The following is a 72,089-nucleotide window of genomic DNA, read 5'->3' on the forward strand; positions in this document are numbered from 1 at the left end:
AGGAACGGGGGCCTCGGCCATTTACAATCTGTATTAATAAAGGATCGGGGGCATTGGCCATTTACAATCTGTATTAATAAAGGATCGGGGGCCTCGGCCATTTACAATCTGTATTAATAAAGGATCGGGGGCCTCGGCCATTTACAATCTGTATTAATAAAGGATCGGGGGCCTCGGCCATTTACAATCTGTATTAATAAAGGATCGGGGGCCTCGGCCATTTACAATCTGTATTAATAAAGGATCGGGGGCCTCGGCCATTTACAATCTGTATTAATAAAGGATCGGGGGCATCGGCCATTTACAATCTGTATTAATAAATGATCGGGGGCCTCGGCCATTTACAATCTGTATTAAAAAAGGATCGGGGGCCTCGGCCATTTACAATCTGTATTAATAAAGGATCGGGGGCCTCGGCCATTTACAATCTGTATTAATAAAGGATCGGGGGCCTCGGCCATTTACAATCTGTATTAATAAAGGATCGGGGGCCTCGGCCATTTACAATCTGTATTAATAAAGGATCGGGAGGCCTCGGCCATTTACAATCTGTATTAATAAAGGATCGGGAGGCCTCGGCCATTTACAATCTGTATTAATAAAGGAGCGGGGGCCTCGGCCATTTACAATCTGTATTAATAAAGGATCGGGGGCCTCGGCACTTACAATCTGTATTAATAAAGGATCTGGGGCCTCGGCCATTTACAATCTGTATTAATAAAGGATCGGGGGCTTCGGACACTTCCAATCTGTATTAATAAAGGATCGGAGGCCTCGGCCATTTACAATCTGTATTAATAAAGGATCGGGGGCCTCGGCCATTTACAATCTGTATTAATAAAGGATCGGGGGCCTCGGCCATTTACAATCTGTATTAATAAAGGATCGGGGGCCTCGGCCATTTACAATCTGTATTAATAAAGGATCGGGGGCCTCGGACACTTACAATCTGTATTAATAAAGGATCGGGGGCCTCGGCCATTTCAATCTGTATTAATAAAGGATCGGGGGCCTCGGCCATTTACAATCTGTATTAATAAAGGATCGGGGGCCTCGGCCATTTACAATCTGTATTAATAAAGGATCGGGGGCCTCGGCCATTTACAATCTGTATTAATAAAGGATCGGGGGCCTCGGCCATTTACAATCTGTATTAATAAAGGATCGGGAGGCCTCGGCCATTTACAATCTGTATTAATAAAGGATCGGGGGCCTCGGCCATTTACAATCTGTATTAATAAAGGATCGGGGGCCTCGGACACTTACAATCTGTATTAATAAAGGATCGGGGGCCTCGGCCATTTACAATCTGTATTAATAAAGGATCGGGGGCCTCGGACACTTACAATCTGTATTAATAAAGGATCGGAGGCCTCGGCCATTTACAATCTGTATTAATAAATGATCGGGCGCCTCGGCCATTTACAATCTGTATTAATAAAGGATCGGGGGCCTCGGCCATTTACAATCTGTATTAATAAAGGATCGGGGGCCTCGGCCATTTACAATCTGTATTAATAAAGGATCGGGGGCCTCGGCCATTTACAATCTGTATTAATAAAGGATCGGGGGCCTCGGCCATTTACAATCTGTATTAATAAAGGATCGGGAGGCCTCGGCCATTTACAATCTGTATTAATAAAGGATCGGGAGGCCTCGGCCATTTACAATCTGTATTAATAAAGGATCGGGGGCCTCGGCCATTTACAATCTGTATTAATAAAGGATCGGGGGCCTCGGCACTTACAATCTGTATTAATAAAGGATCTGGGGCCTCGGCCATTTACAATCTGTATTAATAAAGGATCGGGGGCTTCGGACACTTCCAATCTGTATTAATAAAGGATCGGAGGCCTCGGCCATTTACAATCTGTATTAATAAAGGATCGGGGGCCTCGGCCATTTACAATTTGTATTAATAAAGGATCGGGGGCCTCGGCCATTTACAATCTGTATTAATAAAGGATCGGGGGCCTCGGCCATTTACAATCTGTATTAATAAAGGATCGGGGGCCTCGGACACTTACAATCTGTATTAATAAAGGATCGGGGGCCTCGGCCATTTCAATCTGTATTAATAAAGGATCGGGGGCCTCGGCCATTTACAATATGTATTAATAAAGGATCGGGGGCCTCGGCCATTTACAATCTGTATTAATAAAGGATCGGGGGCCTCGGCCATTTACAATCTGTATTAATAAAGGATCGGGGGCCTCGGCCATTTTCAATCTGTATTAATAAAGGATCGGGGGCCTCGGCCATTTACAATCTGTATTAATAAAGGATCGGGGGCCTCGGCCATTTACAATCTGTATTAATAAAGGATCGGGAGGCCTCGGCCATTTACAATCTGTATTAATAAAGGATCGGGGGCCTCGGCCATTTACACTCTGTATTAATAAAGGATCGGGGGCCTCGGACACTTGCAATCTGTATTAATAAAGGATCGGGGGCCTCGGCCATTTACAATCTGTATTAATAAAGGATCGGGGGCCTCGGACACTTACAATCTGTATTCATAAAGGATCGTAGGCTTCGGCCATTTACAATCTGTATTAATAAAGGATCGGGGGCCTCGGCCATTTACAATCTGTATTAATAAAGGATCGGGGGCCTCGGACACTTACAATCTGTATTAATAAAGGATCGGTGGCCTCGGCCATTTCAATCTGTATTAATAAAGGATCGGGGGCCTCGGCCATTTACAATCTGTATTAATAAAGGATCGGGGGCCTCGGCCATTTACAATCTGTATTAATAAAGGATCGGGGGCCTCGGACATTTACAATCTGTATTAATAAAGGATCGGGGACCTCGGCCATTTACAATCTGTATTAATAAAGGATCGGGGGCCTCGGCCATTTACAATCTGTATTAATAAATGATCGGGGGCCTCGGCCATTTACAATCTGTATTAATAAAGGATCGGGGGCCTCGGCCATTTACAATCTGTATTAATAAAGGATCGGGGGCCTCGGCCATTTACAATCTGTATTAATAAAGGATTGGGAGGCCTCGGCCATTTACAATCTGTATTAATAAAGGATCGGGAGGCCTCGGCCATTTACAATCTGTATTAATAAAGGATCGGGGGCCTCGGCCATTTACAATCTGTATTAATAAAGGATCGGGGGCCTCGGACACTTACAATCTGTATTAATAAAGGATCGGGGGCCTCGGCCATTTACAATCTGTATTAATAAAGGATCGGGGGCCTCGGCCATTGACAATCTGTATTAATAAAGGATCGTAGGCCTCGGCCATTTACAATCTGTATTAATAAAGGATCGGGGGCCTCGGCCATTGACAATCTGTATTAATAAAGGATCGGGGGCCTCGGACACTTACAATCTGTATTAATAAAGGATCGGGGGCCTCGGCCATTTCAATCTGTATTAATAAAGGATCGGGGGCCTCGGCCATTTACAATCTGTATTAATAAAGGATCGGGGGCCTCGGACACTTACAATCTGTATTAATAAAGGATCGGGGGCCTCGGCCATTTCAATCTGTATTAATAAAGGATCGGGGGCCTCGGCCATTTACAATCTGTATTAATAAAGGATCGGGGGCCTCGGCCATTTACAATCTGTATTAATAAAGGATCGGGGGCCTCGGCCATTTACAATCTGTATTAATAAAGGATCGGGGGCCTCGGCCATTTACAATCTGTATTAATAAAGGATCGGGGGCCTCGGCCATTTACAATCTGTATTAGTAAAGGATCGGGGCCTCGGCCATTTACAATCTGTATTAATAAAGGATCGGGGGCCTCGGCCATTTACAATCTGTATTAATAAAGGATCGGGGGTCTCGGCCATTTACAATCTGTATTAATAAAGGATCGGGGCCTCGGCCATTTACAATCTGTATTAATAAAGGATCGGGGGCCTCGGCCATTTACAATCTGTATTAATAAAGGATCGGGGCCTCGGCCATTTACAATCTTTATTAATAAAGGATCGGGGGCCTCGTCCATTTACAATCTGTATTAATAAAGGATCGGAGGCCTCGGCCATTTACAATCTGTATTAATAAAGGATCGGGGGCCTCGGACACTTACAATCTGTATTAATAAAGGATCGGGGGCCTCGGCCATTTACAATCTGTATTAATAAAGGATCGGGGGCCTCGGCCATTTAAAATCTGTATTAATAAAGGATCGGGGCCTCGGCCATTTACAATCTGTATTAATAAAGGATCGGGGGCCTCGGCCATTTACAATCTGTATTAATAAAGGATTGGGGGCCTCGGCCATTTAAAATCTGTATTAATAAAGGATCGGGGGCCTCGGCCATTTACAATCTGTATTAATAAATGATCGGGGCCTCGGCCATTTAAAATCTGTATTAATAAAGGATCGGGGCCCTCGGCCATTTACAATCTGTATTAATAAAGGATCGGGGCCTCGGACACTTACAATCTGTATTAATAAAGGATCGGGGGCCTCGGACACTTACAATCTGTATTAATAAAGGATCGGGGGCCTCGGCCATTTACAATCTGTATTAATAAAGGATCGGGGGCCTCGGCCATTTACAATCTGTATTAATAAAGGATCGGGGGCCTCGGCCATTTACAATCTGTATTAATAAAGGATCGGGGGCCTCGGACACTTACAATCTGTATTAATAAAGGATCGGGGGCCTCGGCCATTTACAATCTGTATTAATAAAGGATCGGGGGCCTCGGCCATTTACCATCTGTATTAATAAAGGATCGGGGGCCTCGGCCATTTACAATCTGTATTAATAAAGGATCGGGGGCCTCGGACACTTACAATCTGTATTAATAAAGGATCGGGGGCCTCGGCCATTTACAATCTGTATTAATAAAGGATCGGGGGCCTCGGCCATTTAAAATCTGTATTAATAAAGGATCGGGGGCCTCGGCCATTTACAATCTGTATTAATAAAGGATCGGGGGCCTCGGCCATTTACAATCTGTATTAATAAAGGATCGGGGGCCTCGGCCATTTACAATCTGTATTAATAAAGGATCGGGGGCCTCGGCCATTTACAATCTGTATTAATAAAGGATCGGGGGCCTCGGCCATTTAAAATCTGTATTAATAAAGGATCGGGTGCCTCGGCCATTTACAATCTGTATTCAAAAAGGATCGGTGCCTCGGCCATTTACAATCTGTATTAATAAAGGATCGGGGGCCTCGGCCATTTAGAATTGTATTAATAAAGGATCGGGGCCTCGGCCATTTACAATCTGTATTAATAAAGGATCGGGGGCCTCGGCCATTTACAATCTGTATTAATAAAGGATCGGGGGCGCCAGCCATTTACAATCTGTATTAATAAAGGATCGGGGGCCTCGGCCATTTACAATCTGTATTAATAAAGGATCGGGAGCCTCGGACACTTACAATCTGTATTAATAAAGGATCGGGGCCTCGGCCATTTACAATCTATATTAATAAAGGATCGGGGCCTCGGCCATTTACAATCTGTATTAATAAAGGATCGGAGGCCTCGGCCATTTACAATCTGTATTAATAAAGGATCGGGGGCCTCGGACACTTACAATCTGTATTAATAAAGGATCGGGGGCCTCGGACACTTACAATCTGTATTAATAAAGGATCGGGAGGCCTCGGCCATTTACAATCTGTATGAATAAAGGATCGGAGGCCTCGGCCATTTACAATCTGTATTAATAAAGGATCGGGGGTCTCGGACACTTACAATCTGTATTAATAAAGGATCGGGGGCCTCGGCCATTTACAATCTGTATTAATAAAGGATCGGGGGCCTCGGACACTTACAATCTGTATTAATAAAGGATCGGGGGCCTCGGCCATTTACAATCTGTATTAATAAAGGATCGGGGGCCTCGGCCATTTACAATCTGTATTAATAAAGGATCGGGAGGCCTCGGCCATTTACAATCTGTATTAATAAAGGATCAGGAGGCCTCGGCCATTTACAATCTGTATTAATAAAGGATCGGGGCCTCGGCCATTTACAATCTGTATTAATAAAGGATCGGGGGCCTCGGCCATTTACAATCTGTATTAATAAAGGATCGGGGGCCTCGGCCATTTACAATCTGCATTAATAAAGGATCGGGGGCCTCGGCCATTTACAATCTGTATTAATAAAGGATCGGGGGCCTCGGACACTTACAATCTGTATTAATAAAGGATCGGGGGCCTCGGACACTTACAATCTGGATTAATAAAGGATCGGGAGGCCTCGGCTATTTACAATCTGTATTAATAAAGGATCGGGGGCCTCGGCCATTTACAATCTGTATTAATAAAGGATCGGGGGCCTCGGCCATTTACAATCTGTATCAATAAAGGTTCGGGGGCCTCGGCCATTGACAATCTGTATTAATAAAGGATCGGGGGCCTCGGCCATTTACAATATGTATTAATAAAGGATCGGGGGCCTCGGCCATTTACAATCTGTATTAATAAAGGATCGGGGGCCTCGGCCATTTACAATCTGTATTAATAAATGATCGGGCGCCTCGGCCATTTACAATCTGTATTAATAAAGGATCGGGGGCCTCGGCCATTTACAATCTGTATTAATAAAGGATCGGGGGCCTCGGCCATTTACAATCTGTATGAATAAAGGATCGGGAGGCCTCGGCCATTTACAATCTGTATTAATAAAGGATCGGGAGGCCTCGGCCATTTACAATCTGTATTAATAAAGGATCGGGGGCCTCGGCCATTTACAATCTGTATTAATAAAGGATCGGGGGCCTCGGACACTTACAATCTGTATTAATAAAGGATCGGGGGCCTCGGCCATTTACAATCTGTATTAATAAAGAATCGGGGGCCTCGGACACTTACAATCTGTATTAATAAAGGATCGTAGGCCTCGGCCATTTACAATCTGTATTAATAAAGGATCGGGGGCCTCGGCCATTGACAATCTGTATTAATAAAGGATCGGGGGCCTCGGCCATTTACAATCTGTATTAATAAAGGATCGGGGGCCTCGGCCATTTACAATCTGTATTAATAAAGGATCGGGGGCCTCGGACACTTACAATCTGTATTAATAAAGGATCGGGGGCCTCGGCCATTTAAATCTGTATTAATAAAGGATCGGGGGCCTCGGCCATTTACAATCTGTATTAATAAAGGATCGGGGGCCTCGGCCATTTACAATCTGTATTAATAAAGGATCGGGGGCCTCGGCCATTTACAATCTATTAATAAAGGATCGGGGGCCTCGGCCATTTCAATCTGCATTAATAAAGGATCGGAGGCCTCGGCCATTTACAATCTGTATTAATAAAGGATCGGGGCCTCGGCCATTTACAATCTGTATTAATAAAGGATCGGGGGCCTCGGCCATTTACAATCTGTATTAATAAAGGATCGGGGGCCTCGGCCATTTACAATCTGTATTAATAAAGGATCGGGGGCCTCGGACATTTACAATCTGTATTAATAAAGGATCGGGGACCTCGGCCATTTACAATCTGTATTAATAAAGGATCGGGGGCCTCGGCCATTTACAATCTGTATTAATAAAGGATCGGCGGCCACGGGCATTTACAATCTGTATTAATAAAGGATCGGGGGCCTCAGCCATTTACAATCTGTATTAATAAAGGATCGGGGGCCTCGGCCATTTACAATCTGTATTAATAAAGGATCGGGGGCCTCGGCCATTTACAATCTGTATTAATAAAGGATCGGGGGCCTCGGCCATTTACAATCTGTATTAATAAAGGATCGGGGGCCTCGGCCATTTACAATCTGTATTAATAAATGATCGGGGGCCTCGGCCATTTACAATCTGTATTAATAAAGGATCGGGGGCCTCGGCCATTTACAATCTGTATTAATAAAGGATCGGGGGCCTCGGCCATTTACAATCTGTATTAATAAAGGATCGGGGGCCTCGGCCATTTACAATCTGTATTAATAAAGGATCGGGAGGCCTCGGCCATTTACAATCTGTATTAATAAAGGATCGGGAGGCCTCGGCCATTTACAATCTGTATTAATAAAGGAGCGGGGGCCTCGGCCATTTACAATCTGTATTAATAAAGGATCGGGGGCCTCGGCACTTACAATCTGTATTAATAAAGGATCTGGGGCCTCGGCCACTTACAATCTGTATTAATAAAGGATCGGGGGCTTCGGACACTTCCAATCTGTATTAATAAAGGATCGGAGGCCTCGGCCATTTACAATCTGTATTAATAAAGGATCGGGGGCCTCGGCCATTTACAATCTGTATTAATAAAGGATCGGGGGCCTCGGCAATTTACAATCTGTATTAATAAAGGATCGGGGGCCTCGGCCATTTACAATCTGTATTAATAAAGGATCGGGGGCCTCGGACACTTACAATCTGTATTAATAAAGGATCGGGGGCCTCGGCCATTTCAATCTGTATTAATAAAGGATCGGGGGCCTCGGCCATTTACAATCTGTATTAATAAAGGATCGGGGGCCTCGGCCATTTACAATCTGTATTAATAAAGGATCGGGGGCCTCGGCCATTTACAATCTGTATTAATAAAGGATCGGGAGGCCTCGGCCATTTACAATCTGTATTAATAAAGGATCGGGGGCCTCGGCCATTTGCAATATGTATTAATAAAGGATCGGGGGCCTCGGCCATTTACAATCTGTATTAATAAAGGATCGGGGGCCTCGGCCATTTACAATCTGTATTAATAAATGATCGGGGGCCTCGGCCATTTACAATCTGTATTAATAAAGGATCGGGGGCCTCGGCCATTTACAATCTGCATTAATAAAGGATCGGGGGCCTCGGCCATTTACAATCTGTATTAATAAAGGATCGGGAGGCCTCGGCCATTTACAATCTGTATTAATAAAGGATCGGGGGCCAAGGCCATTTACACTCTGTATTAATAAAGGATCGGGGGCCTCGGACACTTGCAATCTGTATTAATAAAGGATCGGGGGCCTCGGCCATTTACAATCTGTATTAATAAAGGATCGGGGGCCTCGGACACTTACAATCTGTATTCATAAAGGATCGTAGGCCTCGGCCATTTACAATCTGTATTAATAAAGGATCGGGGGCCTCGGCCATTGACAATCTGTATTAATAAAGGATCGGGGGCCTCGGCCATTTACAATCTGTATTAATAAAGGATCGGGGGCCTCGGACACTTACAATCTGTATTAATAAAGGATCGGGGGCCTCGGCCATTGACAATCTGTATTAATAAAGGATCGGGGGCCTCGGCCATTTACAATCTGTATTAATAAAGGATCGGGGGCCTCGGCCATTTACAATCTGTATTAATAAAGGATCGGGGGCCTCGGACACTTACAATCTGTATTAATAAAGGATCGGGGGCCTCGGCCATTTCAATCTGTATTAATAAAGGATCGGGGGCCTCGGCCATTTCAATCTGTATTAATAAAGGATCGGGGGCCTCGGCCATTTACAATCTGTATTAATAAAGGATCGGGGGCCTCGGCCATTTACAATCTGTATTAATAAAGGATCGGGGGCCTCGGACATTTACAATCTGTATTAATAAAGGATCGGGGACCTCGGCCATTTACAATCTGTATTAATAAAGGATCGGGGGCCTCGGCCATTTACAATCTGTATTAATAAATGATCGGGGGCCTCGGCCATTTACAATCTGTATTAATAAAGGATCGGGGGCCTCGGCCATTTACAATCTGTATTAATAAAGGATCGGGGGCCTCGGCCATTTACAATCTGTATTAATAAAGGATCGGCGGCCTCGGCCATTTACAATCTGTATTAATAAAGGATCGGGAGGCCTCGGCCATTTACAATCTGTATTAATAAAGGATCGGGGGCCTCGGCCATTTACAATCTGTATTAATAAAGGATCGGGGGCCTCGGACACTTACAATCTGTATTAATAAAGGATCGGGGGCTTCGGCCATTTACAATCTGTATTAATAAAGGATCGGGGGCCTCGGCCATTGACAATCTGTATTAATAAAGGATCGTCGGCCTCGGCCATTTACAATCTGTATTAATAAAGGATCGGGGGCCTCGGCCATTGACAATCTGTATTAATAAAGGATCGGGGGCCTCGGACACTTACAATCTGTATTAATAAAGGATCGGGGGCCTCGGCCATTTCAATCTGTATTAATAAAGGATCGGGGGCCTCGGCCATTTACAATCTGTATTAATAAAGGATCGGGGGCCTCGGACACTTACAATCTGTATTAATAAAGGATCGGGGGCCTCGGCCATTTCAATCTGTATTAATAAAGGATCGGGGGCCTCGGCCATTTACAATCTGTATTAATAAAGGATCGGGGGCGTCGGCCATTTACAATCTGTATTAATAAAGGATCGGGGGCCTCGGCCATTTACAATCTGTATTAATAAAGGATCGGGGGCCTCGGCCATTTAAAATCTGTATTAATAAATGATCGGGGGCCTCGGCCATTTACAATCTGTATTAATAAAGGATCGGGGCCTCGGACACTTACAATCTGTATTAATAAAGGATCGGGGGCCTCTGACACTTACAATCTGTATTAATAAAGGATCGGGGGCCTCGGCCATTTACAATCTGTATTAATAAAGGATCGGGGGCCTCGGCCATTTACAATCTGTATTAATAAAGGATCGGGGGCCTCGGCCATTTAAAATCTGTATTAATAAAGGATCGGGGGCCTCGGCCATTTACAATCTGTATTAATAAAGGATCGGGGGCCTCGGCCATTTACAATCTGTATTAATAAAGGATCGGGGGCCTCGGCCATTTACAATCTGTATTAGTAAAGAATCGGGGCCTCGGCCATTTACCAACTGTATTAATAAAGGATCGGGGGCCTCGGCCATTTACAATCTGTATTAATAAAGGATCGGGGGTCTCGGCCATTTACAATCTGTATTAATAAAGGATCGGGGCCTCGGCCATTTACAATCTGTATTAATAAAGGATCGGGGGCCTCGGCCATTTACAATCTGTATTAATAAAGGATCGGGGCCTCGGCCATTTACAATCTTTATTAATAAAGGATCGGGGGCCTCGTCCATTTACAATCTGTATTAATAAAGGATCGGAGGCCTCGGCCATTTACAATCTGTATTAATAAAGGATCGGGGGCCTCGGACACTTACAATCTGTATTAATAAAGGATCGGGGGCCTCGGCCATTTACAATCTGTATTAATAAAGGATCGGGGGCCTCGGCCATTTAAAATCTGTATTAATAAAGGATCGGGGCCTCGGCCATTTACAATCTGTATTAATAAAGGATCGGGGGCCTCGGCCATTTACAATCTGTATTAATAAAGGATTGGGGGCCTCGGCCATTTAAAATCTGTATTAATAAAGGATCGGGGGCCTCGGCCATTTACAATCTGTATTAATAAATGATCGGGGCCTCGGCCATTTAAAATCTGTATTAATAAAGGATCGGGGGCCTCGGCCATTTACAATCTGTATTAATAAAGGATCGGGGCCTCGGACACTTACAATCTGTATTAATAAAGGATCGGGGGCCTCGGACACTTACAATCTGTATTAATAAAGGATCGGGGGCCTCGGCCATTTACAATCTGTATTAATAAAGGATCGGGGGCCTCGGCCATTTACAATCTGTATTAATAAAGGATCGGGGGCCTCGGCCATTTACAATCTGTATTAATAAAGGATCGGGGGCCTCGGACACTTACAATCTGTATTAATAAAGGATCGGGGGCCTCGGCCATTTACAATCTGTATTAATAAAGGATCGGGGGCCTCGGCCATTTACCATCTGTATTAATAAAGGATCGGGGGCCTCGGCCATTTACAATCTGTATTAATAAAGGATCGGGGGCCTCGGACACTTACAATCTGTATTAATAAAGGATCGGGGGCCTCGGCCATTTACAATCTGTATTAATAAAGGATCGGGGGCCTCGGCCATTTAAAATCTGTATTAATAAAGGATCGGGGGCCTCGGCCATTTACAATCTGTATTAATAAAGGATCGGGGGCCTCGGCCATTTACAATCTGTATTAATAAAGGATCGGGGGCCTCGGCCATTTACAATCTGTATTAATAAAGGATCGGGGGCCTCGGCCATTTACAATCTGTATTAATAAAGGATCGGGGGCCTCGGCCATTTAAAATCTGTATTAATAAAGGATCGGGTGCCTCGGCCATTTACAATCTGTATTAATAAAGGATCGGGGCCTCGGCCATTTACAATCTGTATTAATAAAGGATCGGGGCCTCGGCCATTTACAATCTGTATTAATAAAGGATCGGGGGCCTCGGCCATTTACAATCTGTATTCATAAAGGATCGGTGCCTCGGCCATTTACAATCTGTATTCATAAAGGATCGGTGCCTCGGCCATTTACAATCTGTATTAATAAAGGATCGGGGGCCTCGGCCATTTACAATTGTATTAATAAAGGATCGGTGCCTCGGCCATTTACAATCTGTATTAATAAAGGATCGGGGCCTCGGCCATTTACAATCTGTATTAATAAAGGATCGGGGCCTCGGCCATTTACAATCTGTATTCATAAAGGATCGGTGCCTCGGCCATTTACAATCTGTATTAATAAAGGATCGGGGGCCTCGGCCATTTACAATTGTATTAATAAAGGATCGGTGCCTCGGCCATTTACAATCTGTATTAATAAAGGATCGGGGGCCTCGGCCATTTACAATCTGTATTAATAAAGGATCGGGGGCGCCAGCCATTTACAATCTGTATTAATAAAGGATCGGGGGCCTCGGCCATTTACAATCTGTATTAATAAAGGATCGGGAGCCTCGGACACTTACAATCTGTATTAATAAAGGATCGGGGCCTCGGCCATTTACAATCTATATTAATAAAGGATCGGGGCCTCGGCCATTTACAATCTGTATTAATAAAGGATCGGGGGCCTCGGCCATTTACAATCTGTATTAATAAAGGATCGGGGGCCTCGGACACTTACAATCTGTATTAATAAAGGATCGGGGGCCTCGGACACTTACAATCTGTATTAATAAAGGATCGGGAGGCCTCGGCCATTTACAATCTGTATGAATAAAGGATCGGGGGCCTCGGCCATTTACAATCTGTATTAATAAAGGATCGGGGGTCTCGGACACTTACAATCTGTATTAATAAAGGATCGGGGGCCTCGGCCATTTACAATCTGTATTAATAAAGGATCGGGGGCCTCGGACACTTACAATCTGTATTAATAAAGGATCGGGGGCCTCGGCCATTTACAATCTGTATTAATAAAGGATCGGGGGCCTTGGCCATTTACAATCTGTATTAATAAAGGATCGGGAGGCCTCGGCCATTTACAATCTGTATTAATAAAGGATCAGGAGGCCTCGGCCATTTACAATCTGTATTAATAAAGGATCGGGGCCTCGGCCATTTACAATCTGTATTAATAAAGGATCGGGGGCCTCGGCCATTTACAATCTGTATTAATAAAGGATCGGGGGCCTCGGCCATTTACAATCTGCATTAATAAAGGATCGGGGGCCTCGGCCATTTACAATCTGTATTAATAAAGGATCGGGGGCCTCGGACACTTACAATCTGTATTAATAAAGGATCGGGGGCCTCGGACACTTACAATCTGGATTAATAAAGGATCGGGAGGCCTCGGCCATTTACAATCTGTATTAATAAAGGATCGGGGGCCTCGGCCATTTACAATCTGTATTAATAAAGGATCGGGGGCCTCGGCCATTTACAATCTGTATCAATAAAGGTTCGGGGGCCTCGGCCATTGACAATCTGTATTAATAAAGGATCGGGGGCCTCGGCCATTTACAATATGTATTAATAAAGGATCGCGGGCCTCGGCCATTTACAATCTGTATTAATAAAGGATCGGGAGCCTCGGCCACTTACAATCTGTATTAATAAATGATCGGGCGCCTCGGCCATTTACAATCTGTATTAATAAAGGATCGGGGGCCTCGGCCATTTACAATCTGTATTAATAAAGGATCGGGGGCCTCGGCCATTTACAATCTGTATGAATAAAGGATCGGGGGCCTCGGCCATTTACAATCTGTATTAATAAAGGATCGGGAGGCCTCGGCCATTTACAATCTGTATTAATAAAGGATCGGGGGCCTCGGCCATTTACAATCTGTATTAATAAAGGATCGGGGGCCTCGGACACTTACAATCTGTATTAATAAAGGATCGGGGGCCTCGGCCATTTACAATCTGTATTAATAAAGGATCGGGGGCCTCGGACACTTACAATCTGTATTAATAAAGGATCGTAGGCCTCGGCCATTTACAATCTGTATTAATAAAGGATCGGGGGCCTCGGCCATTGACAATCTGTATTAATAAAGGATCGGGGGCCTCGGCCATTTACAATCTGTATTAATAAAGGATCGGGGGCCTCGGCCATTTACAATCTGTATTAATAAAGGATCGGGGGCCTCGGACACTTACAATCTGTATTAATAAAGGATCGGGGGCCTCGGCCATTTAAATCTGTATTAATAAAGGATCGGGGGCCTCGGCCATTTACAATCTGTATTAATAAAGGATCGGGGGCCTCGGCCATTTACAATCTGTATTAATAAAGGATCGGGGGCCTCGGCCATTTACAATCTATTAATAAAGGATCGGGGGCCTCGGCCATTTCAATCTGTATTAATAAAGGATCGGAGGCCTCGGCCATTTACAATCTGTATTAATAAAGGATCGGGGCCTCGGCCATTTACAATCTGTATTAATAAAGGATCGGGGGCCTCGGCCATTTACAATCTGTATTAATAAAGGATCGGGGGCCTCGGCCATTTACAATCTGTATTAATAAAGGATCGGGGGCCTCGGACATTTACAATCTGTATTAATAAAGGATCGGGGACCTCGGCCATTTACAATCTGTATTAATAAAGGATCGGGGGCCTCGGCCATTTACAATCTGTATTAATAAAGGATCGGCGGCCACGGGCATTTACAATCTGTATTAATAAAGGATCGGGGGCCTCGGCCATTTACAATCTGTATTAATAAAGGATCGGGGGCCTCGGCCATTTACAATCTGTATTAATAAAGGATCGGGGGCCTGGGCCATTTACAATCTGTATTAATAAAGGATCGGGGGCCTCGGCCATTTACAATCTGTATTAATAAAGGATCGGGGGCCTCGGCCATTTACAATCTGTATTAATAAAGGATCGGGGGCCTCGGCCATTTACAATCTGTATTAATAAAGGATCGGGGGCCTCGGCCATTTACAATCTGTATTAATAAAGGATCGGGAGGCCTCGGCCATTTACAATCTGTATTAATAAAGGATCGGGAGGCCTCGGCCATTTACAATCTGTATTAATAAAGGAGCGGGGGCCTCGGCCATTTACAATCTGTATTAATAAAGGATCGGGGGCCTCGGCACTTACAATCTGTATTAATAAAGGATCTGGGGCCTCGGCCACTTACAATCTGTATTAATAAAGGATCGGGGGCTTCGGACACTTCCAATCTGTATTAATAAAGGATCGGAGGCCTCGGCCATTTACAATCTGTATTAATAAAGGATCGGGGGCCTCGGCCATTTACAATCTGTATTAATAAAGGATCGGGGGCCTCGGCAATTTACAATCTGTATTAATAAAGGATCGGGGGCCTCGGCCATTTACAATCTGTATTAATAAAGGATCGGGGGCCTCGGACACTTACAATCTGTATTAATAAAGGATCGGGGGCCTCGGCCATTTCAATCTGTATTAATAAAGGATCGGGGGCCTCGGCCATTTACAATCTGTATTAATAAAGGATCGGGGGCCTCGGCCATTTACAATCTGTATTAATAAAGGATCGGGGGCCTCGGCCATTTACAATCTGTATTAATAAAGGATCGGGGGCCTCGGCCATTTACAATCTGTATTAATAAAGGATCGGGAGGCCTCGGCCATTTACAATCTGTATTAATAAAGGATCGGGGGCCTCGGCCATTTACAATCTGTATTAATAAAGGATCGGGGGCCTCGGACACTTACAATCTGTATTAATAAAGGATCGGGGGCCTCGGCCATTTAAATCTGTATTAATAAAGGATCGGGGGCCTCGGCCATTTACAATCTGTATTAATAAAGGATCGGGGGCCTCGGCCATTTACAATCTGTATTAATAAAGGATCGGGGGCCTCGGCCATTTACAATCTATTAATAAAGGATCGGGGGCCTCGGCCATTTCAATCTGCATTAATAAAGGATCGGAGGCCTCGGCCATTTACAATCTGTATTAATAAAGGATCGGGGCCTCGGCCATTTACAATCTGTATTAATAAAGGATCGGGGGCCTCGGCCATTTACAATCTGTATTAATAAAGGATCGGGGGCCTCGGCCATTTACAATCTGTATTAATAAAGGATCGGGGGCCTCGGACATTTACAATCTGTATTAATAAAGGATCGGGGACCTCGGCCATTTACAATCTGTATTAATAAAGGATCGGGGGCCTCGGCCATTTACAATCTGTATTAATAAAGGATCGGCGGCCACGGGCATTTACAATCTGTATTAATAAAGGATCGGGGGCCTCAGCCATTTACAATCTGTATTAATAAAGGATCGGGGGCCTCGGCCATTTACAATCTGTATTAATAAAGAATCAGTGCTGGGCCATCAACTGTTTACAATCTATATTAATAAAGAGTCAGTGCTGGGCCATCAACTATTTACAATCTATATTAATAAAGAATCAGTGCTGGGCCATCAACTGTTTACAATCTATATTAATAAAGAGTCAGTGCTGGGCCATCAACTATTTACAATCTATATTAATAAAGAGTCAGTGCTGGGCCATCAACTGTTTACAATCTATATTAATAAAGAGTCAGTGCTGGGCCATCAACTGTTTATAATCTATATTAATAAAGAATCAGTGCTGGGCCATCAACTGTTTACAATCGATATTAATAAAGAGTCAGTGCTGGGCCATCAACTGTTTACAATCGATATTAATAAAGAGTCAGTGCTGGGCCATCAACTGTTTACAATCTATATTAACAAAGAATCAGTGCTGGACCATCAACTGTTTACAATCTATATTAATAAAGAATCAGTGCTGGACCATCAACTGTTTACAATCTATATTAATAAAGAGTCAGTGCTGGACCATCAACTGTTTACAATCTATATTAATAAAGAGTCAGTGCTGGGCCATCAACTGTTTACAATCTATATTAATAAAGAGTCAGTGCTGGGCCATCAACTGTTTACAATCGATATTAATAAAGAGTCAGTGCTGGGCCATCAACTGTTTACAATCTATATTAATAAAGAGTCAGTGCTGGACCATCAACTGTTTACAATCTATATTAATAAAGAGTCAGTGCTGATCCATCAAATGTTTACAATCTATATTAATAAAGAGTCAGTGCTGGACCATCAACTGTTTACAATCTATATTAATAAATAATCAGTGCTGGGCCATCAACTGTTTACAATCTATATTAATAAAGAGTCAGTGCTGGGCCATCAACTGTTTACAATCGATATTAATAAAGAGTCAGTGCTGGGCCATCAACTGTTTACAATCTATATTAATAAAGAGTCAGTGCTGGACCATCAACTGTTTACAATCTATATTAATAAAGAGTCAGTGCTGATCCATCAAATGTTTACAATCTATATTAATAAAGAGTCAGTGCTGGACCATCAACTGTTTACAATCTATATTAATAAAGAGTCAGTGCTGGGCCATCAACTATTTACAATCTATATTAATAAAGAGTCAGTGCTGGACCATCAACTGTTTACAATCTATATTAATAAAGAGTCAGTGCTGGACCATCAACTGTTTACAATCTATATTAATAAAGAGTCAGTGCTGGACCATCAACTGTTTACAATCTATATTAATAAAGAGTCAGTGCTGGACCATCAACTGTTTACAATCGATATTAATAAAGAGTCAGTGCTGGACCATCAACTGTTTACAATCTATATTAATAAAGAGTCAGTGCTGGGCCATCAACTGTTTACAATCGATATTAATAAAGAGTCAGTGCTGGGCCATCAACTGTTTACAATCTATATTAATAAAGAGTCAGTGCTGGGCCATCAACTGTTTACAATCTATATTAATAAAGAGTCAGTGCTGGGCCATCAACTGTTTACAATCTATATTAATAAAGAGTCAGTGCTGGACCATCAACTATTTACAATCGATATTAATAAAGAGTCAGTGCTGGACCATCAACTGTTTACAATCTATATTAATAAAGAGTCAGTGCTTGGCCATCAACTGTTTACAATCTATATTAATAAAGAGTCAGTGCTGGGCCATCAACTGTTTACAATCTATATTAATAAAGAGTCAGTGCTGGGCCATCAACTATTTACAATCGATATTAATAAAGAGTCAGTGCTGGGCCATCAACTGTTTACAATCTATATTAATAAAAAGTCAGTGCTGGGCCATCAACTATTTACAATCGATATTAATAAAGAATCAGTGCTGGGCCATCAACTGTTTACAATCTATATTAATAAAGAGTCAGTGCTGGACCATCAACTGTTTACAATCTATATTAATAAAGAGTCAGTGCTGGACCATCAACTGTTTACAATCTATATTAATAAAGAGTCAGTGCTGGACCATCAACTGTTTACAATCTATATTAATAAAGAGTCAGTGCTGGACCATCAACTGTTTACAATCTATATTAATAAAGAGTCAGTGCTGGACCATCAACTGTTTACAATCTATATTAATAAAGAGTCAGTGCTGGGCCATCAACTGTTTACAATCTATATTAATAAAGAGTCAGTGCTGGACCATCAACTGTTTACAATCTATATTAATAAAGAGTCAGTGCTGGACCATCAACTGTTTACAATCTATATTAATAAAGAGTCAGTGCTGGGCCATCAACTGTTTACAATCTATATTAATAGAGAGTCAGTGCTGGACCATCAACTGTTTACAATCTCTATTAATAAAGAATCAGTGCTGGGCCATCAACTGTTTACAATCGATATTAATAAAGAGTCAGTGCTGGGCCATCAACTATTTACAATCGATATTAATAAAGAGTCAGTGCTGGACCATCAACTGTTTACAATCCATATTAATAAAGAGTCAGTGCTGGACCATCAACTGTTTACAATCTATATTAATAAAGAGTTAGTGCTGGACCATCAACTGTTTACAATCTATATTAATAAATAATCAGTGCTGGGCCATCAACTGTTTACAATCTATATTAATAAAGAGTCAGTGCTGGGCCATCAACTGTTTACAATCTATATTAATAAAGAGTCAGTGCTGGACCATCAACTGTTTACAATCTATATTAATAAAGAGTCAGTGCTGGACCATCAACTGTTTACAATCGATATTAATAAAGAGTCAGTGCTGGACCATCAACTGTTTACAATCTATATTAATAAAGAGTCAGTGCTGGACCATCAAATGTTTACAATCTATATTAATAAAGAGTCAGTGCTGGGCCATCAACTGTTTACAATCTATATTAATAAAGAGTCAGTGCTGGACCATCAACTGTTTACAATCTATATTAATAAATAATCAGTGCTGGGCCATCAACTGTTTACAATCTATATTAATAAATAGTCAGTGCTGGGCCATTAACTGTTTACAATCTATATTAATAAAGAGTCAGTGCTGGGCCATCAACTATTTACAATCGATATTAATAAAGAGTCAGTGCTGGGCCATCAACTGTTTACAATCGAGATTAATAAAGAGTCAGTGCTGGGCCATCAACTGTTTACAATCTATATTAATAAAGAGTCAGTGCTGGACCATCAACTGTTTACAATCTATATTAATAAAGAGTCAGTGCTGGACCATCAACTGTTTACAATCTATATTAATAAAGAGTCAGTGCTGGGCCATCAACTGTTTACAATCTATATTAATAAAGAGTCAGTGCTGGACCATCAACTGTTTACAATCTATATTAATAAAGAGTCAGTGCTGGACCATCAACTGTTTACAATCTATATTAATAAAGAGTCAGTGCTGGGCCATCAACTGTTTACAATCTATATTAATAAAGAGTCAGTGCTGGACCATCAACTGTTTACAATCTATATTAATAAAGAGTCAGTGCTGGGCCATCAACTGTTTACAATCTATATTAATAAAGAGTCAGTGCTGGACCATCAACTATTTACAATCTATATTAATAAAGAATCAGTGCTGGGCCATCAACTGTTTACAATCTATATTAATAAAGAGTCAGTGCTGGGCCATCAACTATTTACAATCGATATTAATAAAGAGTCAGTGCTGGACCATCAACTGTTTACAATCTATATTAATAAAGAGTCAGTGCTGGGCCATCAACTGTTTACAATCTATATTAATAAAGAATCAGTGCTGGGCCATCAACTGTTTACAATCTATATTAATAAAGAGTCAGTGCTGGGCCATCAACTGTTTACAATCTATATTAATAAAGAATCAGTGCTGGGCCATCAACTGTTTACAATCTATATTAATAAAGAGTCAGTGCTGGGCCATCAACTGTTTACAATCTATATTAATAAAGAATCAGTGCTGGGCCATCAACTGTTTACAATCTATATTAATAAAGAGTCAGTGCTGGGCCATCAACTGTTTACAATCTATATTAATAAAGAGTCAGTGCTGGGCCATCAACTGTTTACAATCTATATTAATAAAGAGTCAGTGCTGGGCCATCAACTGTTTACAATCGATATTAATAAAGAGTCAGTGCTGGGCCATCAACAGTTTACAAACTATATTAATAAAGAGTCAGTGCTGGGCCATCAACTATTTACAATCTATATTAATAAAGAATCAGTGCTGGGCCATCAACTGTTTACAATCTATATTAATAAAGAGTCAGTGCTGGGCCATCAACTATTTACAATCTATATTAATAAAGAATCAGTGCTGGGCCATCAACTGTTTACAATCTATATTAATAAAGAGTCAGTGCTGGGCCATCAACTATTTACAATCTATATTAATAAAGAGTCAGTGCTGGGCCATCAACTGTTTACAATCTATATTAATAAAGAGTCAGTGCTGGGCCATCAACTATTTACAATCTATATTAATAAAGAGTCAGTGCTGGGCCATCAACTGTTTACACTCTATATTAATAAAGATTCAGTGCTGGGCCATCAACTGTTTACAATCTGTATTAATAAAGAGTCAGTGCTGGACCATCAACTGTTTACAATCTATATTAATAAAGAGTCAGTGCTGGACCATCAACTGTTTACAATCTATATTAATAAAGAGTCAGTGCTGGACCATCAACTGTTTACAATCTATATTAATAAAGAGTCAGTGCTGGGCCATCAACTATTTACAATCGATATTAATAAAGAGTCAGTGCTGGGCCATCAACTGTTTACAATCTATATTAATAAAGAGTCAGTGCTGGACCATCAACTGTTTACAATCTATATTAATAAAGAGTCAGTGCAGGACCATCAACTGTTTACAATCTAAATTAATAAAGAGTCAGTGCTGGACCATCAACTGTTTACAATCTATATTAATAAAGAGTCAGTGCTGGACCATCAACTGTTTACAATCTATATTAATAAAGAGTCAGTGCTGGACCATCAACTGTTTGCAATCTATATTAATAAAGAGTCAGTGCTGGACCATCAACTGTTTACAATCTATATTAATAAAGAGTCAGTGCTGGACCATCAACTGTTTACAATCTATATTAATAAAGAGTCAGTGCTGGACCATCAACTGTTTACAATCTATATTAATAAAGAGTCAGTGCTGGGCCATCAACTGTTTACAATCTATATTAATAAAGAGTCAGTGCTGGGCCATCAACTGTTTACAATCTATATTAATAAAGAGTCAGTGCTGGACCATCAACTGTTTACAATCTATATTAATAAAGAGTCAGTGCTGGACCATCAACTGTTTACAATCTATATTAATAAAGAGTCAGTGCTGGGCCATCAACTATTTACAATCGATATTAATAAAGAGTCAGTGCTGGGCCATCAACTGTTTACAATCTATATTAATAAAGAGTCAGTGCTGGGCCATCAACTATTTACAATCGATATTAATAAAGAGTCAGTGCTGGGCCATCAACTGTTTACAATCTATATTAATAAAGAGTCAGTGCTGGGCCATCAACTATTTACAATCGATATTAATAAAGAATCAGTGCTGGGCCATCAACTGTTTACAATCTATATTAATAAAGAGTCAGTGCTGGGCCATCAACTGTTTACAATCTATATTAATAAAGAGTCAGTGCTGGGCCATCAACTGTTTACAATCTATATTAATAAATAATCAGTGCTGGGCCATCAACTGTTTACAATCTATATTAATAAAGAGTCAGTGCTGGGCCATCAACTGTTTACAATCTATATTAATAAAGAGTCAGTGCTGGGCCATCAACTGTTTACAATCTATATTAATAAAGAGTCAGTGCTGGGCCATCAACTGTTTACAATCTATATTAATAAAGAGTCAGTGCTGGACCATCAACTGTTTACAATCTATATTAATAAAGAGTCAGTGCTGGACCATCAACTGTTTACAATCTATATTAATAAAGAGTCAGTGCTGGACCATCAACTGTTTACAATCTATATTAATAAAGAGTCAGTGCTGGACCATCAACTGTTTACAATCTATATTAATAAAGAGTCAGTGCTGGGCCATCAACTGTTTACAATCTATATTAATAAAGAGTCAGTGCTGGACCATCAACTGTTTACAATCTATATTAATAAAGAGTCAGTGCTGGACCATCAACTGTTTACAATCTATATTAATAAAGAGTCAGTGCTGGACCATCAACTGTTTACAATCTATATTAATAAAGAGTCAGTGCTGGGCCATCAACTGTTTACAATCTATATTAATAAAGAATCAGTGCTGGGCCATCAACTGTTTACAATCTATATTAATAAAGAGTCAGTGCTGGACCATCAACTGTTTACAATCTATATTAATAAAGAGTCAGTGCTGGGCCATCAACTGTTTACAATCTATATGAATAAAGAGTCAGTGCTGGACCATCAACTGTTTACAATCTGTATTAATAAAGAGTCAGTGCTGGACCATCAACTGTTTACAATCTATATTAATAAAGAGTCAGTGCTGGGCCATCAACTGTTTACAATCTATATTAATAAAGAGTCAGTGCTGGACCATCAACTGTTTACAATCTATATTAATAAAGAGTCAGTGCTGGACCATCAACTGTTTACAATCTATATTAATAAAGAGTCAGTGCTGGGCCATCAACTATTTACAATCTATATTAATAAAGAGTCAGTGCTGGACCATCAACTGTTTACAATCTATATTAATAAAGAGTCAGTGCTGGACCATCAACTGTTTACAATCTATATTAATAAAGAGTCAGTGCTGGACCATCAACTGTTTACAATCTATATTAATAAAGAGTCAGTGCTGGACCATCAACTGCTTACAATCGATATTAATAAAGAGTCAGTGCTGGACCATCAACTGTTTCCAATCTAAATTAATAAAGAGTCAGTGCTGGGCCATCAACTATTTACAATCGATATTAATAAAGAGTCAGTGCTGGGCCATCAACTGTTTACAATCTATATTAATAAAGAGTCAGTGCTGGGCCATCAACTGTTTACAATCTATATTAATAAAGAGTCAGTGCTGGACCATCAACTGTTTACAATCTATATTAATAAAGAGTCAGTGCTGGACCATCAACTATTTACAATCGATATTAATAAAGAGTCAGTGCTGGGCCATCAACTGTTTACAATCTATATTAATAAAGAGTCAGTGCTGGGCCATCAACTATTTACAATCGATATTAATAAAGAGTCAGTGCTGGGCCATCAACTATTTACAATCGATATTAATAAAGAGTCAGTGCTGGGCCATCAACTATTTACAATCGATATTAATAAAGAGTCAGTGCTGGGCCATCAACTATTTACAATCGATATTAATAAAGAGTCAGTGCTGGGCCATCAACTATTTACAATCGATATTAATAAAGAGTCAGTGCTGGGCCATCAACTATTTACAATCGATATTAATAAAGAGTCAGTGCTGGGCCATCAACTATTTACAATCGATATTAATAAAGAGTCAGTGCTGGACCATCAACTGTTTACAATCTATATTAATAAAGAGTCAGTGCTGGGCCATCAACTATTTACAATCGATATTAATAAAGAATCAGTGCTGGGCCATCAACTATTTACAATCGATATTAATAAAGAGTCAGTGCTGGACCATCAACTGTTTACAATCTATATTAATAAAGAGTCAGTGCTGGACCATCAACTGTTTACAATCTATATTAATAAAGAGTCAGTGCTGGGCCATCAACTGTTTACAATCTATATTAATAAATAATCAGTGCTGGGCCATCAACTGTTTACAATCTATATTAATAAATAATCAGTGCTGGGCCATCAACTGTTTACAATCTATATTAATAAAGAGTCAGTGCTGGGCCATCAACTGTTTACAATCTATATTAATAAATAATCAGTGCTGGATCATCAACTGTTTACAATCTATATTAATAAAGAGTCAGTGCTGGACCATCAACTGTTTACAATCTATATTAATAAATAATCAGTGCTGGGCCATCAACTGTTTACAATCTATATTAATAAAGAGTCAATGCTGGACCATCAACTGTTTACAATCTATATTAATAAATAATCAGTGCTGGGCCATCAACTGTTTACAATCTATATTACTAAAGAGTCAGTGCTGGACCATCAACTGTTTACAATCCATATTAATAAAGAGTCAGTGCTGGACCATCAACTGTTTACAATCTATATTAATAAAGAGTCAGTGCTGGACCATCAACTGTTTACAATCTATATTAATAAATAATCAGTGCTGGGCCATCAACTGTTTACTATCTATATTAATAAAGAGTCAGTGCTGGGCCATCAACTGTTTACAATCTATATTAATAAAGAGTCAGTGCTGGACCATCAACTGTTTACAATCTATATTAATAAAGAGTCAGTGCTGGACCATCAACTGTTTACAATCGATATTAATAAAGAGTCAGTGCTGGACCATCAACTGTTTACAATCTATATTAATAAAGAGTCAGTGCTGGACCATCAAATGTTTACAATCTATATTAATAAAGAGTCAGTGCTGGGCCATCAACTGTTTACAATCTATATTAATAAAGAGTCAGTGCTGGACCATCAACTGTTTACAATCTATATTAATAAATAATCAGTGCTGGGCCATCAACTGTTTACAATCTATATTAATAAATAGTCAGTGCTGTGCCATTAACTGTTTACAATCTATATTAATAAAGAGTCAGTGCTGGGCCATCAACTATTTACAATCGATATTAATAAAGAGTCAGTGCTGGGCCATCAACTGTTTACAATCGAGATTAATAAAGAGTCAGTGCTGGGCCATCAACTGTTTACAATCTATATTAATAAAGAGTCAGTGCTGGGCCATCAACTGTTTACAATCTATATTAATAAAGAGTCAGTGCTGGGCCATCAACTGTTTACAATCTATATTAATAAAGAGTCAGTGCTGGGCCATCAACTGTTTACAATCTATATTAATAAAGAGTCAGTGCTGGACCATCAACTGTTTACAATCTATATTAATAAAGAGTCAGTGCTGGACCATCAACTGTTTACAATCTATATTAATAAAGAGTCAGTGCTGGGCCATCAACTGTTTACAATCTATATTAATAAAGAGTCAGTGCTGGGCCATCAACTGTTTACAATCTATATTAATAAAGAGTCAGTGCTGGGCCATCAACTGTTTACAATCTATATTAATAAAGAGTCAGTGCTGGGCCATCAACTGTTTACAATCTATATTAATAAAGAGTCAGTGCTGGGCCATCAACTGTTTACAATCTATATTAATAAAGAGTCAGTGCTGGGCCATCAACTGTTTACAATCTATATTAATAAAGAGTCAGTGCTGGGCCATCAACTATTTACAATCGATATTAATAAAGAGTCAGTGCTGGGCCATCAACTGTTTACAATCTATATTAATAAAGAGTCAGTGCTGGGCCATCAACTGTTTACAATCTATATTAATAAAGAGTCAGTGCTGGGCCATCAACTGTTTACAATCTATATTAATAAAGAGTCAGTGCTGGGCCATCAACTGTTTACAATCTATATTAATAAAGAGTCAGTGCTGGGCCATCAACTGTTTACAATCTATATTAATAAAGAGTCAGTGCTGGGCCATCAACTGTTTACAATCTATATTAATAAAGAGTCAGTGCTGGGCCATCAACTATTTTACAATCGATATTAATAAAGAGTCAGTGCTGGGCCATCAACTGTTTACAATCTATATTAATAAAGAGTCAGTGCTGGGCCATCAACTATTTACAATCTATATTAATAAAGAATCAGTGCTGGGCCATCAACTGTTTACAATCTATATTAATAAAGAGTCAGTGCTGGGCCATCAACTATTTTACAATCTATATTAATAAAGAGTCAGTGCTGGGCCCATCAACTATTTACAATCGATATTAATAAAGAATCAGTGCTGGGTCATCAACTGTTTACAATCTATATTAATAAAGAGTCAGTGCTGGGCCATCAACTGTTTACAATCTATATTAATAAAGAGTCAGTGCTGGGCCATCAACTGTTTACAATCTATATTAATAAAGAGTCAGTGCTGGGCCATCAACTATTTACAATCAATATTAATAAAGAATCAGTGCTGGGTCATCAACTGTTTACAATCTATATTAATAAAGAGTCCAGTGCTGGGCCATCAACTGTTTACAATCTATATTAATAAAGAGTCAGTGCTGGACCATCAACTGTTTACAATCTATATTAATAAAGAGTCAGTGCTGGGCCATCAACTGTTTACAATCTATATTAATAAAGAGTCAGTGCTGGGCCATCAACTGTTTACAATCTATATTAATAAAGAGTCAGTGCTGGACCATCAACTATTTACAATCGATATTAATAAAGAATCAGTGCTGGGCCATCAACTGTTTACAATCTATATTAATAAAGAGTCAGTGCTGGGCCATCAACTATTTACAATCGATATTAATAAAGAATCAGTGCTGGGCCATCAACTGTTTACAATCTATATTAATAAAGAGTCAGTGCTGGGCATCAACTGTTTACAATCTATATTAATAAAGAGTCAGTGCTGGACCATCAACTGTTTTACAATCTATATTAATAAATAATCAGTGCTGGGCCATCAACTGTTTACAATCTATATTAATAAAGAGTCAGTGCTGGGCCATCAACTGTTTACAATCTATATTAATAAAGAGTCAGTGCTGGGCCATCAACTGTTTACAATCTATATTAATAAAGAGTCAGTGCTGGGCCATCAACTGTTTACAATCTATATTAATAAAGAGTCAGTGCTGGGCCATCAACTGTTTACAATCTATATTAATAAAGAGTCAGTGCTGGGCCATCAACTGTTTACAATCTATATTAATAAAGAGTCAGTGCTGGGCCATCAACTGTTTACAATCTATATTAATAAAGAGTCAGTGCTGGACCATCAACTGTTTACAATCTATATTAATAAAGAGTCAGTGCTGGACCATCAACTGTTTACAATCTATATTAATAAAGAGTCAGTGCTGGACCATCAACTGTTTACAATCTATATTAATAAAGAGTCAGTGCTGGGCCATCAACTATTTACAATCGATATTAATAAAGAGTCAGTGCTGGGCCATCAACTGTTTACAATCTATATTAATAAAGAGTCAGTGCTGGACCATCAACTGTTTACAATCTATATTAATAAAGAGTCAGTGCTGGACCATCAACTGTTTACAATCTATATTAATAAAGAGTCAGTGCTGGACCATCACTGTTTACAATCTATATTAATAAAGAGTCAGTGCTGGACCATCAACTGTTTACAATCTATATTAATAAAGAGTCAGTGCTGGACCATCAACTGTTTACAATCTATATTAATAAAGAGTCAGTGCTGGACCATCAACTGTTTACAATCTATATTAATAAAGAGTCAGTGCTGGACATCAACTGTTTACAATCTATATTAATAAAGAGTCAGTGCTGGGACCATCAACTGTTTACAATCTATATTAATAAAGTCAGTGCTGGGCCATCAACTGTTTACAATCTATATTAATAAAGAGTCAGTGCTGGACCATCAACTGTTTACAATCTATATTAATAAAGAGTCAGTGCTGGACCATCAACTGTTTACAATCTATATTAATAAAGATTCAGTGCTTGGCCATCAACTGTTTACAATCTATATTAATAAAGAGTCAGTGCTGGACCATCAACTGTTTACAATCTATATTAATAAAGAGTCAGTGCTGGACCATCAACTGTTTACAATCTATATTAATAAAGTCAGTGCTGGGCCATCAACTGTTTACAATCTATATTAATAAAGAGTCAGTGCTGGACCATCAACTGTTTACATTCTATATTAATAAAGAGTCAGTGCTGGACCATCAACTGTTTACAATCTATATTAATAAAGAGTCAGTGCTGGCCCATCAACTGTTTACAATCTATATTAATAAAGAGTCAGTGCTGGGCCATCAACTATTTACAATCGATATTAATAAAGAGTCAGTGCTGGGCCATCAACTGTTTACAATCTATATTAATAAAGGTCAGTGCTGGACCATCAACTGTTTACAATCTATATTAATAAAGAGTCAGTGCTGGACCATCAACTGTTTACAATCTATATTAATAAAGAGTCAGTGCTGGACCATCAACTGTTTACAATCTATATTAATAAAGAGTCAGTGCTGGACCATCAACTGTTTACAATCTATATTAATAAAGAGTCAGTGCTGGACCATCAACTGTTTACAATCTATATTAATAAAGAGTCAGTGCTGGGACCATCAACTGTTTACAATCTATATTAATAAAGAGTCAGTGCTGGACCATCAACTGTTTACAATCTATATTAATAAAGAGTCAGTGCTGGACCATCAACTGTTTACAATCTATATTAATAAAGTCAGTGCTGGGCCATCAACTGTTTACAATCTATATTAATAAAGAGTCAGTGCTGGACCATCAACTGTTTACAATCTATATTAATAAAGAGTCAGTGCTGGACCATCAACTGTTTACAATCTATATTAATAAAGAGTCAGTGCTGGCCATCAACTGTTTACAATCTATATTAATAAAGAGTCAGTGCTGGACCATCAACTGTTTACAATCTATATTAATAAAGAGTCAGTGCTGGACCATCAACTGTTTACAATCAATATTAATAAAGAGTCAGTGCTGGGCCATCAACTGTTACAATCTATATTAATAAAGAGTCAGTGCTGGACCATCAACTGTTTACAATCTATATTAATAAAGAGTCAGTGCTGGACCATCAACTGTTTACAATCTATATTAATAAAGAGTCAGTGCTGGGCCATCAACTGTTTCCAATCTATATTAATAAAGAGTCAGTGCTGGGCCATCAACTGTTTACAATCTATATTAATAAAGAGTCAGTGCTGGACCATCAACTGTTTACAATCTATATTAATAAATAATCAGTGCTGGGCCATCAACTGTTTACAATCTATATTAATAAAGAGTCAGTGCTGGGACCATCAACTGTTTACAATCTATATTAATAAAGAGTCAGTGCTGGGCCATCAACTGTTTACAATCTATATTAATAAAGAGTCAGTGCTGGGCCATCAACTGTTTACAATCTATATTAATAAAGAGTCAGTGCTGGGCCATCAACTGTTTACAATCTATATTAATAAAGAGTCAGTGCTGGGCCATCAACTGTTTACAATCTATATTAATAAAGAGTCAGTGCTGGGCCATCAACTGTTTACAATCTATATTAATAAAGAGTCAGTGCTGGGCCATCAACTGTTTACAATCTATATTAATAAAGAGTCAGTGCTGGGCCATCAACTGTTTACAATCTATATTAATAAAGAGTCAGTGCTGGGCCATCAACTGTTTACAATCTATATTAATAAAGAGTCAGTGCTGGACCATCAACTGTTTACAATCTATATTAATAAAGAGTCAGTGCTGGGCCATCAACTGTTTACAATCTATATTAATAAAGAGTCAGTGCTGGGCCATCAACTGTTTACAATCTATATTAATAAAGAGTCAGTGCTGGGCCATCAACTGTTTACAATCTATATTAATAAAGAGTCAGTGCTGGGCCATCAACTGTTTACAATCTATATTAATAAAGAGTCAGTGCTGGGCCATCAACTGTTTACAATCTATATTAATAAAGAGTCAGTGCTGGGCCATCAACTGTTTACAATCTATATTAATAAAGAGTCAGTGCTGGGCCATCAACTGTTTACAATCTATATTAATAAAGAATCAGTGCTGGGCCATCAACTGTTTACAATCTATATTAATAAAGAGTCAGTGCTGGGCCATCAACTGTTTACAATCTATATTAATAAAGAGTCAGTGCTGGGCCATCAACTGTTTACAATCTATATTAATAAAGAGTCAGTGCTGGGCCATCAACTGTTTACAATCTATATTAATAAAGAGTCAGTGCTGGGCCATCAACTGTTTACAATCTATATGAATAAAGAGTCAGTGCTGGGCCATCAACTGTTTACAATCTATATTAATAAAGAGTCAGTGCTGGGCCATCAACTGTTTACAATCTATATTAATAAAGAGTCAGTGCTGGACCATCAACTGTTTACAATCTATATTAATAAAGAGTCAGTGCTGGGCCATCAACTGTTTACAATCTATATTAATAAAGAGTCAGTGCTGGACCATCAACTGTTTACAATCTATATTAATAAAGAGTCAGTGCTGGGCCATCAACTATTTACAATCGATATTAATAAAGAGTTAGTGCTGGGCCATCAACTGTTTACAATCTATATTAATAAAGAGTCAGTGCTGAACCATCAACTGTTTACAATCTATATTAATAAAGAATCAGTGCTGGGCCATCAACTGTTTACAATCTATATTAATAAAGAATCAGTGCTGGGCCATCAACTGTTTACAATCTATATTAATAAAGAGTCAGTGCTGGGCCATCAACTGTTTACAATCTATATTAATAAAGAATCAGTGCTGGGCCATCAACTGTTTACAATCGATATTAATAAAGAGTCAGTGCTGGGCCATCAACTGTTTACAATCTATATTAATAAAGAATCAGTGCTGGGCCATCAACTGTTTACAATCTATATTAATAAAGAATCAGTGCTGGGCCATCAACTATTTACAATCGATATTAATAAAGAATCAGTGCTGGGCCATCAACTGTTTACAATCTATATTAATAAAGAGTCAGTGCTGGGCCATCAACTGTTTACAATCTATATTAATAAAGAGTCAGTGCTGGACCATCAACTATTTACAATCGATATTAATAAAGAATCAGTGCTGGGCCATCAACTGTTTACAATCTATATTAATAAAGAGTCAGTGCTGGGCCATCAACTATTTACAATCGATATTAATAAAGAATCAGTGCTGGGCCATCAACTGTTTACAATCTATATTAATAAAGAGTCAGTGCTGGGCCATCAACTGTTTACAATCTATATTAATAAAGAGTCAGTGCTGGACCATCAACTGTTTACAATCTATATTAATAAATAATCAGTGCTGGGCCATCAACTGTTTACAATCTATATTAATAAAGAGTCAGTGCTGGGCCATCAACTGTTTACAATCTATATTAATAAAGAGTCAGTGCTGGGCCATCAACTGTTTACAATCTATATTAATAAAGAGTCAGTGCTGGGCCATCAACTGTTTACAATCTATATTAATAAAGAGTCAGTGCTGGGCCATCAACTGTTTAGAATCTATATGAATAAAGAGTCAGTGCTGGGCCATCAACTGTTTACAATCTATATTAATAAAGAGTCAGTGATGGGCCATCAACTGTTTACAATCTATATTAATAAAGAGTCAGTGCTGGACCATCAACTGTTTACAATCTATATTAATAAAGAGTCAGTGCTGGGCCATCAACTGTTTACAATCTATATTAATAAAGAGTCAGTGCTGGACCATCAACTGTTTACAATCTATATTAATAAAGAGTCAGTGCTGGGCCATCAACTATTTACAATCGATATTAATAAAGAGTTAGTGCTGGGCCATCAACTGTTTACAATCTATATTAATAAAGAGTCAGTGCTGGACCATCAACTGTTTACAATCTATATTAATAAAGAGTCAGTGCTGGACCATCAACTGTTTACAATCTATATTAATAAAGAGTCAGTGCTGGACCATCAACTGTTTACAATCTATATTAATAAAGAGTCAGTGCTGGACCATCAACTGTTTACAATCTATATTAATAAAGAGTCAGTGCTGGACCATCAACTATTTACAATCTATATTAATAAAGAGTCAGTGCTGGACCATGAACTGTTTACAATCTATATTAATAAAGAGTCAGTGCTGGACCATCAACTGTTTACAATCTATATTAATAAAGAGTCAGTGCTGGACCATCAACTGTTTACAATCTATATTAATAAAGAGTCAGTGCTGGGCCATCAACTGTTTACAATCTATATTAATAAAGAGTCAGTGCTGGGCCATCAACTGTTTACAATCTATATTAATAAAGAGTCAGTGCTGGGCCATCAACTATTTACAATCTATATTAATAAAGAGTCAGTGCTGGGCCATCAACTGTTTACAATCTATATTAATAAAGAGTCAGTGCTGGGCCATCAACTGTTTACAATCTATATTAATAAAGAGTCAGTGCTGGGCCATCAACTGTTTACAATCTATATTAATAAAGAGTCAGTGCTGGACCATCAACTATTTACAATCGATATTAATAAAGAATCAGTGCTGGGCCATCAACTGTTTACAATCTATATTAATAAAGAGTCAGTGCTGGGCCATCAACTATTTACAATCGATATTAATAAAGAATCAGTGCTGGGCCATCAACTGTTTACAATCTATATTAATAAAGAGTCAGTGCTGGGCCATCAACTGTTTACAATCTATATTAATAAAGAGTCAGTGCTGGACCATCAACTGTTTACAATCTATATTAATAAATAATCAGTGCTGGGCCATCAACTGTTTACAATCTATATTAATAAAGAGTCAGTGCTGGGCCATCAACTGTTTACAATCTATATTAATAAAGAGTCAGTGCTGGGCCATCAACTGTTTACAATCTATATTAATAAAGAGTCAGTGCTGGGCCATCAACTGTTTACAATCTATATTAATAAAGAGTCAGTGCTGGGCCATCAACTGTTTAGAATCTATATGAATAAAGAGTCAGTGCTGGGCCATCAACTGTTTACAATCTATATTAATAAAGAGTCAGTGATGGGCCATCAACTGTTTACAATCTATATTAATAAAGAGTCAGTGCTGGACCATCAACTGTTTACAATCTATATTAATAAAGAGTCAGTGCTGGACCATCAACTGTTTACAATCTATATTAATAAAGAGTCAGTGCTGGGCCATCAACTGTTTACAATCTATATTAATAAAGAGTCAGTGCTGGGCCATCAACTGTTTACAATCTATATTAATAAAGAGTCAGTGCTGGGCCATCAACTGTTTACAATCTATATTAATAAAGAGTCAGTGCTGGGCCATCAACTGTTTACAATCTATATTAATAAAGAGTCAGTGCTGGGCCATCAACTGTTTACAATCTATATTAATAAAGAGTCAGTGCTGGGCCATCAACTGTTTACAATCTATATTAATAAAGAGTCAGTGCTGGGCCATCAACTGTTTACAATCTATATTAATAAAGAATCAGTGCTGGGCCATCAACTGTTTACAATCTATATTAATAAAGAGTCAGTGCTGGGCCATCAACTGTTTACAATCTATATTAATAAAGAGTCAGTGCTGGGCCATCAACTGTTTACAATCTATATTAATAAAGAGTCAGTGCTGGGCCATCAACTGTTTACAATCTATATTAATAAAGAGTCAGTGCTGGGCCATCAACTGTTTACAATCTATATGAATAAAGAGTCAGTGCTGGGCCATCAACTGTTTACAATCTATATTAATAAAGAGTCAGTGCTGGGCCATCAACTGTTTACAATCTATATTAATAAAGAGTCAGTGCTGGACCATCAACTGTTTACAATCTATATTAATAAAGAGTCAGTGCTGGGCCATCAACTGTTTACAATCTATATTAATAAAGAGTCAGTGCTGGACCATCAACTGTTTACAATCTATATTAATAAAGAGTCAGTGCTGGGCCATCAACTATTTACAATCGATATTAATAAAGAGTTAGTGCTGGGCCATCAACTGTTTACAATCTATATTAATAAAGAGTCAGTGCTGAACCATCAACTGTTTACAATCTATATTAATAAAGAATCAGTGCTGGGCCATCAACTGTTTACAATCTATATTAATAAAGAATCAGTGCTGGGCCATCAACTGTTTACAATCTATATTAATAAAGAGTCAGTGCTGGGCCATCAACTGTTTACAATCTATATTAATAAAGAATCAGTGCTGGGCCATCAACTGTTTACAATCGATATTAATAAAGAGTCAGTGCTGGGCCATCAACTGTTTACAATCTATATTAATAAAGAATCAGTGCTGGGCCATCAACTGTTTACAATCTATATTAATAAAGAATCAGTGCTGGGCCATCAACTATTTACAATCGATATTAATAAAGAATCAGTGCTGGGCCATCAACTGTTTACAATCTATATTAATAAAGAGTCAGTGCTGGGCCATCAACTGTTTACAATCTATATTAATAAAGAGTCAGTGCTGGACCATCAACTATTTACAATCGATATTAATAAAGAATCAGTGCTGGGCCATCAACTGTTTACAATCTATATTAATAAAGAGTCAGTGCTGGGCCATCAACTATTTACAATCGATATTAATAAAGAATCAGTGCTGGGCCATCAACTGTTTACAATCTATATTAATAAAGAGTCAGTGCTGGGCCATCAACTGTTTACAATCTATATTAATAAAGAGTCAGTGCTGGACCATCAACTGTTTACAATCTATATTAATAAATAATCAGTGCTGGGCCATCAACTGTTTACAATCTATATTAATAAAGAGTCAGTGCTGGGCCATCAACTGTTTACAATCTATATTAATAAAGAGTCAGTGCTGGGCCATCAACTGTTTACAATCTATATTAATAAAGAGTCAGTGCTGGGCCATCAACTGTTTACAATCTATATTAATAAAGAGTCAGTGCTGGGCCATCAACTGTTTAGAATCTATATGAATAAAGAGTCAGTGCTGGGCCATCAACTGTTTACAATCTATATTAATAAAGAGTCAGTGATGGGCCATCAACTGTTTACAATCTATATTAATAAAGAGTCAGTGCTGGACCATCAACTGTTTACAATCTATATTAATAAAGAGTCAGTGCTGGGCCATCAACTGTTTACAATCTATATTAATAAAGAGTCAGTGCTGGACCATCAACTGTTTACAATCTATATTAATAAAGAGTCAGTGCTGGGCCATCAACTGTTTACAATCGATATTAATAAAGAGTTAGTGCTGGGCCATCAACTGTTTACAATCTATATTAATAAAGAGTCAGTGCTGGACCATCAACTGTTTACAATCTATATTAATAAAGAGTCAGTGCTGGACCATCAACTGTTTACAATCTATATTAATAAAGAGTCAGTGCTGGACCATCAACTGTTTACAATCTATATTAATAAAGAGTCAGTGCTGGACCATCAACTGTTTACAATCTATATTAATAAAGAGTCAGTGCTGGACCATCAACTATTTACAATCTATATTAATAAAGAGTCAGTGCTGGACCATGAACTGTTTACAATCTATATTAATAAAGAGTCAGTGCTGGACCATCAACTGTTTACAATCTATATTAATAAAGAGTCAGTGCTGGACCATCAACTGTTTACAATCTATATTAATAAAGAGTCAGTGCTGGGCCATCAACTGTTTACAATCTATATTAATAAAGAGTCAGTGCTGGGCCATCAACTGTTTACAATCTATATTAATAAAGAGTCAGTGCTGGGCCATCAACTATTTACAATCTATATTAATAAAGAGTCAGTGCTGGGCCATCAACTGTTTACAATCTATATTAATAAAGAGTCAGTGCTGGACCATCAACTGTTTACAATCTATATTAATAAAGAGTCAGTGCTGGACCATCAACTGTTTACAATCTATATTAATAAAGAGTCAGTGCTGGACCATCAACTGTTTACAATCTATATTAATAAAGAGTCAGTGCTGGGCCATCAACTGTTTACAATCTATATTAATAAAGAGTCAGTGCTGGGCCATCAACTGTTTACAATCTATATTAATAAAGAGTCAGTGCTGGACCATCAACTGTTTACAATCTATATTAATAAAGAGTCAGTGCTGGGCCATCAACTGTTTACAATCTATATTAATAAAGAGTCAGTGCTGGGCCATCAACTGTTTACAATCTATATTAATAAAGAGTCAGTGCTGGGCCATCAACTGTTTACAATCTATATTAATAAAGAGTCAGTGCTGGGCCATCAACTGTTTACAATCTATATTAATAAAGAGTCAGTGCTGGGCCATCAACTGTTTACAATCTATATTAATAAATAGTCAGTGCTGGACCATCAACTGTTTACAATCGATATTAATAAAGAGTCAGTGCTGGACCATCAACTGTTTACAATCTATATTAATAAAGAGTCAGTGCTGGGCCATCAACTATTTACAATCGATATTAATAAAGAGTCAGTGTTGGGCCATCAACTGTTTACAATCTATATTAATAAAGAGTCAGTGCTGGACCATCAACTGTTTACAATCTATATTAATAAAGAGTCAGTGCTGGACCATCAACTGTTTACAATCTATATTAATAAAGAGTCAGTGCTGGACCATCAACTGTTTACAATCTATATTAATAAAGAGTCAGTGCTGGACCATCAACTGTTTACAATCTATATTAATAAAGAGTCAGTGCTGGACCATCAACTGTTTACAATCTATATTAATAAAGAGTCAGTGCTGGACCATGAACTGTTTACAATCTATATTAATAAAGAGTCAGTGCTGGACCATCAACTGTTTACAATCTATATTAATAAAGAGTCAGTGCTGGACCATCAACTGTTTACAATGTATATTAATAAAGAGTCAGTGCTGGGCCATCAACTGTTTACAATCTATATTAATAAAGAGTCAGTGGGGGGCCATCAACTATTTACAATCTATATTAATAAAGAGTCAGTGCTGGGCCATCAACTGTTTACAATCTATATTAATAAAGAGTCAGTGCTGCACCATCAACTGTTTACAATCTATATTAATAAAGAGTCAGTGCTGGACCATCAACTGTTTACAATCTATATTAATAAAGAGTCAGTGCTGGGCCATCAACTGTTTACAATCTATATTAATAAAGAGTCAGTGCTGGACCATCAACTGTTTACAATCTATATTAATAAAGAGTCAGTGCTGGACCATCAACTGTTTACAATCTATATTAATAAAGAGTCAGTGCTGGACCATCAACTGTTTACAATCTATATTAATAAAGAGTCAGTGCTGGACCATCAACTATTTACAATCTATATTAATAAAGAGTCAGTGCTGGACCATCAACTGTTTACAATCTATATTAATAAAGAGTCAGTGCTGGGCCATCAACTATTTACAATCGATATTAATAAAGAATCAGTGCTGGGCCATCAACTGTTTACAATCTATATTAATAAAGAGTCAGTGCTGGACCATCAACTGTTTACAATCTATATTAATAAAGAGTCAGTGCTGGACCATCAACTGTTTACAATCTATATTAATAAAGAGTCAGTGCTGGACCATCAACTGTTTACAATCTATATTAATAAAGAGTCAGTGCTGGGCCATCAACTGTTTACAATCTATATTAATAAAGAGTCAGTGCTGGACCATCAACTGTTTACAATCTATATTAATAAAGAGTCAGTGCTGGGCCATCAACTGTTTACAATCTATATTAATAAAGAGTCAGTGCTGGGCCATCAACTATTTACAATCGATATTAATAAATAGTCAGTGCTGGGCCATCAACTGTTTACAATCTATATTAATAAAGAGTCAGTGCTGGGCCATCAACTGTTTACAATCTATATTAATAAAGAGTCAGTGCTGGGCCATCAACTGTTTACAATCTATATTAATAAAGAGTCAGTGCTGGGCCATCAACTATTTACAATCGATATTAATAAAGAGTCAGTGCTGGACCATCAACTGTTTACAATCTATATTAATAAATAGTCAGTGCTGGACCATCAACTGTTTAGAATCTATATTAATAAAGAGTCAGTGCTGGACCATCAACTGTTTACAATCTATATTAATAAAGAGTCAGTGCTGGGCCATCAACTGTTTACAATCTATATTAATAAAGAGTCAGTGCTGGGCCATCAACTATTTACAATCGATATTAATAAAGAGTCAGTGCTGGGCCATCAACTATTTTACAATCGATATTAATAAAGAGTCAGTGCTGGGCCATCAACTGTTTACAATCTATATTAATAAAGAGTCAGTGCTGGGCCATCAACTATTTACAATCGATATTAATAAAGAGTCAGTGCTGGACCATCAACTGTTTACAATCTATATTAATAAATAGTCAGTGCTGGACCATCAACTGTTTACAATCTATATTAATAAAGAGTCAGTGCTGGACCATCAACTATTTACAATCGATATTAATAAAGAGTCAGTGCTGGGCCATCAACTGTTTACAATCTATATTAATAAAGAGTCAGTGCTGGACCATCAACTATTTACAATCGATATTAATAAAGAGTCAGTGCTGGGCCATCAACTGTTTACAATCTATATTAATAAATAATCAGTGCTGGACCATCAACTGTTTACAATCTATATTAATAAATAATCAGTGCTGGACCATCAACTATTTACAATCGATATTAATAAAGAGTCAGTGCTGGACCATCAACTGTTTACAATCTATATTAATAAAGAGTCAGTGCTGGGCCATCAACTGTTTACAATCTATATAAATAAATAATCAGTGCTGGACCATCAACTGTTTACAATCTATATTAATAAAGAGTCAGTGCTGGGCCATCAACTGTTTACAATCTATATTAATAAAGAGTCAGTGCTGGGCCATCAACTGTTTACAATCTATATTAATAAAGAGTCAGTGCTGGGCAATCAACAGTTTACAATCTATATTAATAAAGAGTCAGTGCTGGACCATCAACTGTTTACAATCTATATTAATAAAGAGTCAGTGCTGGACCATCAGCTGTTTACAATCTATATTAATAAAGAGTCAGTGCTGGGCCATCAACTGTTTACAATCTATATTAATAAAGAGTCAGTGCTGGGCCATCAGCTGTTTACAATCTATATTAATAAAGAGTCAGTGCTGGACCATCAACTGTTTACAATCTATATTAATAAAGAGTCAGTGCTGGACCATCAACTGTTTACAATCTATATTAATAAAGAGTCAGTGCTGGGCCATCAACTATTTACAATCGATATTAATAAAGAGTCAGTGCTGGGCCATCAACTGTTTACAATCTATATTAATAAAGAGTCAGTGCTGGGCCATCAACTATTTACAATCGATATTAATAAAGAGTCAGTGCTGGGCCATCAACTGTTTACAATCTATATTAATAAAGAGTCAGTGCTGGGCCATCAACTATTTACAATCGATATTAATAAAGAATCAGTGCTGGGCCATCAACTGTTTACAATCTATATTAATAAAGAGTCAGTGCTGGACCATCAACTGTTTACAATCTATATTAATAAAGAGTCAGTGCTGGACCATCAACTGTTTACAATCTATATTAATAAAGAGTCAGTGCTGGACCATCAACTGTTTACAATCTATATTAATAAAGAGTCAGTGCTGGACCATCAACTGTTTACAATCTATATTAATAAAGAGTCAGTGCTGGACCATCAACTGTTTACAATCTATATTAATAAAGAGTCAGTGCTGGGCCATCAACTGTTTACAATCTATATTAATAGAGAGTCAGTGCTGGACCATCAACTGTTTACAATCTCTATTAATAAAGAATCAGTGCTGGGCCATCAACTGTTTACAATCTATATTAATAAAGAGTCAGTGCTGGGCCATCAACTGTTTACAATCTATATTAATAAAGAGTCAGTGCTGGGCCATCAACTGTTTACAATCTATATTAATAGAGAGTCAGTGCTGGACCATCAACCGTTTACAATCTCTATTAATAAAGAATCAGTGCTGGGCCATCAACTGTTTACAATCTATATTAATAAAGAGTCAGTGCTGGGCCATCAACTGTTTACAATCTATATTAATAAAGAGTCAGTGCTGGACCATCAACTGTTTACAATCTATATTAATAAAGAGTCAGTGCTGGGCCATCAACTGTTTACAATCTATATTAATAAAGAGTCAGTGCTGGACCATCAACTGTTTACAATCTATATTAATAAAGAGTCAGTGCTGGACCATCAACTGTTTACAATCTATATTAATAAAGAGTCAGTGCTGGGCCATCAACTGTTTACAATCTATATTAATAAAGAGTCAGTGCTGGACCATCAACTGTTTACAATCTATATTAATAAAGAGTCAGTGCTGGACCATCAACTGTTTACAATCTATATTAATAAAGAGTCAGTGCTGGGCCATCAACTGTTTACAATCTATATTAATAAAGAGTCAGTGCTGGACCATCAACTGTTTACAATCTATATTAATAAAGAGTCAGTGCTGGACCATCAACTGTTTACAATCTATATTAATAAAGAGTCAGTGCTGGACCATCAACTGTTTACAATCTATATTAATAAAGAGTCAGTGCTGGGCCATCAACTATTTACAATCGATATTAATAAAGAGTCAGTGCTGGGCCATCAACTGTTTACAATCTATATTAATAAAGAGTCAGTGCTGGGCCATCAACTATTTACAATCGATATTAATAAAGAATCAGTGCTGGGCCATCAACTGTTTACAATCTATATTAATAAAGAGTCAGTGCTGGACCATCAACTGTTTACAATCTATATTAATAAAGAGTCAGTGCTGGACCATCAACTGTTTACAATCTATATTAATAAAGAGTCAGTGCTGGACCATCAACTGTTTACAATCTATATTAATAAAGAGTCAGTGCTGGGCCATCAACTGTTTACAATCTATATTAATAAAGAGTCAGTGCTGGACCATCAACTGTTTACAATCTATATTAATAAAGAGTCAGTGCTGGGCCATCAACTGTTTACAATCTATATTAATAAAGAGTCAGTGCTGGGCCATCAACTGTTTACAATCTATATTAATAAAGAGTCAGTGCTGGGCCATCAACTGTTTACAATCTATATTAATAAAGAGTCAGTGCTGGGCCATCAACTATTTACAATCGATATTAATAAAGAGTCAGTGCTGGACCATCAACTGTTTACAATCTATATTAATAAATAGTCAGTGCTGGACCATCAACTGTTTAGAATCTATATTAATAAAGAGTCAGTGCTGGACCATCAACTGTTTACAATCTATATTAATAAAGAGTCAGTGCTGGGCCATCAACTGTTTACAATCTATATTAATAAAGAGTCAGTGCTGGGCCATCAACTATTTACAATCGATATTAATAAAGAGTCAGTGCTGGGCCATCAACTATTTTACAATCGATATTAATAAAGAGTCAGTGCTGGGCCATCAACTGTTTACAATCTATATTAATAAAGAGTCAGTGCTGGGCCATCAACTATTTACAATCGATATTAATAAAGAGTCAGTGCTGGACCATCAACTGTTTACAATCTATATTAATAAATAGTCAGTGCTGGACCATCAACGGTTTACAATCTATATTAATAAAGAGTCAGTGCTGGACCATCAACTATTTACAATCGATATTAATAAAGAGTCAGTGCTGGGCCATCAACTGTTTACAATCTATATTAATAAAGAGTCAGTGCTGGACCATCAACTATTTACAATCGATATTAATAAAGAGTCAGTGCTGGGCCATCAACTGTTTACAATCTATATTAATAAATAATCAGTGCTGGACCATCAACTGTTTACAATCTATATTAATAAATAATCAGTGCTGGACCATCAACTATTTACAATCGATATTAATAAAGAGTCAGTGCTGGACCATCAACTGTTTACAATCTATATTAATAAAGAGTCAGTGCTGGGCCATCAACTGTTTACAATCTATATTAATAAATAATCAGTGCTGGACCATCAACTGTTTACAATCTATATTAATAAAGAGTCAGTGCTGGGCCATCAACTGTTTACAATCTATATTAATAAAGAGTCAGTGCTGGACCATCAACTGTTTACAATCTATATTAATAAAGAGTCAGTGCTGGACCATCAACTGTTTACAATCTATATTAATAGAGAGTCAGTGCTGGACCATCAACTGTTTCCAATCTATATTAATAAAGAGTCAGTGCTGGGCCATCAACTGTTTACAATCTATATTAATAAAGAGTCAGTGCTGGACCATCAACTGTTTACAATCTATATTAATAAAGAGTCAGTGCTGGACCATCAACTGTTTACAATCTATATTAATAAAGAGTCAGTGCTGGACCATCAACTGTTTACAATCTATATTAATAAAGAGTCAGTGCTGGGCCATCAACTGTTTACAATCTATATTAATAAAGAGTCAGTGCTGGACCATCAACTGTTTACAATCTATATTAATAAAGAGTCAGTGCTGGACCATCAACTGTTTACAATCTATATTAATAAAGAGTCAGTGCTGGACCATCAACTGTTTACAATCTATATTAATAAAGAGTCAGTGCTGGGCCATCAACTGTTTACAATCTATATTAATAAAGAGTCAGTGCTGGACCATCAACTGTTTACAATCTATATTAATAAAGAGTCAGTGCTGGACCATCAACTGTTTACAATCTATATTAATAAAGAGTCAGTGCTGGGCCATCAACTGTTTACAATCTATATTAATAAAGAGTCAGTGCTGGACCATCAACTGTTTACAATCTATATTAATAAAGAGTCAGTGCTGGACCATCAACTGTTTACAATCTATATTAATAAAGAGTCAGTGCTGGACCATCAACTGTTTACAATCTATATTAATAAAGAGTCAGTGCTGGACCATCAACTGTTTACAATCTATATTAATAAAGAGTCAGTGCTGGACCATCAACTATTTACAATCTATATTAATAAAGAGTCAGTGCTGGACCATCAACTGTTTACAATCTATATTAATAAAGAGTCAGTGCTGGGCCATCAACTATTTACAATCGATATTAATAAAGAGTCAGTGCTGGGCCATCAACTGTTTACAATCTATATTAATAAAGAGTCAGTGCTGGGCCATCAACTATTTACAATCGATATTAATAAAGAATCAGTGCTGGGCCATCAACTGTTTACAATCTATATTAATAAAGAGTCAGTGCTGGACCATCAACTGTTTACAATCTATATTAATAAAGAGTCAGTGCTGGACCATCAACTGTTTACAATCTATATTAATAAAGAGTCAGTGCTGGACCATCAACTGTTTACAATCTATATTAATAAAGAGTCAGTGCTGGGCCATCAACTGTTTACAATCTATATTAATAAAGAGTCAGTGCTGGGCCATCAACTGTTTACAATCTATATTAATAAAGAGTCAGTGCTGGGCCATCAACTGTTTACAATCTATATTAATAAAGAGTCAGTGCTGGGCCATCAACTATTTACAATCGATATTAATAAAGAGTCAGTGCTGGACCATCAACTGTTTACAATCTATATTAATAAATAGTCAGTGCTGGACCATCAACTGTTTAGAATCTATATTAATAAAGAGTCAGTGCTGGACCATCAACTGTTTACAATCTATATTAATAAAGAGTCAGTGCTGGGCCATCAACTGTTTACAATCTATATTAATAAAGAGTCAGTGCTGGGCCATCAACTATTTACAATCGATATTAATAAAGAGTCAGTGCTGGGCCATCAACTATTTTACAATCGATATTAATAAAGAGTCAGTGCTGGGCCATCAACTGTTTACAATCTATATTAATAAAGAGTCAGTGCTGGGCCATCAACTATTTACAATCGATATTAATAAAGAGTCAGTGCTGGACCATCAACTGTTTACAATCTATATTAATAAATAGTCAGTGCTGGACCATCAACGGTTTACAATCTATATTAATAAAGAGTCAGTGCTGGACCATCAACTATTTACAATCGATATTAATAAAGAGTCAGTGCTGGGCCATCAACTGTTTACAATCTATATTAATAAAGAGTCAGTGCTGGACCATCAACTATTTACAATCGATATTAATAAAGAGTCAGTGCTGGGCCATCAACTGTTTACAATCTATATTAATAAATAATCAGTGCTGGACCATCAACTGTTTACAATCTATATTAATAAATAATCAGTGCTGGACCATCAACTATTTACAATCGATATTAATAAAGAGTCAGTGCTGGACCATCAACTGTTTACAATCTATATTAATAAAGAGTCAGTGCTGGGCCATCAACTGTTTACAATCTATATTAATAAATAATCAGTGCTGGACCATCAACTGTTTACAATCTATATTAATAAAGAGTCAGTGCTGGGCCATCAACTGTTTACAATCTATATTAATAAAGAGTCAGTGCTGGGCCATCAACTGTTTACAATCTATATTAATAAAGAGTCAGTGCTGGGCCATCAACTGTTTACAATCTATATTAATAAAGAGTCAGTGCTGGACCATCAACTGTTTACAATCTATATTAATAGAGTCAGTGCTGGACCATCAGCTGTTTACAATCTATATTAATAAAGAGTCAGTGCTGGGCCATCAACTGTTTACAATCTATATTAATAAAGAGTCAGTGCTGGGCCATCAACTGTTTACAATCTATATTAATAAAGAGTCAGTGCTGGACCATCAACTGTTTACAATCTATATTAATAAAGAGTCAGTGCTGGACCATCAACTGTTTACAATCTATATTAATAAAGAGTCAGTGCTGGGCCATCAACTATTTACAATCGATATTAATAAAGAGTCAGTGCTGGGCCATCAACTGTTTACAATCTATATTAATAAAGAGTCAGTGCTGGGCCATCAACTATTTACAATCGATATTAATAAAGAGTCAGTGCTGGGCCATCAACTGTTTACAATCTATATTAATAAAGAGTCAGGGCTGGGCCATCAACTATTTACAATCGATATTAATAAAGAATCAGTGCTGGGCCATCAACTGTTTACAATCTATATTAATAAAGAGTCAGTGCTGGACCATCAACTGTTTACAATCTATATTAATAAAGAGTCAGTGCTGGACCATCAACTGTTTACAATCTATATTAATAAAGAGTCAGTGCTGGACCATCAACTGTTTACAATCTATATTAATAAAGAGTCAGTGCTGGACCATCAACTGTTTACAATCTATATTAATAAAGAGTCAGTGCTGGACCATCAACTGTTTACAATCTATATTAATAAAGAGTCAGTGCTGGGCCATCAACTGTTTACAATCTATATTAATAGAGAGTCAGTGCTGGACCATCAACTGTTTACAATCTCTATTAATATAGAATCAGTGCTGGGCCATCAACTGTTTACAATCTATATTAATAAAGAGTCAGTGCTGGGCCATCAACTGTTTACAATCTATATTAATAAAGAGTCAGTGCTGGGCCATCAACTGTTTACAATCTATATTAATAGAGAGTCAGTGCTGGACCATCAACTGTTTACAATCTCTATTAATAAAGAATCAGTGCTGGGCCATCAACTGTTTACAATCTATATTAATAAAGAGTCAGTGCTGGGCCATCAACTGTTTACAATCTATATTAATAAAGAGTCAGTGCTGGACCATCAACTGTTTACAATCTATATTAATAAAGAGTCAGTGCTGGGCCATCAACTGTTTACAATCTATATTAATAAAGAGTCAGTGCTGGACCATCAACTATTTACAATCGATATTAATAAAGAGTCAGTGCTGGGCCATCAACTGTTTACAATCTATATTAATAAATAATCAGTGCTGGACCATCAACTGTTTACAATCTATATTAATAAATAATCAGTGCTGGACCATCAACTATTTACAATCGATATTAATAAAGAGTCAGTGCTGGACCATCAACTGTTTACAATCTATATTAATAAAGAGTCAGTGCTGGGCCATCAACTGTTTACAATCTATATTAATAAATAATCAGTGCTGGACCATCAACTGTTTACAATCTATATTAATAAAGAGTCAGTGCTGGGCCATCAACTGTTTACAATCTATATTAATAAAGAGTCAGTGCTGGGCCATCAACTGTTTACAATCTATATTAATAAAGAGTCAGTGCTGGGCAATCAACAGTTTACAATCTATATTAATAAAGAGTCAGTGCTGGACCATCAACTGTTTACAATCTATATTAATAAAGAGTCAGTGCTGGACCATCAGCTGTTTACAATCTATATTAATAAAGAGTCAGTGCTGGGCCATCAACTGTTTACAATCTATATTAATAAAGAGTCAGTGCTGGGCCATCAGCTGTTTACAATCTATATTAATAAAGAGTCAGTGCTGGACCATCAACTGTTTACAATCTATATTAATAAAGAGTCAGTGCTGGACCATCAACTGTTTACAATCTATATTAATAAAGAGTCAGTGCTGGGCCATCAACTATTTACAATCGATATTAATAAAGAGTCAGTGCTGGGCCATCAACTGTTTACAATCTATATTAATAAAGAGTCAGTGCTGGGCCATCAACTATTTACAATCGATATTAATAAAGAGTCAGTGCTGGGCCATCAACTGTTTACAATCTATATTAATAAAGAGTCAGTGCTGGGCCATCAACTATTTACAATCGATATTAATAAAGAATCAGTGCTGGGCCATCAACTGTTTACAATCTATATTAATAAAGAGTCAGTGCTGGACCATCAACTGTTTACAATCTATATTAATAAAGAGTCAGTGCTGGACCATCAACTGTTTACAATCTATATTAATAAAGAGTCAGTGCTGGACCATCAACTGTTTACAATCTATATTAATAAAGAGTCAGTGCTGGACCATCAACTGTTTACAATCTATATTAATAAAGAGTCAGTGCTGGACCATCAACTGTTTACAATCTATATTAATAAAGAGTCAGTGCTGGGCCATCAACTGTTTACAATCTATATTAATAGAGAGTCAGTGCTGGACCATCAACTGTTTACAATCTCTATTAATAAAGAATCAGTGCTGGGCCATCAACTGTTTACAATCTATATTAATAAAGAGTCAGTGCTGGGCCATCAACTGTTTACAATCTATATTAATAAAGAGTCAGTGCTGGGCCATCAACTGTTTACAATCTATATTAATAGAGAGTCAGTGCTGGACCATCAACTGTTTACAATCTCTATTAATAAAGAATCAGTGCTGGGCCATCAACTGTTTACAATCTATATTAATAAAGAGTCAGTGCTGGGCCATCAACTGTTTACAATCTATATTAATAAAGAGTCAGTGCTGGACCATCAACTGTTTACAATCTATATTAATAAAGAGTCAGTGCTGGGCCATCAACTGTTTACAATCTATATTAATAAAGAGTCAGTGCTGGACCATCAACTGTTTACAATCTATATTAATAAAGAGTCAGTGCTGGACCATCAACTGTTTACAATCTATATTAATAAAGAGTCAGTGCTGGGCCATCAACTGTTTACAATCTATATTAATAAAGAGTCAGTGCTGGACCATCAACTGTTTACAATCTATATTAATAAAGAGTCAGTGCTGGACCATCAACTGTTTACAATCTATATTAATAAAGAGTCAGTGCTGGGCCATCAACTGTTTACAATCTATATTAATAAAGAGTCAGTGCTGGACCATCAACTGTTTACAATCTATATTAATAAAGAGTCAGTGCTGGACCATCAACTGTTTACAATCTATATTAATAAAGAGTCAGTGCTGGACCATCAACTGTTTACAATCTATATTAATAAAGAGTCAGTGCTGGACCATCAACTGTTTACAATCTATATTAATAAAGAGTCAGTGCTGGACCATCAACTATTTACAATCTATATTAATAAAGAGTCAGTGCTGGACCATCAACTGTTTACAATCTATATTAATAAAGAGTCAGTGCTGGGCCATCAACTATTTACAATCGATATTAATAAAGAGTCAGTGCTGGGCCATCAACTGTTTACAATCTATATTAATAAAGAGTCAGTGCTGGGCCATCAACTATTTACAATCGATATTAATAAAGAATCAGTGCTGGGCCATCAACTGTTTACAATCTATATTAATAAAGAGTCAGTGCTGGACCATCAACTGTTTACAATCTATATTAATAAAGAGTCAGTGCTGGACCATCAACTGTTTACAATCTATATTAATAAAGAGTCAGTGCTGGACCATCAACTGTTTACAATCTATATTAATAAAGAGTCAGTGCTGGGCCATCAACTGTTTACAATCTATATTAATAAAGAGTCAGTGCTGGACCATCAACTGTTTACAATCTATATTAATAAAGAGTCAGTGCTGGGCCATCAACTGTTTACAATCTATATTAATAAAGAGTCAGTGCTGGGCCATCAACTGTTTACAATCTATATTAATAAAGAGTCAGTGCTGGGCCATCAACTGTTTACAATCTATATTAATAAAGAGTCAGTGCTGGGCCATCAACTATTTACAATCGATATTAATAAAGAGTCAGTGCTGGACCATCAACTGTTTACAATCTATATTAATAAATAGTCAGTGCTGGACCATCAACTGTTTAGAATCTATATTAATAAAGAGTCAGTGCTGGACCATCAACTGTTTACAATCTATATTAATAAAGAGTCAGTGCTGGGCCATCAACTGTTTACAATCTATATTAATAAAGAGTCAGTGCTGGGCCATCAACTGTTTACAATCTATATTAATAAATAATCAGTGCTGGACCATCAACTGTTTACAATCTATATTAATAAATAATCAGTGCTGGACCATCAACTGTTTACAATCTATATTAATAAAGAGTCAGTGCTGGACCATCAACTGTTTACAATCTATATTAATAAAGAGTCAGTGCTGGACCATCAACTGTTTACAATCTATATTAATAAAGAGTCAGTGCTGGGCCATCAACTGTTTACAATCTATATTAATAGAGAGTCAGTGCTGGACCATCAACTGTTTACAATCTCTATTAATAAAGAATCATTGCTGGGCCATCAACTGTTTACAATCTATATTAATAAAGAGTCAGTGCTGGGCCATCAACTGTTTACAATCTATATTAATAAAGAGTCAGTGCTGGGCCATCAACTGTTTACAATCTATATTAATAGAGAGTCAGTGCTGGGCCATCAACTGTTTACAATCTATATTAATAAAGAGTCAGTGCTGGGCCATCAACTGTTTACAATCTATATTAATAAAGAGTCAGTGCTGGACCATCAACTGTTTACAATCTCTATTAATAAAGAATCAGTGCTGGGCCATCAACTGTTTACAATCTATATTAATAAAGAGTCAGTGCTGGGCCATCAACTGTTTACAATCTATATTAATAAAGAGTCAGTGCTGGGCCATCAACTGTTTACAATCTATATTAATAAAGAGTCAGTGCTGGACCATCAACTGTTTACAATCTCTATTAATAAAGAATCAGTGCTGGGCCATCAACTGTTTACAATCTATATTAATAAAGAGTCAGTGCTGGGCCATCAACTGTTTACAATCTATATTAATAAAGAGTCAGTGCTGGGCCATCAACTGTTTACAATCTATATTAATAAAGAGTCAGTGCTGGGCCATCAACTGTTTACAATCTATATTAATAAAGAGTCAGTGCTGGGCCATCAACTGTTTACAATCTATATTAATAGAGAGTCAGTGCTGGACCATCAACTGTTTACAATCTATATTAATAAAGAGTCAGTGCTGGGCCATCAACTGTTTACAATCTATATTAATAAAGAGTCAGTGCTGGACCATCAACTGTTTACAATCTCTATTAATAAAGAATCAGTGCTGGGCCATCAACTGTTTACAATCTATATTAATAAAGAGTCAGTGCTGGGCCATCAACTGTTTACAATCTATATTAATAAAGAGTCAGTGCTGGACCATCAACTGTTTACAATCTATATTAATGAAGAGTCAGTGCTGGGCCATCAACTGTTTACAATCTATATTAATAAAGAGTCAGTGCTGGACCATCAACTGTTTACAATCTATATTAATAAAGAGTCAGTGCTGGACCATCAACTGTTTACAATCTATATTAATAAAGAGTCAGTGCTGGGCCATCAACTGTTTACAATCTATATTAATAAAGAGTCAGTGCTGGACCATCAACTGTTTACAATCTATATTAATAAAGACTCAGTGCTGGACCATCAACTGTTTACAATCTATATTAATAAAGAGTCAGTGCTGGGCCATCAACTGTTTACAATCTATATTAATAAAGAGTCAGTGCTGGACCATCAACTGTTTACAATCTATATTAATAAAGAGTCAGTGCTGGACCATCAACTGTTTACAATCTATATTAATAAAGAGTCAGTGCTGGACCATCAACTGTTTACAATCTATATTAATAAAGAGTCAGTGCTGGACCATCAACTGTTTACAATCTATATTAATAAAGAGTCAGTGCTGGACCATCAACTATTTACAATCTATATTAATAAAGAGTCAGTGCTGGACCATCAACTGTTTACAATCTATATTAATAAAGAGTCAGTGCTGGGCCATCAACTATTTACAATCGATATTAATAAAGAGTCAGTGCTGGGCCATCAACTGTTTACAATCTATATTAATAAAGAGTCAGTGCTGGGCCATCAACTATTTACAATCGATATTAATAAAGAATCAGTGCTGGGCCATCAACTGTTTACAATCTATATTAATAAAGAGTCAGTGCTGGACCATCAACTGTTTACAATCTATATTAATAAAGAGTCAGTGCTGGACCATCAACTGTTTACAATCTATATTAATAAAGAGTCAGTGCTGGACCATCAACTGTTTACAATCTATATTAATAAAGAGTCAGTGCTGGGCCATCAACTGTTTACAATCTATATTAATAAAGAGTCAGTGCTGGACCATCAACTGTTTACAATCTATATTAATAAAGAGTCAGTGCTGGGCCATCAACTGTTTACAATCTATATTAATAAAGAGTCAGTGCTGGACCATCAACTGTTTACAATCTATATTAATAAAGAGTCAGTGCTGGGCCATCAACTGTTTACAATCTATATTAATAAAGAGTCAGTGCTGGGCCATCAACTATTTACAATCGATATTAATAAAGAGTCAGTGCTGGACCATCAACTGTTTACAATCTATATTAATAAATAGTCAGTGCTGGACCATCAACTGTTTAGAATCTATATTAATAAAGAGTCAGTGCTGGACCATCAACTGTTTACAATCTATATTAATAAAGAGTCAGTGCTGGGCCATCAACTGTTTACAATCTATATTAATAAAGAGTCAGTGCTGGGCCATCAACTATTTACAATCGATATTAATAAAGAGTCAGTGCTGGGCCATCAACTATTTTACAATCGATATTAATAAAGAGTCAGTGCTGGGCCATCAACTGTTTACAATCTATATTAATAAAGAGTCAGTGCTGGGCCATCAACTATTTACAATCGATATTAATAAAGAGTCAGTGCTGGACCATCAACTGTTTACAATCTATATTAATAAATAGTCAGTGCTGGACCATCAACGGTTTACAATCTATATTAATAAAGAGTCAGTGCTGGACCATCAACTATTTACAATCGATATTAATAAAGAGTCAGTGCTGGGCCATCAACTGTTTACAATCTATATTAATAAAGAGTCAGTGCTGGACCATCAACTATTTACAATCGATATTAATAAAGAGTCAGTGCTGGGCCATCAACTGTTTACAATCTATATTAATAAATAATCAGTGCTGGACCATCAACTGTTTACAATCTATATTAATAAATAATCAGTGCTGGACCATCAACTATTTACAATCGATATTAATAAAGAGTCAGTGCTGGACCATCAACTGTTTACAATCTATATTAATAAAGAGTCAGTGCTGGGCCATCAACTGTTTACAATCTATATTAATAAATAATCAGTGCTGGACCATCAACTGTTTACAATCTATATTAATAAAGAGTCAGTGCTGGGCCATCAACTGTTTACAATCTATATTAATAAAGAGTCAGTGCTGGGCCATCAACTGTTTACAATCTATATTAATAAAGAGTCAGTGCTGGGCCATCAACTGTTTACAATCTATATTAATAAAGAGTCAGTGCTGGACCATCAACTGTTTACAATCTATATTAATAGAGTCAGTGCTGGACCATCAGCTGTTTACAATCTATATTAATAAAGAGTCAGTGCTGGGCCATCAACTGTTTACAATCTATATTAATAAAGAGTCAGTGCTGGGCCATCAACTGTTTACAATCTATATTAATAAAGAGTCAGTGCTGGACCATCAACTGTTTACAATCTATATTAATAAAGAGTCAGTGCTGGACCATCAACTGTTTACAATCTATATTAATAGAGAGTCAGTGCTGGACCATCAACTGTTTCCAATCTATATTAATAAAGAGTCAGTGCTGGGCCATCAACTGTTTACAATCTATATTAATAAAGAGTCAGTGCTGGACCATCAACTGTTTACAATCTATATTAATAAAGAGTCAGTGCTGGACCATCAACTGTTTACAATCTATATTAATAAAGAGTCAGTGCTGGACCATCAACTGTTTACAATCTATATTAATAAAGAGTCAGTGCTGGGCCATCAACTGTTTACAATCTATATTAATAAAGAGTCAGTGCTGGACCATCAACTGTTTACAATCTATATTAATAAAGAGTCAGTGCTGGACCATCAACTGTTTACAATCTATATTAATAAAGAGTCAGTGCTGGACCATCAACTGTTTACAATCTATATTAATAAAGAGTCAGTGCTGGGCCATCAACTGTTTACAATCTATATTAATAAAGAGTCAGTGATGGACCATCAACTGTTTACAATCTATATTAATAAAGAGTCAGTGCTGGGCCATCAACTGTTTACAATCTATATTAATAAAGAGTCAGTGCTGGACCATCAACTGTTTACAATCTATATTAATAAAGAGTCAGTGCTGGACCATCAACTGTTTACAATCTATATTAATAAAGAGTCAGTGCTGGACCATCAACTGTTTACAATCTATATTAATAAAGAGTCAGTGCTGGACCATCAACTGTTTACAATCTATATTAATAAAGAGTCAGTGCTGGACCATCAACTATTTACAATCTATATTAATAAAGAGTCAGTGCTGGACCATCAACTGTTTACAATCTATATTAATAAAGAGTCAGTGCTGGGCCATCAACTATTTACAATCGATATTAATAAAGAGTCAGTGCTGGACCATCAACTGTTTACAATCTATATTAATAAAGAGTCAGTGCTGGGCCATCAACTGTTTACAATCTATATTAATAAAGAGTCAGTGCTGGACCATCAACTGTTTACAATCTATATTAATAAAGAGTCAGTGCTGGACCATCAACTATTTACAATCTATATTAATAAAGAGTCAGTGCTGGACCATCAACTGTTTACAATCTATATTAATAAAGAGTCAGTGCTGGGCCATCAACTGTTTACAATCTATATTAATAAAGAGTCAGTGCTGGACCATCAACTGTTTACAATCTATATTAATAAAGAGTCAGTGCTGGGCCATCAACTGTTTACAATCTATATTAATAAAGAGTCAGTGCTGGACCATCAACTGTTTACAATCTATATTAATAAAGAGTCAGTGCTGGACCATCAACTGTTTACAATCTATATTAATAAAGAGTCAGTGCTGGACCATCAACTGTTTACAATCTATATTAATAAATAATCAGTGCTGGACCATCAACTGTTTACAATCTATATTAATAAAGAGTCAGTGCTGGACCATCAACTGTTTACAATCTATATTAATAAAGAGTCAGTGCTGGACCATCAACTATTTACAATCTATATTAATAAAGAGTCAGTGCTGGACCATCAACTGTTTACAATCTATATTAATAAAGAGTCAGTGCTGGGCCATCAACTATTTACAATCGATATTAATAAAGAATCAGTGCTGGGCCATCAACTGTTTACAATCTATATTAATAAAGAGTCAGTGCTGGACCATCAACTGTTTACAATCTATATTAATAAAGAGTCAGTGCTGGACCATCAACTGTTTACAATCTATATTAATAAAGAGTCAGTGCTGGACCATCAACTGTTTACAATCTATATTAATAAAGAGTCAGTGCTGGGCCATCAACTGTTTACAATCTATATTAATAAAGAGTCAGTGCTGGACCATCAACTGTTTACAATCTATATTAATAAAGAGTCAGTGCTGGGCCATCAACTGTTTACAATCTATATTAATAAAGAGTCAGTGCTGGGCCATCAACTGTTTACAATCTATATTAATAAAGAGTCAGTGCTGGGCCATCAACTGTTTACAATCTATATTAATAAAGAGTCAGTGCTGGGCCATCAACTATTTACAATCGATATTAATAAAGAGTCAGTGCTGGACCATCAACTGTTTACAATCTATATTAATAAATAGTCAGTGCTGGACCATCAACTGTTTAGAATCTATATTAATAAAGAGTCAGTGCTGGACCATCAACTGTTTACAATCTATATTAATAAAGAGTCAGTGCTGGGCCATCAACTGTTTACAATCTATATTAATAAAGAGTCAGTGCTGGACCATCAACTATTTACAATCTATATTAATAAAGAGTCAGTGCTGGACCATCAACTGTTTACAATCTATATTAATAAAGAGTCAGTGCTGGGCCATCAACTATTTACAATCGATATTAATAAAGAGTCAGTGCTGGACCATCAACTGTTTACAATCTATATTAATAAAGAGTCAGTGCTGGGCCATCAACTATTTACAATCGATATTAATAAAGAGTCAGTGCTGGGCCATCAACTGTTTACAATCTATATTAATAAAGAGTCAGTGCTGGGCCATCAACTGTTTACAATCTATATTAATAAAGAGTCAGTGCTGGACCATCAACTGTTTACAATCTATATTAATAAAGAGTCAGTGCTGGACCATCAACTGTTTACAATCTATATTAATAAAGAGTCAGTGCTGGGCCATCAACTATTTACAATCGATATTAATAAAGAGTCAGTGCTGGGCCATCAACTATTTTACAATCGATATTAATAAAGAGTCAGTGCTGGGCCATCAACTGTTTACAATCTATATTAATAAAGAGTCAGTGCTGGGCCATCAACTATTTACAATCGATATTAATAAAGAGTCAGTGCTGGACCATCAACTGTTTACAATCTATATTAATAAATAGTCAGTGCTGGACCATCAACGGTTTACAATCTATATTAATAAAGAGTCAGTGCTGGACCATCAACTATTTACAATCGATATTAATAAAGAGTCAGTGCTGGGCCATCAAATGTTTACAATCTATATTAATAAAGAGTCAGTGCTGGACCATCAACTATTTACAATCGATATTAATAAAGAGTCAGTGCTGGGCCATCAACTGTTTACAATCTATATTAATAAATAATCAGTGCTGGACCATCAACTGTTTACAATCTATATTAATAAATAATCAGTGCTGGACCATCAACTGTTTACAATCGATATTAATAAAGAGTCAGTGCTGGACCATCAACTGTTTACAATCTATATTAATAAAGAGTCAGTGCTGGGCCATCAACTGTTTACAATCTATATTAATAAATAATCAGTGCTGGGCCATCAACTGTTTACAATCTATATTAATAAATAATCAGTGCTGGACCATCAACTGTTTACAATCTATATTAATAAATAATCAGTGCTGGACCATCAACTGTTTACAATCGATATTAATAAAGAGTCAGTGCTGGACCATCAACTGTTTACAATCTATATTAATAAAGAGTCAGTGCTGGGCCATCAACTGTTTACAATCTATATTAATAAATAATCAGTGCTGGACCATCAACTGTTTACAATCTATATTAATAAAGAGTCAGTGCTGGGCCATCAACTGTTTACAATCTATATTAATAAAGAGTCAGTGCTGGGCCATCAACTGTTTACAATCTATATTAATAAAGAGTCAGTGCTGGGCCATCAACTGTTTACAATCTATATTAATAAAGAGTCAGTGCTGGACCATCAACTGTTTACAATCTATATTAATAGAGTCAGTGCTGGACCATCAGCTGTTTACAATCTATATTAATAAAGAGTCAGTGCTGGGCCATCAACTGTTTACAATCTATATTAATAAAGAGTCAGTGCTGGGCCATCAACTGTTTACAATCTATATTAATAAAGAGTCAGTGCTGGACCATCAACTGTTTACAATCTATATTAATAAAGAGTCAGTGCTGGACCATCAACTGTTTACAATCTATATTAATAAAGAGTCAGTGCTGGGCCATCAACTATTTACAATCGATATTAATAAAGAGTCAGTGCTGGGCCATCAACTGTTTACAATCTATATTAATAAAGAGTCAGTGCTGGGCCATCAACTATTTACAATCGATATTAATAAAGAGTCAGTGCTGGGCCATCAACTGTTTACAATCTATATTAATAAAGAGTCAGTGCTGGGCCATCAACTATTTACAATCGATATTAATAAAGAATCAGTGCTGGGCCATCAACTGTTTACAATCTATATTAATAAAGAGTCAGTGCTGGACCATCAACTGTTTACAATCTATATTAATAAAGAGTCAGTGCTGGACCATCAACTGTTTACAATCTATATTAATAAAGAGTCAGTGCTGGACCATCAACTGTTTACAATCTATATTAATAAAGAGTCAGTGCTGGACCATCAACTGTTTACAATCTATATTAATAAAGAGTCAGTGCTGGACCATCAACTGTTTACAATCTATATTAATAAAGAGTCAGTGCTGGGCCATCAACTGTTTACAATCTATATTAATAGAGAGTCAGTGCTGGACCATCAACTGTTTACAATCTCTATTAATATAGAATCAGTGCTGGGCCATCAACTGTTTACAATCTATATTAATAAAGAGTCAGTGCTGGGCCATCAACTGTTTACAATCTATATTAATAAAGAGTCAGTGCTGGGCCATCAACTGTTTACAATCTATATTAATAGAGAGTCAGTGCTGGACCATCAACTGTTTACAATCTCTATTAATAAAGAATCAGTGCAGGGCCATCAACTGTTTACAATCTATATTAATAAAGAGTCAGTGCTGGGCCATCAACTGTTTACAATCTATATTAATAAAGAGTCAGTGCTGGACCATCAACTGTTTACAATCTATATTAATAAAGAGTCAGTGCTGGGCCATCAACTGTTTACAATCTATATTAATAAAGAGTCAGTGCTGGACCATCAACTGTTTACAATCTATATTAATAAAGAGTCAGTGCTGGACCATCAACTGTTTACAATCTATATTAATAAAGAGTCAGTTCTGGGCCATCAACTGTTTACAATCTATATTAATAAAGAGTCAGTGCTGGACCATCAACTGTTTACAATCTATATTAATAAAGAGTCAGTGCTGGACCATCAACTGTTTACAATCTATATTAATAAAGAGTCAGTGCTGGACCATCAACTGTTTACAATCTATATTAATAAAGAGTCAGTGCTGGACCATCAACTGTTTACAATCTATATTAATAAAGAGTCAGTGCTGGACCATCAACTGTTTACAATCTATATTAATAAAGAGTCAGTGCTGGGCCATCAACTATTTACAATCGATATTAATAAAGAGTCAGTGCTGGGCCATCAACTGTTTACAATCTATATTAATAAAGAGTCAGTGCTGGGCCATCAACTATTTACAATCGATATTAATAAAGAATCAGTGCTGGGCCATCAACTGTTTACAATCTATATTAATAAAGAGTCAGTGCTGGACCATCAACTGTTTACAATCTATATTAATAAAGAGTCAGTGCTGGACCATCAACTGTTTACAATCTATATTAATAAAGAGTCAGTGCTGGACCATCAACTGTTTACAATCTATATTAATAAAGAGTCAGTGCTGGGCCATCAACTGTTTACAATCTATATTAATAAAGAGTCAGTGCTGGACCATCAACTGTTTACAATCTATATTAATAAAGAGTCAGTGCTGGGCCATCAACTGTTTACAATCTATATTAATAAAGAGTCAGTGCTGGGCCATCAACTGTTTACAATCTATATTAATAAAGAGTCAGTGCTGGGCCATCAACTGTTTACAATCTATATTAATAAAGAGTCAGTGCTGGGCCATCAACTATTTACAATCGATATTAATAAAGAGTCAGTGCTGGACCATCAACTGTTTACAATCTATATTAATAAATAGTCAGTGCTGGACCATCAACTGTTTAGAATCTATATTAATAAAGAGTCAGTGCTGGGCCATCAACTGTTTACAATCTATATTAATAAAGAGTCAGTGCTGGGCCATCAACTATTTACAATCGATATTAATAAAGAGTCAGTGCTGGGCCATCAACTATTTTACAATCGATATTAATAAAGAGTCAGTGCTGGGCCATCAACTGTTTACAATCTATATTAATAAAGAGTCAGTGCTGGGCCATCAACTATTTACAATCGATATTAATAAAGAGTCAGTGCTGGACCATCAACTGTTTACAATCTATATTAATAAATAGTCAGTGCTGGACCATCAACGGTTTACAATCTATATTAATAAAGAGTCAGTGCTGGACCATCAACTATTTACAATCGATATTAATAAAGAGTCAGTGCTGGGCCATCAACTGTTTACAATCTATATTAATAAAGAGTCAGTGCTGGACCATCAACTATTTACAATCGATATTAATAAAGAGTCAGTGCTGGGCCATCAACTGTTTACAATCTATATTAATAAATAATCAGTGCTGGACCATCAACTGTTTACAATCTATATTAATAAATAATCAGTGCTGGACCATCAACTATTTACAATCGATATTAATAAAGAGTCAGTGCTGGACCATCAACTGTTTACAATCTATATTAATAAAGAGTCAGTGCTGGGCCATCAACTGTTTACAATCTATATTAATAAATAATCAGTGCTGGACCATCAACTGTTTACAATCTATATTAATAAAGAGTCAGTGCTGGGCCATCAACTGTTTACAATCTATATTAATAAAGAGTCAGTGCTGGGCCATCAACTGTTTACAATCTATATTAATAAAGAGTCAGTGCTGGGCCATCAACTGTTTACAATCTATATTAATAAAGAGTCAGTGCTGGACCATCAACTGTTTACAATCTATATTAATAGAGTCAGTGCTGGACCATCAGCTGTTTACAATCTATATTAATAAAGAGTCAGTGCTGGGCCATCAACTGTTTACAATCTATATTAATAAAGAGTCAGTGCTGGGCCATCAACTGTTTACAATCTATATTAATAAAGAGTCAGTGCTGGACCATCAACTGTTTACAATCTATATTAATAAAGAGTCAGTGCTGGACCATCAACTGTTTACAATCTATATTAATAGAGAGTCAGTGCTGGACCATCAACTGTTTCCAATCTATATTAATAAAGAGTCAGTGCTGGGCCATCAACTGTTTACAATCTATATTAATAAAGAGTCAGTGCTGGACCATCAACTGTTTACAATCTATATTAATAAAGAGTCAGTGCTGGACCATCAACTGTTTACAATCTATATTAATAAAGAGTCAGTGCTGGACCATCAACTGTTTACAATCTATATTAATAAAGAGTCAGTGCTGGGCCATCAACTGTTTACAATCTATATTAATAAAGAGTCAGTGCTGGACCATCAACTGTTTACAATCTATATTAATAAAGAGTCAGTGCTGGACCATCAACTGTTTACAATCTATATTAATAAAGAGTCAGTGCTGGACCATCAACTGTTTACAATCTATATTAATAAAGAGTCAGTGCTGGGCCATCAACTGTTTACAATCTATATTAATAAAGAGTCAGTGCTGGACCATCAACTGTTTACAATCTATATTAATAAAGAGTCAGTGCTGGACCATCAACTGTTTACAATCTATATTAATAAAGAGTCAGTGCTGGGCCATCAACTGTTTACAATCTATATTAATAAAGAGTCAGTGCTGGACCATCAACTGTTTACAATCTATATTAATAAAGAGTCAGTGCTGGACCATCAACTGTTTACAATCTATATTAATAAAGAGTCAGTGCTGGACCATCAACTGTTTACAATCTATATTAATAAAGAGTCAGTGCTGGACCATCAACTGTTTACAATCTATATTAATAAAGAGTCAGTGCTGGACCATCAACTATTTACAATCTATATTAATAAAGAGTCAGTGCTGGACCATCAACTGTTTACAATCTATATTAATAAAGAGTCAGTGCTGGGCCATCAACTATTTACAATCGATATTAATAAAGAGTCAGTGCTGGGCCATCAACTGTTTACAATCTATATTAATAAAGAGTCAGTGCTGGGCCATCAACTATTTACAATCGATATTAATAAAGAATCAGTGCTGGGCCATCAACTGTTTACAATCTATATTAATAAAGAGTCAGTGCTGGACCATCAACTGTTTACAATCTATATTAATAAAGAGTCAGTGCTGGACCATCAACTGTTTACAATCTATATTAATAAAGAGTCAGTGCTGGACCATCAACTGTTTACAATCTATATTAATAAATAGTCAGTGCTGGACCATCAACTGTTTAGAATCTATATTAATAAAGAGTCAGTGCTGGACCATCAACTGTTTACAATCTATATTAATAAAGAATCAGTGCTGGGCCATCAACTGTTTACAATCTATATTAATAAAGAGTCAGTGCTGGACCATCAACTGTTTACAATCTATATTAATAAAGAGTCAGTGCTGGACCATCAACTGTTTACAATCTATATTAATAAAGAGTCAGTGCTGGACCATCAACTGTTTACAATCTATATTAATAAAGAGTCAGTGCTGGGCCATCAACTGTTTACAATCTATATTAATAAAGAGTCAGTGCTGGACCATCAACTGTTTACAATCTATATTAATAAAGAGTCAGTGCTGGGCCATCAACTGTTTACAATCTATATTAATAAAGAGTCAGTGCTGGGCCATCAACTGTTTACAATCTATATTAATAAAGAGTCAGTGCTGGGCCATCAACTGTTTACAATCTATATTAATAAAGAGTCAGTGCTGGGCCATCAACTATTTACAATCGATATTAATAAAGAGTCAGTGCTGGACCATCAACTGTTTACAATCTATATTAATAAATAGTCAGTGCTGGACCATCAACTGTTTAGAATCTATATTAATAAAGAGTCAGTGCTGGACCATCAACTGTTTACAATCTATATTAATAAAGAGTCAGTGCTGGGCCATCAACTGTTTACAATCTATATTAATAAAGAGTCAGTGCTGGGCCATCAACTATTTACAATCGATATTAATAAAGAGTCAGTGCTGGGCCATCAACTATTTTACAATCGATATTAATAAAGAGTCAGTGCTGGGCCATCAACTGTTTACAATCTATATTAATAAAGAGTCAGTGCTGGGCCATCAACTATTTACAATCGATATTAATAAAGAGTCAGTGCTGGACCATCAACTGTTTACAATCTATATTAATAAATAGTCAGTGCTGGACCATCAACGGTTTACAATCTATATTAATAAAGAGTCAGTGCTGGACCATCAACTATTTACAATCGATATTAATAAAGAGTCAGTGCTGGGCCATCAACTGTTTACAATCTATATTAATAAATAATCAGTGCTGGACCATCAACTGTTTACAATCTATATTAATAAAGAGTCAGTGCTGGACCATCAACTATTTACAATCGATATTAATAAAGAGTCAGTGCTGGGCCATCAACTGTTTACAATCTATATTAATAAATAATCAGTGCTGGACCATCAACTGTTTACAATCTATATTAATAAAGAGTCAGTGCTGGACCATCAACTATTTACAATCGATATTAATAAAGAGTCAGTGCTGGGCCATCAACTGTTTACAATCTATATTAATAAATAATCAGTGCTGGGCCATCAACTGTTTACAATCTATATTAATAAAGAGTCAGTGCTGGACCATCAACTATTTACAATCGATATTAATAAAGAGTCAGTGCTGGGCCATCAACTGTTTACAATCTATATTAATAAATAATCAGTGCTGGACCATCAACTGTTTACAATCTATATTAATAAAGAGTCAGTGCTGGACCATCAACTATTTACAATCGATATTAATAAAGAGTCAGTGCTGGGCCATCAACTGTTTACAATCTATATTAATAAATAATCAGTGCTGGACCATCAACTGTTTACAATCTATATTAATAAATAGTCAGTGCTGGACCATCAACGGTTTACAATCTATATTAATAAAGAGTCAGTGCTGGACCATCAACTATTTACAATCGATATTAATAAAGAGTCAGTGCTGGGCCATCAACTGTTTACAATCTATATTAATAAAGAGTCAGTGCTGGACCATCAACTATTTACAATCGATATTAATAAAGAGTCAGTGCTGGGCCATCAACTGTTTACAATCTATATTAATAAATAATCAGTGCTGGACCATCAACTGTTTACAATCTATATTAATAAATAATCAGTGCTGGACCATCAACTATTTACAATCGATATTAATAAAGAGTCAGTGCTGGACCATCAACTGTTTACAATCTATATTAATAAAGAGTCAGTGCTGGGCCATCAACTGTTTACAATCTATATTAATAAATAATCAGTGCTGGACCATCAACTGTTTACAATCTATATTAATAAAGAGTCAGTGCTGGGCCATCAACTGTTTACAATCTATATTAATAAAGAGTCAGTGCTGGGCCATCAACTGTTTACAATCTATATTAATAAAGAGTCAGTGCTGGGCCATCAACTGTTTACAATCTATATTAATAAAGAGTCAGTGCTGGACCATCAACTGTTTACAATCTATATTAATAGAGTCAGTGCTGGACCATCAGCTGTTTACAATCTATATTAATAAAGAGTCAGTGCTGGGCCATCAACTGTTTACAATCTATATTAATAAAGAGTCAGTGCTGGGCCATCAACTGTTTACAATCTATATTAATAAAGAGTCAGTGCTGGACCATCAACTGTTTACAATCTATATTAATAAAGAGTCAGTGCTGGACCATCAACTGTTTACAATCTATATTAATAGAGAGTCAGTGCTGGACCATCAACTGTTTCCAATCTATATTAATAAAGAGTCAGTGCTGGGCCATCAACTGTTTACAATCTATATTAATAAAGAGTCAGTGCTGGACCATCAACTGTTTACAATCTATATTAATAAAGAGTCAGTGCTGGACCATCAACTGTTTACAATCTATATTAATAAAGAGTCAGTGCTGGACCATCAACTGTTTACAATCTATATTAATAAAGAGTCAGTGCTGGGCCATCAACTGTTTACAATCTATATTAATAAAGAGTCAGTGCTGGACCATCAACTGTTTACAATCTATATTAATAAAGAGTCAGTGCTGGACCATCAACTGTTTACAATCTATATTAATAAAGAGTCAGTGCTGGACCATCAACTGTTTACAATCTATATTAATAAAGAGTCAGTGCTGGGCCATCAACTGTTTACAATCTATATTAATAAAGAGTCAGTGCTGGACCATCAACTGTTTACAATCTATATTAATAAAGAGTCAGTGCTGGACCATCAACTGTTTACAATCTATATTAATAAAGAGTCAGTGCTGGGCCATCAACTGTTTACAATCTATATTAATAAAGAGTCAGTGCTGGACCATCAACTGTTTACAATCTATATTAATAAAGAGTCAGTGCTGGACCATCAACTGTTTACAATCTATATTAATAAAGAGTCAGTGCTGGACCATCAACTGTTTACAATCTATATTAATAAAGAGTCAGTGCTGGACCATCAACTGTTTACAATCTATATTAATAAAGAGTCAGTGCTGGACCATCAACTATTTACAATCTATATTAATAAAGAGTCAGTGCTGGACCATCAACTGTTTACAATCTATATTAATAAAGAGTCAGTGCTGGGCCATCAACTATTTACAATCGATATTAATAAAGAGTCAGTGCTGGGCCATCAACTGTTTACAATCTATATTAATAAAGAGTCAGTGCTGGGCCATCAACTATTTACAATCGATATTAATAAAGAATCAGTGCTGGGCCATCAACTGTTTACAATCTATATTAATAAAGAGTCAGTGCTGGACCATCAACTGTTTACAATCTATATTAATAAAGAGTCAGTGCTGGACCATCAACTGTTTACAATCTATATTAATAAAGAGTCAGTGCTGGACCATCAACTGTTTACAATCTATATTAATAAAGAGTCAGTGCTGGGCCATCAACTGTTTACAATCTATATTAATAAAGAGTCAGTGCTGGACCATCAACTGTTTACAATCTATATTAATAAAGAGTCAGTGCTGGGCCATCAACTGTTTACAATCTATATTAATAAAGAGTCAGTGCTGGGCCATCAACTGTTTACAATCTATATTAATAAAGAGTCAGTGCTGGGCCATCAACTGTTTACAATCTATATTAATAAAGAGTCAGTGCTGGGCCATCAACTATTTACAATCGATATTAATAAAGAGTCAGTGCTGGACCATCAACTGTTTACAATCTATATTAATAAATAGTCAGTGCTGGACCATCAACTGTTTTGAATCTATATTAATAAAGAGTCAGTGCTGGACCATCAACTGTTTACAATCTATATTAATAAAGAGTCAGTGCTGGGCCATCAACTGTTTACAATCTATATTAATAAAGAGTCAGTGCTGGGCCATCAACTATTTACAATCGATATTAATAAAGAGTCAGTGCTGGGCCATCAACTATTTTACAATCGATATTAATAAAGAGTCAGTGCTGGGCCATCAACTGTTTACAATCTATATTAATAAAGAGTCAGTGCTGGGCCATCAACTATTTACAATCGATATTAATAAAGAGTCAGTGCTGGACCATCAACTGTTTACAATCTATATTAATAAATAGTCAGTGCTGGACCATCAACGGTTTACAATCTATATTAATAAAGAGTCAGTGCTGGACCATCAACTATTTACAATCGATATTAATAAAGAGTCAGTGCTGGACCATCAACTGTTTACAATCTATATTAATAAATAGTCAGTGCTGGACCATCAACGGTTTACAATCTATATTAATAAAGAGTCAGTGCTGGACCATCAACTATTTACAATCGATATTAATAAAGAGTCAGTGCTGGACCATCAACTGTTTACAATCTATATTAATAAATAGTCAGTGCTGGACCATCAACTGTTTACAATCTATATTAATAAATAGTCAGTGCTGGACCATCAACTGTTTACAATCTATATTAATAAAGAGTCAGTGCTGGACCATCAACTATTTACAATCGATATTAATAAAGAGTCAGTGCTGGGCCATCAACTGTTTACAATCTATATTAATAAATAATCAGTGCTGGACCATCAACTGTTTACAATCTATATTAATAAATAATCAGTGCTGGACCATCAACTATTTACAATCGATATTAATAAAGAGTCAGTGCTGGACCATCAACTGTTTACAATCTATATTAATAAAGAGTCAGTGCTGGGCCATCAACTGTTTACAATCTATATTAATAAATAATCAGTGCTGGACCATCAACTGTTTACAATCTATATTAATAAAGAGTCAGTGCTGGGCCATCAACTGTTTACAATCTATATTAATAATGAGTCAGTGCTGGGCCATCAACTGTTTACAATCTATATTAATAAAGAGTCAGTGCTGGGCCATCAACTGTTTACAATCTATATTAATAAAGAGTCAGTGCTGGACCATCAACTGTTTACAATCTATATTAATAGAGTCAGTGCTGGACCATCAGCTGTTTACAATCTATATTAATAAAGAGTCAGTGCTGGGCCATCAACTGTTTACAATCTATATTAATAAAGAGTCAGTGCTGGGCCATCAACTGTTTACAATCTATATTAATAAAGAGTCAGTGCTGGACCATCAACTGTTTACAATCTATATTAATAAAGAGTCAGTGCTGGACCATCAACTGTTTACAATCTATATTAATAAAGAGTCAGTGCTGGGCCATCAACTATTTACAATCGATATTAATAAAGAGTCAGTGCTGGGCCATCAACTGTTTACAATCTATATTAATAAAGAGTCAGTGCTGGGCCATCAACTATTTACAATCGATATTAATAAAGAGTCAGTGCTGGGCCATCAACTGTTTACAATCTATATTAATAAAGAGTCAGGGCTGGGCCATCAACTATTTACAATCGATATTAATAAAGAATCAGTGCTGGGCCATCAACTGTTTACAATCTATATTAATAAAGAGTCAGTGCTGGACCATCAACTGTTTACAATCTATATTAATAAAGAGTCAGTGCTGGACCATCAACTGTTTACAATCTATATTAATAAAGAGTCAGTGCTGGACCATCAACTGTTTACAATCTATATTAATAAAGAGTCAGTGCTGGACCATCAACTGTTTACAATCTATATTAATAAAGAGTCAGTGCTGGACCATCAACTGTTTACAATCTATATTAATAAAGAGTCAGTGCTGGGCCATCAACTGTTTACAATCTATATTAATAGAGAGTCAGTGCTGGACCATCAACTGTTTACAATCTCTATTAATATAGAATCAGTGCTGGGCCATCAACTGTTTACAATCTATATTAATAAAGAGTCAGTGCTGGGCCATCAACTGTTTACAATCTATATTAATAAAGAGTCAGTGCTGGGCCATCAACTGTTTACAATCTATATTAATAGAGAGTCAGTGCTGGACCATCAACTGTTTACAATCTCTATTAATAAAGAATCAGTGCTGGGCCATCAACTGTTTACAATCTATATTAATAAAGAGTCAGTGCTGGGCCATCAACTGTTTACAATCTATATTAATAAAGAGTCAGTGCTGGACCATCAACTGTTTACAATCTATATTAATAATGAGTCAGTGCTGGGCCATCAACTGTTTACAATCTATATTAATAAAGAGTCAGTGCTGGACCATCAACTGTTTACAATCTATATTAATAAAGAGTCAGTGCTGGACCATCAACTGTTTACAATCTATATTAATAAAGAGTCAGTGCTGGACCATCAACTGTTTACAATCTATATTAATAAAGAGTCAGTGCTGGACCATCAACTGTTTACAATCTATATTAATAAAGAGTCAGTGCTGGACCATCAACTGTTTACAATCTATATTAATAAAGAGTCAGTGCTGGACCATCAACTGTTTACAATCTATATTAATAAAGAGTCAGTGCTGGGCCATCAACTGTTTACAATCTATATTAATAAAGAGTCAGTGCTGGACCATCAACTGTTTACAATCTATATTAATAAAGAGTCAGTGCTGGACCATCAACTGTTTACAATCTATATTAATAAAGAGTCAGTGCTGGACCATCAACTGTTTACAATCTATATTAAAAAAGAGTCAGTGCTGGACCATCAACTGTTTACAATCTATATTAATAAAGAGTCAGTGCTGGGCCATCAACTGTTTACAATCTATATTAATAAAGAGTCAGTGCTGGACCATCAACTGTTTACAATCTATATTAATAAAGAGTCAGTGCTGGGCCATCAACTGTTTACAATCTATATTAATAAAGAGTCAGTGCTGGACCATCAACTGTTTACAATCTATATTAATAAAGAGTCAGTGCTGGACCATCAACTGTTTACAATCTATATTAATAAAGAGTCAGTGCTGGACCATCAACTGTTTCCAATCTATATTAATAAAGAGTCAGTGCTGGGCCATCAACTGTTTACAATCTATATTAATAAAGAGTCAGTGCTGGACCATCAACTGTTTACAATCTATATTAATAAAGAGTCAGTGCTGGACCATCAACTGTTTACAATCTATATTAATAAAGAGTCAGTGCTGGACCATCAACTGTTTACAATCTATATTAATAAAGAGTCAGTGCTGGGCCATCAACTGTTTACAATCTATATTAATAAAGAGTCAGTGCTGGACCATCAACTGTTTACAATCTATATTAATAAAGAGTCAGTGCTGGACCATCAACTGTTTACAATCTATATTAATAAAGAGTCAGTGCTGGACCATCAACTGTTTACAATCTATATTAATAAAGAGTCAGTGCTGGACCATCAACTGTTTACAATCTATATTAATAAAGAGTCAGTGCTGGACCATCAACTATTTACAATCTATATTAATAAAGAGTCAGTGCTGGACCATCAACTGTTTACAATCTATATTAATAAAGAGTCAGTGCTGGACCATCAACTGTTTACAATCTATATTAATAAAGAGTCAGTGCTGGGCCATCAACTATTTACAATCTATATTAATAAAGAGTCAGTGCTGGACCATCAACTGTTTACAATCTATATTAATAAAGAGTCAGTGCTGGACCATCAACTGTTTACAATCTATATTAATAAAGAGTCAGTGCTGGACCATCAACTGTTTACAATCTATATTAATAAAGAGTCAGTGCTGGACCATCAACTATTTACAATCTATATTAATAAAGAGTCAGTGCTGGACCATCAACTGTTTACAATCTATATTAATAAAGAGTCAGTGCTGGACCATCAACTGTTTATAATCTATATTAATAAAGAGTCAGTGCTGGACCATCAACTATTTACAATCTATATTAATAAAGAGTCAGTGCTGGACCATCAACTGTTTACAATCGATATTAATAAAGAGTCAGTGCTGGACCATCAACTGTTTACAATCTATATTAATAAAGAGTCAGTGCTGGGCCATCAACTATTTACAATCGATATTAATAAAGAGTCAGTGCTGGGCCATCAACTGTTTACAATCTATATTAATAAAGAGTCAGTGCTGGGCCATCAACTGTTTACAATCGATATTAATAAAGAGTCAGTGCTGGGCCATCAACTGTTTACAATCTATATTAATAAAGAGTCAGTGCTGGGCCATCAACTGTTTACAATCTATATTAATAAAGAGTCAGTGCTGGGCCATCAACTGTTTACAATCTATATTAATAAAGAGTCAGTGCTGGGCCATCATCTATTTACAATCTATATTAATAAAGAGTCAGTGCTGGGCCATCAACTGTTTACAATCTATATTAATAAAGAGTCAGTGCTGGACCATCAACTGTTTACAATCTATATTAATAAAGAGTCAGTGCTGGACCATCAACTGTTTACAATCTATATTAATAAAGAGTCAGTGCTGGGCCATCAAATGTTTACAATCTATATTAATAAAGAGTCAGTGCTGGACCATCAACTGTTTACAATCTATATTAATAAAGAGTCAGTGCTGGACCATCAACTGTTTACAATCTATATTAATAAAGAGTCAGTGCTGGACCATCAACTGTTTACAATCTATATTAATAAAGAGTCAGTGCTGGACCATCAACTATTTACAATCTATATTAATAAAGAGTCAGTGCTGGACCATCAACTGTTTACAATCTATATTAATAAAGAGTCAGTGCTGGGCCATCAACTATTTACAATCGATATTAATAAAGAGTCAGTGCTGGGCCATCAACTGTTTACAATCTATATTAATAAAGAGTCAGTGCTGGGCCATCAACTGTTTACAATCGATATTAATAAAGAGTCAGTGCTGGGCCATCAACTGTTTACAATCTATATTAATAAAGAGTCAGTGCTGGGCCATCAACTGTTTACAATCTATATTAATAAAGAGTCAGTGCTGGGCCATCAACTGTTTACAATCTATATTAATAAAGAGTCAGTGCTGGGCCATCAACTATTTACAATCTATATTAATAAAGAGTCAGTGCTGGGCCATCAACTGTTTACAATCTATATTAATAAAGAGTCAGTGCTGGGCCATCAAATGTTTACAATCTATATTAATAAAGAGTCAGTGCTGGACCATCAACTGTTTACAATCTATATTAATAAAGAGTCAGTGCTGGGCCATCAAATGTTTACAATCTATATTAATAAAGAGTCAGTGCTGGGCCATCAAATGTTTACAATCTATATTAATAAAGAGTCAGTGCTGGACCATCAACTGTTTACAATCTATATTAATAAAGAGTCAGTGCTGGGCCATCAAATGTTTACAATCTATATTAATAAAGAGTCAGTGCTGGACCATCAACTGTTTACAATCTATATTAATAAAGAGTCAGTGCTGGACCATCAACTGTTTACAATCTATATTAATAAAGAGTCAGTGCTGGACCATCAACTGTTTACAATCTATATTAATAAAGAGTCAGTGCTGGACCATCAACTATTTACAATCTATATTAATAAAGAGTCAGTGCTGGACCATCAACTGTTTACAATCTATATTAATAAAGAGTCAGTGCTGGGCCATCAACTATTTACAATCGATATTAATAAAGAATCAGTGCTGGGCCATCAACTGTTTACAATCTATATTAATAAAGAGTCAGTGCTGGGCCATCAACTATTTACAATCGATATTAATAAAGAGTCAGTGCTGGGCCATCAACTGTTTACAATCTATATTAATAAAGAGTCAGTGCTGGACCATCAACTGTTTACAATCTATATTAATAAAGAGTCAGTGCTGGACCATCAACTGTTTACAATCTATATTAATAAAGAGTCAGTGCTGGACCATCAACTGTTTACAATCTATATTAATAAAGAGTCAGTGCTGGGCCATCAACTGTTTACAATCTATATTAATAAAGAGTCAGTGCTGGGCCATCAACTATTTACAATCGATATTAATAAAGAATCAGTGCTGGGCCATCAACTGTTTACAATCTATATTAATAAAGAGTCAGTGCTGGACCATCAACTGTTTACAATCTATATTAATAAAGAGTCAGTGCTGGACCATCAACTGTTTACAATCTATATTAATAAAGAGTCAGTGCTGGACCATCAACTGTTTACAATCTATATTAATAAAGAGTCAGTGCTGGGCCATCAACTGTTTACAATCTATATTAATAAAGAGTCAGTGCTGGACCATCAACTGTTTACAATCTATATTAATAAAGAGTCAGTGCTGGGCCATCAACTGTTTACAATCTATATTAATAAAGAGTCAGTGCTGGGCCATCAACTATTTACAATCTATATTAATAAATAGTCAGTGCTGGGCCATCAACTGTTTACAATCTATATTAATAAAGAGTCAGTGCTGGGCCATCAACTGTTTTCAATCTATTTTAATAAAGAGTCAGTGCTGGGCCATCAACTATTTACAATCGATATTAATAAAGAGTCAGTGCTGGACCATCAACTGTTTACAATCTATATTAATAAAGAGTCAGTGCTGGGCCATCAACTGTTTACAATCTATATTAATAAAGAGTCAGTGCTGGACCATCAACTGTTTACAATCTATATTAATAAAGAGTCAGTGCTGGACCATCAACTGTTTACAATCTATTTTAATAAAGAGTCAGTGCTGGGCCATCAACTATTTACAATCGATATTAATAAAGAGTCAGTGCTGGACCATCAACTGTTTACAATCTATATTAATAAAGAGTCAGTGCTGGGCCATCAACTGTTTACAATCTATATTAATAAATAATCAGTGCTGGACCATCAACTGTTTACAATCTATATTAATAAATAGTCAGTGCTGGACCATCAACTGTTTACAATCTATATTAATAAATAATCAGTGCTGGACCATCAACTGTTTACAATCTATATTAATAAAGAGTCAGTGCTGGGCCATCAACTGTTTACAATCTATATTAATAAAGAGTCAGTGCTGGGCCATCAACTGTTTACAATCTATATTAATAAATAATCAGTGCTGGACCATCAACTGTTTACAATCTATATTAATAAATAGTCAGTGCTGGACCATCAACTGTTTACAATCTATATTAATAAATAATCAGTGCTGGGCCATCAACTGTTTACAATCTATATTAATAAAGAGTCAGTGCTGGGCCATCAACTATTTACAATCTATATTAATAAATA

Source organism: Heterodontus francisci, chromosome 25, assembly GCF_036365525.1.
Source record: "Heterodontus francisci isolate sHetFra1 chromosome 25, sHetFra1.hap1, whole genome shotgun sequence".
NCBI lineage: Eukaryota > Metazoa > Chordata > Chondrichthyes > Heterodontiformes > Heterodontidae > Heterodontus > Heterodontus francisci.